Below are 70,920 nucleotides of genomic sequence, written 5' to 3' on the forward strand. Positions count from 1 at the left end.
CACAGGACTATTATAGGGACCTTTTGTCTAATTTGTCTTTTTAAGCTTTTTTGCTGTTAAAAAAACGCATTTCCAACTTCACAAAAATAAAGTTATTGTGATGTTGGCAAGTTTGTGGAGCAACATATGCATTTTTCAAACGTCTACATTGTGAGCCAAATGTAAAATGGTAAAAATTGTGTAAAAGTACTGATAAGAGTCACACACGGTGAACCTTTGTGAGGAGTATGTTTAAAGCAATACTGACATGGAAGGTCTTTACAACGTTATATCATAACTATATACTATATAACGTATATTATATATATTTAAAAAAAGAAGAGAACTCATCCTCACCCTCTGCGGGTGGTCTCTACTCCTCCCCCTTCAAGCTCGGGTCCTCTACCAGAGGCCCCTGGGAGCTTGAGTATCTTTGCTGTTCCTGCACTTTTCTGGACCGAGATGTCTGATGTTTTTTCCCGGATCTGCTCAAGCCATTCCTCCAGTTTGGGGGTCATTCCTCCAGTTTGGGGGTCATTCCTCCAGTTTGGGGGTCATTCCTCCAGTTTTGGGGTCACTGCCCCAAGTGCTCCGATCACTACGGGCACCACCAATTCAGGCCGTAAAAAATTAATTCTCATGGTTCATAAAACATTTCCAAACTATATTTAACATCACAAAATGTTTGTAACGTGAGTATGGATTAAATACGTTTTAAAACACTACAGTTATTCACATTATTGGACAATAAAAGCAACACTAATAACAATCCACAATAATTAAAAGAGAAACCACATACAACTATGAGCAAAGTGAACTGCCCATTTCATTTAGAAATGTATCCATCTAATTGAAGGGCACGGTTCCTACAGGTTTAAACTCTAAAAAGAGCACACTTTCGCTTCATGATCGCTATAGTATGTTGGCACCACTACAGAGTCCATACTCTGTAGATTTGAGATACAATATGATCAATTAATGTCCCCTTCTCAGTTGTGGGGGATTTGACATATTGAACATAACCTCTTTCGATCATAAAATTGCAGAGACTTGAAGATTTCAATATGTCACCATTAAAGTCCCTCATCACTGCCACAGTGGCACAATGTGACTCAAGCCAATTCAATGATCTATCTAAATTATACTTAAAGAGAGACATGGGGTACGACGGTGGGCGATGAAACCACTGCAACTATAATTTTGTGCTCTGCAAAATAATTAGCGAAATATTCTAAACTAAAATCTTGTACTGCGACTTCATAGTTAATGTTTTCTTCACAGTACATGCCAACTCCACCGTGCTGTTGGCCCAGTAAATGAGTCAGAGCCGGATGACCACTGCTCTGGTAGGATAAACTCCGGGGACGACTGTGGAAGTTCTATCCTTCAATGTGACCGGTTTGAAAAGATCTAAAGAATCTACAGTTAACCACGTCTCTACCACAGCAATACAGTTAGGCCGCCAATGCTGTGTGCATGAAGCCAAATCTGACACATGTCGAGCCAAACCATGAACATTCATGAAAAAGAATGTCAGAACATGTGCCTCCAAGTGCCAGGGCATACTTTGGACCAGGAAGGGAGGCATGCTCTCAAGGGCCGCTCTGATGCCATTGTTGCAATAAATGGCATCTTCTTTAAAGTCTTGAATAATCAGACCCTCTAAACTCCTAACACGACTAAGGGCCATATACGCCCCATCCGCCTTGAATACTTTCTTAGGAGACACTACGGCTTTATCAATGGTTATACCTCGTACTTTATGTACTGTACACGCCCACGCGAGTTTTAGAGCAAACTGCTGTCGCTTTTCGCCTCTCTTATTGGCTTGTTCCTCCTCTGGTTCTATGCGGGTAGAACCAGTCAGGTCTGCAGGGGTAAGCGTTTGCCTCCTTCTCTGCGCACCTACACGATCGTCGTCAAATTTAACATATATTGTTAAAGGAGGCTGCTTTTCCTGTGGATTTTCAACTACATGTGTAACAAAACCACATACCCTGTTTACTAGACCGTCAGCTAAATAAACCTTTTTACACAGCATAACGCGTGCATTTACCCCCAGGATTAAAGTCTCCTCCAAACTGGCTTGGTTGGACTTATGGAGATGTCCTTTTTTAACTTTTTTTAAAATCTCGCGCACGGATTGTCACTGTATCCTCGCATACTCGATTTAATACTTTGAAATTATAATTTGACACAAACTCGTTTTTGGTGAAAATGAGCAACACGTCAGGATCTTCGCCAGTTTCAAGACTTTGTAATACAGCTTGATCGTTATCAAGCATGGGTGTTCCTCTTGAGTGCACTCTTAGCCGGTATAGCAGCTCTGCAAAAGTGTTATCGCTTTGTCGTACAACTGTTGTTAACGCCGCAATTTTGAATAAATCTGTAAAGAAATTCACGCCTACGTCTACCTTGTACAGAGGATGACCCCATGACTGGTGGCAATTGAAAGAAATCCACAACTATGATGGAAACATTTCCAAATGGGGAAAAGTCACACGATTGTTTCATTTGACGCAACCGACAGTGAATGTACGGTGAATATCTTTTTGTCGACCGAAGAAATTTCATCAATTATTGCAATTTGTAGATGAACGTATTTAGCGCGCAGGGTATTGAGCGTTTCCTGTCCCAGTGGCGTGTAGGGGAGGGAAATACTTGTACCGATACTAATGTTGAATGGATAGTAGCCGCCTGTAAATGATATGCTGCTATCCCTGTTGGAGCAGTTAATAAAACGCAAACATCATCAGGACTTATAGCATGTAGGAGCCAATAACCGAGACGCCTCATATTGAATCGCTCTAATCAGGTGACTTTTCCCAGTGCCTGCTCCACCCGTGATACAAACATGTAATGGGTCAGGGTTCTTGCCAGCAACTTTCTCAAGGCAAAATTTACAGCTGTTGCTCGTTCAGAGTTCTCACAAGTGAAAGACCCTCTTTACGACTCATGACATTTGTTTTCTCAATATGACCAATTTGATCATTTCTCACTACCAAGTCGGGAAAGGGCTCTCGCTCAAGCTCAAAGTTTTCTCCCTGCAACATCTCTCTGTACTCCTCCTTTGACTCCAACCTCTCAACTTCCTGTTCTGGGCAGAGCAAGCCCCATGCATCCTCTAAGAAGTCATCACCGGCCATCAGCTCCTGGACCTCCTCCAGGTCGTCAGCCGCAAGTTCAAAGTGACGCCTATTTAAATCAACAATCGATTTAACAGTATGTAGGGACCCGTCACCCATACGATCTTCTTCCTCAAACGTTTCATAAGGAGGCGGCTTAAGGTCGGCCTCAATGCGATATGGAAGGAATAACTGAAGGATACTTTGACGAAATAATTCTCTGTCTTTAGTCTCTGAAAACCGCAATCATAACAGACGACTGCAGGCTTGGTCCGTGTTCTTAATTAATAATATTACAATAATAATGGTACCCAAATCATTTTGTAACACAATTGGCTTTTTACATTTGTCAGGTGGACTAAGTAAGCGAAATTTGGATATGAATGTCGCAATGCACATGTCATTAAATGTCTCGTTATGTGGTCTTCCCAAGTAACAATCAATAGTGTTTGTCATCCAAATATCTTCCTGCCTTTCCTCATCTTTTTCACTTATGGGTCTGCTCATGTAAACTATGTTATTGCCTGTTGGAATGAATTCAACTTTAGCGAAAACTCTTTAAGATGCATCCTCGTTACACAATAGACAGCTTCCTGTAAAGAGACATCTCAATTATGAAGATAAACGCTGCCTAATTTTTTAAATGCCTCTTTTGCACTAAGATTACCGTTGGAAGCTCCCTTTTGGGAACAACTTAAGTGCAAACCCATTTCTCTTTCAGACTTGGAAATATATTAAATAATGTACACGACACAAGCCCACGCATCTACAACAAACTGGAAAATTAAAACGGCACACCTTTTTACCTTTCATACACGTTTTGGAGTGACGTTTGGAATGCTGCCGCACCGAAGTAACTTTTCCAATAAATTTGGGCCTGAGGGTCGTTTACATGTGACGTATTGATCCACAAAGTTAATAACCTCCTTGTCAATGTTTACTCCAAGTTTCGAAGATTTTTTGCATCAAAACAGGACTTGACAATGTGGGCTGCCCCGCGGCTGTAATTCTACGCGATAAAAAAAATCTATGACATTACCGATGGGCTAAGCTGGTGACATAATAACTTCATGCAAAACACTTTTAACACAACCTGCTCATCTACCAACAGGTACAATGCCAAAAATAAAAACTTAAAATGTTCTGGAAATTTGCCATCCACATGCATGAGTCTGTTAACAAAATGTAGAGTTTTCCGAGGGGTATGAAACGTATCGCGTCCAAAGGGAAACTCTTTTGCAAAGCATTTAGCTTCATTTTATTTATCCTTTAACAAACTTACCGGGCTGTTACCCTCAGCCGGAGCAAAATTTAAAACACCCTCAAAATAGTGGTCAAGAGCCTCCTGAGCTATATCAACAGGCATACATACATACATACACTATGTCAATTATATGGAGTTTGTCTCCCCCCTTGGAATATAGTTATAGGTGACAGTGGTGGGATTGTCCTCTTTGTCCTATTTTCTGCTCATTTCCAACCTGGATGTAAAATACATCATTACAGTCACAAAACTATCATCAACTATCACAAACTATCACATTTCACATACACAGACATGGGATCGAAAGCGCATAACATTTTGCACAAAATTCTAATATGGCTCCCGATCATAAAAGTACGGGGGCCGAAGTAATGTTTAAAACCTCCCATGTTATCCCTATGGGAAAATCGCAAAATCTTTAAAATGATCACATTTTTACGCTTCACACTTAAACAAACTCCTCCTTGGGCGTTAACCTAACCAACTTAAAACTTAGTGACAATCATCTTCAGGAGCGGGGAATCAAAAGTTATGACATTTTTTATTCCAATCGCAAAATCTCTGACATTTTTATAGTTCAAACTTTGAAGAACTCCTCCATGGGCGCCAGACCAAACAAGCTCAATATGGGGAATATCAGAATATCTTCAGGAGTGGCACATCAAAAGTTATCCTTTTTATTCCAACTGTCACTGTCTCTGTGCGGCGGAGTGACTGACACTTGTTTTAATTTGCACTGAATTGGCCATGTCCAATGTGTCGTTGTCTGTTTAGTTCTTAGATAATGCACAAAATGAGGGCGCGTTAACGCCGTCTTTATCAAGTCGAAAGTGCAGAGAATGAAGCCTGGCGGCCCGCGAGGGCCGTTGGATGCCGCTTGCATGCGCATTTTCTTTGCATGTGCTTTACAAATAAACTTGCCTTGATGGAACAGAATACTGAAATGCCATTTTACCAGCCTCTGAGCGTGCAAACATTAATTGTATTTAGTTGTAATATATGATAGACGTAAACAATAATAGTACATATCATTTTAAACAGCAATATTGATCTAAAATGACTTAATAATAAAAACAGTTTATTGACTTCCAGTTCAAAGCTGGTTTGTGCAGCACCTCCACTTTCCACTCTAGTAGTTATTTACTCGTGGCATAATTAACAAGCCTTTCCTTTGTATTGACACATGTACTCTCTGTGCCAGTTACTGTAAGAAGGAGGAAGTCATTTATGTAAAAACACCTTTCATCAGATGTTCTCAAATATTCTATAGAAACAATATTACAGAGCATGACACATCTTTCTCTGACAGTCACGACAAGTGTCAAGCTTGGAGGAAGTCTATTTATTTTATGTTTAAATTGCCTGTACAAATGCAGTATATAAGGGGTTCTCAAGATTAATTCCGGTCCCGCATAAAAAACTTTAGAAAAATGTTGTGTATTATTCCATTTCGAGAATTGCTTACTTCTTCCATGTTTCCACTGGGCTTATGGCTTCTGACCAATCATGTACGTTCTCAAAAGGTGGATCTTTATTTACTGGTGCACAGTAAATAATCACTTTCCCTGACAAAGGTCTCTGTCCCTCTTCCTCCAGAACAATGACAAAACACATCCTTTTAAAGACAGTGACATAAACTGACACGTACGCACATCATCACAATCACATCAGCTCCAAAAGAGGCAGAACAACCATCACAGATGCAAAGATTCTCACTCCTTGACATGTTTCGCCTTAATCCATCTTCATTGTACTCTAAAATCAATAAAAGGAATACAATGATTTCATTTGAAAAGTCTGTGTTTTGTTCCACAGGAGCAAAGTTGTTGAAAGCCTTTTTTCCTGTCTCTGTGTTGACACGATGGGATTGTAAAATAAAAATGTCCTGAGACCTCAAACGGTGAATACTTGAACTGATGTGCAATAAACAAAATGCCAACTACAGCCTTAGACACAAACTAAAGGCAGTGCTGTTCTCTTCTCTCATCTAATGAGTGCCATTCTACTTTAGAATAGAAGTGTCCTTCTCCTGTAATGAACCTTAGAGCTGAACCTTAGAGTTTAACGCATATATATATATATGTATAATATATACATAATATATATATATAATATATAGAGTGTGTATTTTACCATTGTTAGTATTATCTTGTCGTATGCTAGCTGTTTTTATTTTATTTTTATCTTTATTTTCCCCTCCATTCTTTATTAAGAAATGAGAGGTTTTGTTTAGAAGAGTTTTGTTTAGAAGAGTTCTTCTATTAAGAGTGTTTTTTAAACTTCCAATAAGTTATCTGTCCTTTTCCTCTCTATCTACCTGCGTTGCAACAATGAAATTTCCCCATGTGTGGACAATAAAGCAATATCTTATCTTATCTTACCTTATATTATCACTGTCGCCTGGATGAACCGTTTTCTACAATGAAGAGGAAAACATCTTTTATTTCTAAAGAAGACTGACAATCTGACATTAAGATTATTCGTCAGCTCTTGTACGTGTTTGTTGAAGGAGAGTTTATCATCGACCGTACATCATTGTACAAACTCTGCTCTAAAAAAACATGCCTTGCCCTGAAATAAAACACAGGTGAAAACTCAAATATTAGAGAACAGCTATAAAAGCCGACTGAGGCTACAGGGAGTCACAGTCTTCAGAGACGAGCCTGGATGCAGGGTAAGAACACAAATGATAAAAGATTATCCTGACTTAAGAAGATGTGATTGTCTGATCACTGAATGATAATAATAAACAAAAACTGTATTTTCATTTAAACAGATGAAGTTCTTCATTTGCCTCGTGACGCTGCTCTCAAATGCAGCTGCCGTTCAAGGTAAATCATTATTATCATTATTATAATGACTTGAATTATGAAACAATACTAATGCCTCCCCCCATTTCTGGCTTTATTCAGATCTGTCTGGAAAAATGTTCATTTTCCCAGAAGAGACCAACACGGCTCATGTAAAGCTGATGCCCTCCCAGGACAGCCTCAGCGCGGTGACAGTCTGCCACAGGTGAGTGTTTCTGCCAGAGGCTTACGTCCCTATGACACATGCCACACATTTACCAAAGTCACTCATATATAAGAAGAGAATCAACAAAGGAGTTTAGAATATAAGAGCGCTCACTACTTTTTAAAAATAAAATTGTTTTACTGTTCATGGACCTGCTGGAGTGAGGTTTTATTTTATGTGAGCACTTTTTATATATTTATGATTTTTAATTTATTTTTTTTTAGAAAACCTTAATACTATCTTTAGAAAATGTATACATTTTTGTTTTGTCTTCTTTTTAATATTTACTTTTTTTTCTAATTTTGAAATTTTCTACTGCGACTCGTCTTATCCTGATGAGTTTCTGTGGTGTAACCTGATAAATGTGTCATGTCTCTCATCAGCTGTTGTTGCACAGTTAACACACGTTAGCACTTGATGATGTTGAATATATTGTATTGTAGTAAATATTGTTTTCCACTTCAAGATCTTTCACTGACCTCACACGAGACCACGCCCTGTTCTCAATGGCCACACCAACGAAGCAAAACGAGTTTCTCACTTTTTGGGAAGCCAAGAATCAGACGATGAAGCCTCATATCCGTAATGCTAAAGCTCATTATGGAGGACTCGACTATGGAGTGAACAAATGGAACTCCATTTGTACAACCTGGGACTCGAGCTCTGGTCTGGTGCAACTGTGGTTGAACGGGGAACCTCTGACCAAAAAATACATCACTAACTCCGCCCTCAGTGGCAAGCCCATCATTATTTTGGGACAGGTAATTATTTCTGATTGACACGGACTGGAGCAAAGAAGGCCACTCATTAAATAAACTTGGCTCTGAACACGACTAACAGATGATGAGTTTGTGTTTGGTGTGTGTGCAGGAGCAGGACAGTCATGGCGGATCATTCGACACTGTCCAGTCTTTCTTGGGGATGATGAGTGACGTTCACATGTGGGACTATGTGCTGTCGCCCTGTGAGATCCTCAAGTACATGAAAGACAAGAACTACACTCCAGGAAACGTGGTGAACTGGGCCGCTCTGGACTTCCAGCTCAATGGGAGAGTGCTGATCGAACATAAAGAAATGAGCTGCAAATGGGTTAAATAACAATTCACATTTTAGCAGATTGAACCTGTTCAGGGCTCTGTAAAATGATGTTTTAAAAATAAAGCATGCTCAACATTTAACTGTGTATTCAGTGTATTTACACGTCACTGAAGGGCTGAGCTTCACAGTAGTTTCTTCCACATGTACGAGACAAAGATGTATTTGTTACAGAGCCATTTCTTTTTGTGACCTTAAACTAAATCGGAATGAAAAGTATTTTACAGTGTATCTGCTCTGATTATAGCGGTTTGTTACAATACAATACATTTGAAACAGGCATAAACACTCACATTGAGTCAGAATGTATCACAATGTCCAGGTGTAATCTTCTTTTAGTTCAAATTGTGCAGATTAAATGACTTCTAATAATTTGCTTCTGAAAAACATGTTTGAATAACCATGGAAACATTCTTTGCTGTTCACAGACGTTGTACAAATGCACTAATGTAGGGGATTGTTACTAGTACAAGTGTTATTCATGTCCTCCCACTTATGAAAGAGGAAAGGCAAGTTTATTTATAGAGACCAATTCTTAGACACAGCAATTCAAAGTGCTTCACAACACGAAAAAATGCATTCAAATCACAAAGACATGACAGAAATCGCAAATCCTTCATTTCTATATGATGTATGATATGAATCATACATGTTGTCCGTGCTTAGTGATCCACACTGGCCCACACTGGCAGACACTCCAGACACTCTTTCCCTTTATTTATTTGCCATTGCCATAGTGACAGGCGCCTCCAGGATGGGCACATCGCTTTTAGATTGATTCTTTCCCATGTTTGACCGTCCCTTGACGTCAGCGCGCTATCTGCCCCTGCACACGTCTGTGCTGAGCGTATGTATCTTTTACCACGACTCTCTGGACGACGCCTCCACCTCATGTGTGGGGCTTTAGTATCTTTAACGATGGACCCAGTCTCGTCTGCCCCTCCCTAGATTTAGCTTTCACTAAACGAATTCAATAAACAAAACTCGACCAAAGCTTTTAGCTTACTCTTGACCAGTGGGTCGGTGTACCAGGCTCTTTCTGGACTTTACAGTGGCCTTAGTCCTGACTGACCATCTGACCAGCGTGTGTTCTGACCCTCTCCACAGGCTCGTGTGCTTGGACACGGCACAATGGGCAATTGCGTCCAGCGGAATTATTTACATGTTCAATTGTAATTGTGTCTAAATAGTAGTTTTTTCATTAATAATGTCTTAAAACTGGCATCTAAATACACCCTATGTTGCAGGCTTGTATGTGGTGTGAACAAAAACTCGGGGTCACTTCACTCCGTGAACAACATAAAATAAAAACAAATACCTCGTGTAAATGTTTGAATTCCGGTCCGATCTCACGTGGTCCTCTCCTTCTCCGTCAGAAGAGCTCGGCGCTCCGGGTTACAGTGTGGCTCCAATGGCGCCCAAACCTGTTCCAGGATGTCTCGTTGTTGTCTGTAACGTGGCCAGTGGCCGGTGCTGTCTGGATCCGTCTCTCGTTGTCCAGTCCGGCAACAATTCACTGTCATGGTCCCACTTGATCGCCAAAACGTAACACAGTCCCTTTTTCAAGGTTGTTTTCTACAAGCTCAATTAGGTAGTAGTGAGCAATAAAAGCACTGTCCACACACTTTGAGTTGAACCTAGTGTCTTTAATCACACCTCACCCACTAGTCCTCACGCTGGATTCTCTTACCAACAAACCACGGCACACACATTTTAAAAGTCACAAAAAGAAAGTGTTTTTCTAAACCTCTTGTTTCCCGGGCTTTTTCGCCAGATGTCTACTTCATCCTTACCTCTTGTCCCACGAGAACTCACGTCACATTCACAGACAACTCCAGAAAGAGGAGCAAAAAAAAACTTTAGAGTATTAAAAATAAAATATGAATAAGTATAACCTGTTTTTCAACTTTTGTAAATATATTTTAACCATTCACTTCAATTTTATATATAAACGTTGTCAATGAACATGGATTTTTGTCCGGGTTACACCCTCCCCCCACTAAATGTCTGATGTTCTCAACAGACTACCATAAAATGAGTCCTTTCCAATAGTGATCACAATTAACCCTCTATGGATTATTGGCTGGTCTCGTCATGACCAAATTACTGGTTTAACCCGCCTTTTAGACCTTAACGGCCGAGTTTCAGTTTTTTAATTGATCATGGGACATTTTAACTTTTGGGGTTATGACAGACTGTGTTGCCCTGGGGTCCACCTCTTGTTCTGGGGCAGAATAGACCTCTTCATCTTGGTCTGACTCTTCTTGGGTGACCATTCCCGGATCAGTCTCAGTTTCACTTTCCTGATCAGACTCTACACCATCTTCAACTGTTGCTTCCTCCTATGTCCTTTGCCAATCCCTGTCACTTTCTTGAGTATTAGCAAGCTTCTCTTGAGATCTGAGAGCTTGTCTGAGACCTTTTTTTACTCTTTCTCGTGTATAGTATTGCCTTGGGGGCTCATAAAACTCATACTCTGAAGACGAGTCAGAATCTTGAGACACTTTAGGCTCAAGCTACCCCAAATAAATTGTCTGTTTGCTGTAACCCGAGTCAACATTTTTCATCTGGCTCAGTCGGTAGGCAAATTCTTATTTTTTCACTTTGAAGGCAGGCTTCAACAGTCCAGGGGTCAGGCTTCAACAGTCCAGGGGTCAGGCTTCAACAGTCCAGGGGTCAGAGGCTTCAACAGTCCAGGGGTCAGGCTTCAACAGTCCAGGGGTCAGAGGCTTCAACAGTCCAGGGTCAGGCTTCAACAGTCCAGGGGTCGGGCTTCAACAGTCCAGGGGTCAGGCTTCAACAGTCCAGGGGTCAGGCTTCAACAGTCCAGGGGTCAGAGGCTTCAACAGTCCAGGGGTCAGGCTTCAACAGTCCAGGGGTCAGAGGCTTCAACAGTCCAGGGTCAGGCTTCAACAGTCCAGGGGTCGGGCTTCAACAGTCCAGGGGTCGGGCTTCAACAGTCCAGGGGTCAGGCTTCAACAGTCCAGGGGTCAGGCTTCAACAGTCCAGGGGTCAGGCTTCAAACAGTCCAGGGGTCAGGCTTCAACAGTCCAGGGGTCAGGCTTCAACAGTCCAGGGGTCAGACTTCAACAGTCCAGGGGTCGGGCTTCAACAGTCCAGGGGTCGGGCTTCAACAGTCCAGGGGTCGGGCTTCAACAGTCCAGGGGTCAGGCTTCAACAGTCCAGGGGTCAGGCTTCAACAGTCCAGGGGTCAGGCTTCAACAGTCCAGGGGTCGGGCTTCAACAGTCCAGGGGTCAGAGGCTTCAACAGTCCAGGGTCAGGATCAACAGTCCAGGGGTCAGGCTTCAACAGTCCAGGGTCAGGCTTCAACAGTCCAGGGGTCAGGCTTCAACAGTCCAGGGGTCAGGCTTCAACAGTCCAGGGTCAGGCTTCAACAGTCCAGGGGTCGGGCTTCAACAGTCCAGGGGTCGGGCTTCAACAGTCCAGGGGTCAGGCTTCAACAGTCCAGGGGTCATGCTTCAACAGTCCAGGGGTCAGGCTTCAACAGTCCAGGGGTCAGACTTCAACAGTCCAGGGGTCAGGCTTCAACAGTCCAGGGGTCAGGCTTCAACAGTCCAGGGGTCAGGCTTCAACAGTCCAGGGGTCAGGCTTCAACAGTCAATGATGGAAAACGTCTCTATCAACCCGATCATGAGACTAAATCTCACGATTTTAAGATATTTCAATCGACCTTTTGTACGCCGCTATCCTTTATTTTGGTAGCTAAGACGAGAGCGGAGAACATGCGGGGGACACGGGCGTCGCCATGTTTGTTGTGATGACGCTACAGGGCGTGTTTCAATCCCAGAATGCATTTGCTTAAGTCAAATTTCACATCCTGACAGAGCCTGGCATTACTCTGGACATGTCAGTGGCGCCGACAGAGGCAAACCAACTTGTTAAAGGCAATGTGACGACTCCTACGTACGGTCTGTTTTGTTACAGACGCATGTGGAGGACTGAAAATGAAGATGCGCATGTGTTACTTGTTGCACTTGTAGAAGAAGAGGAAGAAACTTTTGTCGTCCCACACTAAATGTCTCTTTTCCCACATACTCCTGTCAGTCCTATGAGATGAAAGTCAAGTTAACAAGCGTGATAAAAAATATTTGACACGGTAGTTCAGGACAGACCGGTCGGTGAGTCAGCGAAATAATTGAAAAAAAAAGATTGACGTTTTTTCAGCAAAATGCTGATATTTATTTTTCAGTCGGAGATGGACTACAGTCGTATATTTGAGCATGTGGCTAGCATAAGACAAGCTACTAGCATAAGACAGGCTGGAATGAGGTTAGCCGCAGACGCAGGTGTGTGGATTATAGGCCGTTGAACAAGGTGACAGAGAAAGACTAATACACGCTACCACGTATTGACGAGTCCCTGGACTCTTTATCTGGCTCCTCCTGGTTCTCCTGGGTACTGGCAGGTGTCCCTCAGCCCTAATGCTAGACCAAAAACCACCAGCCACTTTTGAAAGGCTGATGGAAAAAGTGCTGGCTGCCATACCCCGTCAAGAATGCTTAGTCTACTTTGTATGGACACGAGTGCGAACAGGCTTTTGGCACTTTGAAAATGGTATTGAGTCTCCCATCCTAACCCCTCCAGACACTAATCGGCCATTTGTCATGACACAGATGCAAGTAAGGAAAGGATAGGGGCAGTGTTGAGCCAGGTGGGACTAGAAAAGGAGAAAGTGGTCGCACACTTTAGCAAGACCTTCAACAAAGCAGAGCGGCAGTATTATGTAACGTGCCGAGAGCTTCTGGTTATTGTGAGAACCATAGGGCACTTAAAGTACTACCTGTGTGGCCTTTCATTCACTGTAAGAACCGATCACTCAGCTCTCCAATGGTTAATGTCCTTCCAGGAGCCTGCAGGCCAAATTGCTAGTTAGAGGAGGTTAGAGGAGCTGGCGCCATTTGACAGTAGATTAAGCCATGCTAACAATGATGCAGTAACTAGAGAACAAGAACTTTGTGAGGAGGAAAAGCGGGGCTCATGGTGTGGCAAAACGGGCCGATCTCTAAGGTGGCACAGGTTCATGACCCACCTGAATGGAAAGCTAAGTAGGAACTAGATTCTGACATACAACCTGAGTGACAGTGGGTGGAGTCAGGACAGAAGCCTCAGTGGAGTGATATTGCCGAGTTCTCACTGGCTAAGGGACTGTTTGAAAAGTTTGAAGCTCTCCAGGTAAAAGAAGGAGAGTCTCGTGCCGAGCTTCTGCAGTCAGCTGTGGGGGCCCCTATGGAGAGGGTGGCTGTAGACATAATGGACCCATTCCCCTGCACCGATAAGGGAAATCGTTATATTCTTGCTGCCATGGACGATTTCCCAAAATGGCCGGAGGCTTTCGCCATTCCAGACCAAGAAGCAGAAACTGTTGCTGACGCCCTGGTGGAGGGGATGTTTTCCCGGTTTGGGGCAGCTGAGGTCATCCACAGTGACCAGGGTAGAAACTTTGATTCTGCCGTTTTCTCTTTATGTGTGAGCACTTAAGACAAGAACTACCCCACTGCGTCCTCAAAGTGATGGGCTAGTCGAGCGTTTTAGCAGAACACTGGCAAAACAACTCGCCATCATCTCTGTAGATCATCAGAGAGATTGGGGCATGCATCGTCCCCTTGTCCTACTGGTAGGGCTGCAGCTCGATTATTTTAGTAATCGAGTAATCTATACATTTTTGCTTCGATGAATCGGTTAATTTCTTTGTACATTCCGTAAACCATTTAAAAGCATATAAAATCATTTTTTAAATAAACTTTATAGTTCATTGTAATAAACAAATAACAAATTGAGTTTCTGCTTAAAAATTAATTTCACATAAGTTTGTCCCCAAAACAACATTTCACTTCACCAGTCCAAAGTGTTCCGTTTGTATATAAAGAATATATATAAAGGACTAATTCACTTGTCACCAGACTGTTTCATTTGCGTTTCTGTCACATAACTTAAAATCAGACACTTGTTTGTAAAACATTTTGGGTGGGGCCAGTGATGCCTGGTGTTTTGAGCGGTGACTCTACATTTTGCATTTTGTCTTTTACGGCGTTGGCTCCGTGCGCCGGTCACGTTGGCTCCGTGCGCCGGTCACGTTGGCTCCGTGCGCCGGTCACGTTGGCTCCGTGCGCCGGTCACGTTGGCTCAGTGCGCCGGTCACGTTGGCTCAGTGCGCCGGTCACGTTGGCTCAGTGCGCCGGTCACGTTGGCTCAGTGCGCCGGTCACGTTGGCTCCGTGCGCCGGTCACGTTGGCTCAGTGCGCCGGTCACGTTGGCTCCGTGCGCCGGTCACGTTGGCTCAGTGCGCCGGTCACGTTGGCTCAGTGCGCCGGTCACGTTGGCTCAGTGCGCCGGTCACGTTGGCTCAGTGCGCCGGTCACGTTGGCTCCGTGCGCCGGTCACGTTGGCTCAGTGCGCCGGTCACGTTGGCTCAGTGCGCCGGTCACGTTGGCTCCGTGCGCCGGTCACGTTGGCTCAGTGCGCCGGTCACGTTGGCTCCGTGCGCCGGTCACGTTGGCTCCGTGCGCCGGTCACGTTGGCTCCGTGCGCCGGTCACGTTGGCTCCGTGCGCCGGTCACGTTGGCTCAGTGCGCCGGTCACGTTGGCTCAGTGCGCCGGTCACGTTGGCTCAGTGCGCCGGTCACGTTGGCTCAGTGCGCCGGTCACGTTGGCTCCGTGCGCCGGTCACGTTGGCTCAGTGCGCCGGTCACGTTGGCTCCGTGCGCCGGTCACGTTGGCTCCGTGCGCCGGTCACGTTGGCTCCGTGCGCCGGTCACGTTGGCTCAGTGCGCCGGTCACGTTGGCTCAGTGCGCCGGTCACGTTGGCTCCGTGCGCCGGTCACGTTGGCTCAGTGCGCCGGTCACGTTGGCTCAGTGCGCCGGTCACGTTGGCTCAGTGCGCCGGTCACGTTGGCTCCGTGCGCCGGTCACGTTGGCTCAGTGCGCCGGTCACGTTGGCTCCGTGCGCCGGTCACGTTGGCTCCGTGCGCCGGTCACGTTGGCTCAGTGCGCCGGTCACGTTGGCTCAGTGCGCCGGTCACGTTGGCTCAGTGCGCCGGTCACGTTGGCTCCGTGCGCCGGTCACGTTGGCTCAGTGCGCCGGTCACGTTGGCTCAGTGCGCCGGTCACGTTGGCTCAGTGCGCCGGTCACGTTGGCTCCGTGCGCCGGTCACGTTGGCTCAGTGCGCCGGTCACGTTGGCTCCGTGCGCCGGTCACGTTGGCTCAGTGCGCCGGTCACGTTGGCTCAGTGCGCCGGTCACGTTGGCTCCGTGCGCCGGTCACGTTGGCTCCGTGCGCCGGTCACGTTGGCTCAGTGCGCCGGTCACGTTGGCTCCGTGCGCCGGTCACGTTGGCTCAGTGCGCCGGTCACGTTGGCTCAGTGCGCCGGTCACGTTGGCTCCGTGCGCCGGTCACGTTGGCTCAGTGCGCCGGTCACGTTGGCTCCGTGCGCCGGTCACGTTGGCTCAGTGCGCCGGTCACGTTGGCTCAGTGCGCCGGTCACGTTGGCTCCGTGCGCCGGTCACGTTGGCTCAGTGCGCCGGTCACGTTGGCTCCGTGCGCCGGTCACGTTGGCTCCGTGCGCCGGTCACGTTGGCTCAGTGCGCCGGTCACGTTGGCTCAGTGCGCCGGTCACGTTGGCTCAGTGCGCCGGTCACGTTGGCTCCGTGCGCCGGTCACGTTGGCTCCGTGCGCCGGTCACGTTGGCTCAGTGCGCCGGTCACGTTGGCTCAGTGCGCCGGTCACGTTGGCTCCGTGCGCCGGTCACGTTGGCTCAGTGCGCCGGTCACGTTGGCTCAGTGCGCCGGTCACGTTGGCTCAGTGCGCCGGTCACGTTGGCTCCGTGCGCCGGTCACGTTGGCTCAGTGCGCCGGTCACGTTGGCTCAGTGCGCCGGTCACGTTGGCTCAGTGCGCCGGTCACGTTGGCTCCGTGCGCCGGTCACGTTGGCTCAGTGCGCCGGTCACGTTGGCTCCGTGCGCCGGTCACGTTGGCTCAGTGCGCCGGTCACGTTGGCTCAGTGCGCCGGTCACGTTGGCTCCGTGCGCCGGTCACGTTGGCTCAGTGCGCCGGTCACGTTGGCTCCGTGCGCCGGTCACGTTGGCTCAGTGCGCCGGTCACGTTGGCTCAGTGCGCCGGTCACGTTGGCTCCGTGCGCCGGTCACGTTGGCTCCGTGCGCCGGTCACGTTGGCTCCGTGCGCCGGTCACGTTGGCTCAGTGCGCCGGTCACGTTGGCTCAGTGCGCCGGTCACGTTGGCTCAGTGCGCCGGTCACGTTGGCTCCGTGCGCCGGTCACGTTGGCTCCGTGCGCCGGTCACGTTGGCTCAGTGCGCCGGTCACGTTGGCTCAGTGCGCCGGTCACGTTGGCTCAGTGCGCCGGTCACGTTGGCTCCGTGCGCCGGTCACGTTGGCTCAGTGCGCCGGTCACGTTGGCTCAGTGCGCCGGTCACGTTGGCTCAGTGCGCCGGTCACGTTGGCTCCGTGCGCCGGTCACGTTGGCTCCGTGCGCCGGTCACGTTGGCTCAGTGCGCCGGTCACGTTGGCTCAGTGCGCCGGTCACGTTGGCTCCGTGCGCCGGTCACGTTGGCTCAGTGCGCCGGTCACGTTGGCTCAGTGCGCCGGTCACGTTGGCTCAGTGCGCCGGTCACGTTGGCTCCGTGCGCCGGTCACGTTGGCTCAGTGCGCCGGTCACGTTGGCTCCGTGCGCCGGTCACGTTGGCTCAGTGCGCCGGTCACGTTGGCTCAGTGCGCCGGTCACGTTGGCTCCGTGCGCCGGTCACGTTGGCTCAGTGCGCCGGTCACGTTGGCTCCGTGCGCCGGTCACGTTGGCTCAGTGCGCCGGTCACGTTGGCTCAGTGCGCCGGTCACGTTGGCTCCGTGCGCCGGTCACGTTGGCTCCGTGCGCCGGTCACGTTGGCTCCGTGCGCCGGTCACGTTGGCTCAGTGCGCCGGTCACGTTGGCTCAGTGCGCCGGTCACGTTGGCTCAGTGCGCCGGTCACGTTGGCTCCGTGCGCCGGTCACGTTGGCTCCGTGCGCCGGTCACGTTGGCTCAGTGCGCCGGTCACGTTGGCTCAGTGCGCCGGTCACGTTGGCTCAGTGCGCCGGTCACGTTGGCTCCGTGCGCCGGTCACGTTGGCTCAGTGCGCCGGTCACGTTGGCTCAGTGCGCCGGTCACGTTGGCTCAGTGCGCCGGTCACGTTGGCTCCGTGCGCCGGTCACGTTGGCTCCGTGCGCCGGTCACGTTGGCTCCGTGTCGTCGCGGACTTTCTGTTTCACATGAGATTATTATAATGGTCGCAGTCCTCCTGCTGTTTCCATGGATGTATTGGCTGTTTCAAGGGGCCGCAGAGGAGAGTGTTGCATGTTTTAAACATACGATTGTGACTGGGAAGTGTGGAGCGGGGGTCCGCTGTGGCGGGGCGAGGACGCGATGGCTGGGGCGGGCGGCACGCGGAGCTAGTTGCGGTGGTTAGAGTTGCAGCTCTGGACGCCGTGCTCTTTTATACAACAAAACTCTTCCCGGTCGCACTCGTGAGTTTCAAACACGCCGCTCTCTCTGATGTGCTTCAGCTGCTTCAGGAACAAGCTCCATAGGAAACAAAAGTCATTCTGTGCACTCCGCGCGCCACAGATTCACATGTTTTTAATTACATATGTAAATTAAACAAATCATCGAGGCAATAAAATAATAATCAAAGCTTTTTGTAATCGAATTATTTGATTTACTCGAGTAATGGTTGCAGCCCTACATTCTGGCCTACAGATCTTCGGTCCAGGACTCACCTGCATACTTCCCAACCCTCCCGATTTGGGTCCTGTCTAAATCTCCCTATTTGAAGATATTTAAATAGAAAATTCAAAATCAACCTTTTCTACGTCGTTATCCTTAATTTTGGTAGCGAAGGCGAGCGGGGGAACAGTTAAAGTTAAAGTGCGCAGGTGGTATTTAATATGAAATCAACATCATGATGAACGACGTGAGCGGTGCTGAAACTAGTGGCGCCGATAATGACAAACCGATGGAAAAAAATAAATACAGGTGTAGATTGTATGAATGTATCAGATAAAGTAAAATATGTGTCTTTGTTTGTTTTTATCTCTTATTTCTGATTAAATTGAAATCTCCCTCTTAGGGGGTCAATCTCCCCCTGGGATCAGAATCAGAATCAGAAAAGGGTTTATTATTTGTCGATAAACCAAATTCACAGACATAGGAAGTAGGATGATGGATAAGTTGGGAAGTATGCATGAAAATAAAGAAAACTCTCTGAATGGAAAGGTGTCCAAACTTTTGGTCTGTACTGTATATGATATAAAAGCATATGTCGCTCCACAAACTTGCTAACGTCATAATAACTTTATTTGTTTTTGTTAAATTTTGTATTTTTTTTTTTAAGTAAAAAAGCTTAAAAAGGCAAATTAGACAAAAGGTCCCTATAATAGTCCTGTGTTTACCTGATGCTGTGTAGAACGTGCTGAAGGTGCGTTGCACTGGCAGAGGATTGTCAACAGGGGGCAGCGTTTGTTCAGTTACACTTGGAACAATAAGGTGAAAATAATTAAAAGGGATGAAACAAAGGCAAAAGCAAACAGTAAAATCATGTGTGATTTTGAGACAAATTCTACATCTTTTCTTTATTCAAGTTCATTTGTGTGAAGGGTTTAAAGGGTTTAAAGGAATTAAAAATAAATAACTTGTCAAATGACTTTAATTCAGAATGTTGTGGACATTTCAGAATAAAGAGAAGCCTAACATTTGAATTAACCTGAACTCGGGATTCAAATTGAATCAGTGAATCCATAATCATGATTATATTGTGATTGAAAATAATAATCGTGACCATTTTGGAGGAAAAGGTTGTAATTTTGATGAAATCTATATATTCTAAAATGGCAAAAGCAAAGGGCCGTTTTATCACTTTAAATTCACTTCATTTGATTGAATAAACCTGGTCACGCTAAAGCAATGGTCATTTATTCATTTATTTGACTGTTTTTTGTCTTATTCTTTTGGTCAAAAGTCACGTATTGTCGTTTAATCGTGACATTTCTTCTCGCACTAGTCGTGAAAAGCACTCGCACCAAGAGATTATTCTGAATTCAAGTCATTCCACCTTTTTATTTCATATTTGCGGCGCCTGTGAAAGCGTCGTGAAATGTAAAGTGAACTCTTGAAACGGACCAGAACAGAACGATGGCGCCCTCTTTCTGCCGGTTTGAGGCCCTGAGACTGTAAATACTGTCGTGTCCTCGAGCGAGACGACGATCTACATGAGTCAGAATGTTCCTCCACAGTGAGACCTTCTGCTGTATTTGAGCTGGTTTCAATCTTTTTCTGATTCCTACAAAACAAAATCTGTCACTGGAGAAAGAAACGTTCAATAAAATGTCAAAAACTCTTAGGGCCGTGAACCTTTAGTCGATTAATCAGCCAGGTATGTTTTATTTGACCAAAATTATAATATAATTGCACTTTCTTTATAAAACCCTATGATGACGCTTCAATAATATTGAGTAGTGTCTGATTATTGGTACTTTGGACAACTCTAAAAGGACTTCTAAGGGGCAACAGCCAAAATGAGACGATACGGTGAGAGTTCGCTGAAGAGTTTGGAGTCAATCGCTAGTTTAATCACGTGAATACACGGTTTATACTGGCACTTTTCTGGGTAAATAATTGGTTATTGCAGGAATTCTTGAGAAGTTGTCGTCTTATGAGTCGACCGAGAGCTTCTTTAGTGGACCAAGAACGTCTTTAGTGGACCAAGAACGTCTTTAGTGGACCAAGAACGTCTTTAGTGGACCAAGAACGTCTTTAGTGGACCAAGAACGTCTTTAGTGGACCAAGAACGTCTTTAGTGGACCAAGAACGTCTTTAGTTGACTTCAGCCCTAAAAACAAGGCTAGGAACAAGAAAAAGATAATAAAACCAGACTTAAAGAAGTAAAATCTAGTCCAATGAACTAAAAAAAACACTTAATATTCTGTATTGGAGTCATTTAAACTCATGTAAATCAGTGTCGTCTTGTCCCGTCTGTGGTTCCTTGTAGCGCTGGAGGTCAGAGGTCGGTGGGTTCCTTTAGGGGGCAGCAGTGTCGCCCCCGCGCGTCGACGGTTGCTGGTTCTGCCACTGCCCTCGACCCTTCGCCCTCCAGCTTGTCCCTGAACTGCCTTCGGCGCTATAGCTCCGCCGGCTTTTGCCCGCACGCGTTGCAGACTCTCACGGGATGGTCCCAGCCTCTGGAGGGCACCGGCCGTCGGTCGGGGGAGCAGTCCTCGCACACGCCCCGCCCGCACGAGCGGCAGTGATGGATGGACAGGCGCGGGCCAAACTCCCTCTGACACCCGGAGCACGCGCGCAGGTCCTGGTCCGGCACCCAGTACGTCGGGCGAGCGGCGTCCTTCACCAAACCTGCGCAAAGACGGAGGAGGTGCGTCCGGATGACCAAACAAGAGCGAGATATTTGGGGAAGGCGTTTGAATCAGAGCTGCAATCAAACCGAAATTGCTCAAATTATAAGTATAGGCTGGATTTTCTGCGTTCCGACTTATGAATTGACTCTCGAATTCAGTCCGAAGTGTCTGCTCCTGCACTGGATGAAGTTAAACATCCGACAGTTAAAATGTTGATGGCGTGATGAGTCCGATGATGTCCGATACTCACCCAGAGGTATGTCTATGGCTCCGACCACGGCCCCCAAAGTGTTCTGCACGGCTTCGCCCACTTTCCGAGCGATCAGGGTCCCTCCCTCCTCCTCCAGCGCGGCGTCCAGCAGCTCTGAGCAAGGAAACGGGATCAATAATGCATTTCCTTTCAACCTTTTAAGAACCGGAATGATCAGAGTCTGGTGATACTTGAAGTCCACATGGAGGTTCTGCTGTTTTTCTAATTCTCAGTTTGGTGGAGTTAAACCTGTGGTAAACATTTATCACACTTTTACTTCTGTTAAGTTGCAGTTGGTGAAGATATTTTGAAAATGACAGGAAGTAGAGCTGATTCCCTCTGTGATGTCATCAGTGTGCGACACAGAGACAGTTTACACCATGGATCTATTATAATATCTGGATAGGGTACGCCCCCTCTGCCTCTGGCTCCAAATTGAGTAGTGGCCACTTCGCAGAATGCAGCCTTTTGGTCGGACCATTTCAGGAGTTCGGCCTCTAAAATTACCAAACATGCTAATTTGTTTTTAGTCTAAAAATAAAATAGAAGGAATTTCACTCTTCAACTGTTTCTAAAATACTTAAAAAATACATTTTTAACCTTCCGGTGAACGGTGTACGCGCACCGAGCGCGCACGTGACCCTCATGAACGAGCCTCGGGAGAACATGTGACGGAAACTAAACACAAGCAGAAGAAAGAGACGAGACCACGATACACGTAAGTTGTGTTTGTTTGTCATTCCTCACGTTTCACACATCGTTCCATATGAAGTGTAAAACAACGATTACACAGTTAACACAAGTTAACACGAGCTAACACGAGCTAACACGAGCTAACGTAAGCTAAAGTTTAGCTACACAAAGATGCAATAACACGTCGTGATGGCTCGTGCTTCTGCAAATAAATAACTAATTATTTCTCTTACTAAATGTTCTATTAGACAAGAGGTTATGCACAGATTAAGGAAAACTAGAGAAAGAAGGGAAATAAAGTGATGTTTGTATTATGTGCTATAAAAAAACAACCAATAATTCAAATATAACCTGCTATAATGGGTCATATCTTACATATATAAATGTAAAGGTGTTTAAAAGTGACAGTGCTGTACTTACAGGGGCTGAGACCACATTTGAGGTTTTATTACATATTTCATAATGACGTGTGCTGTGTTTAAACAGCAAAGCACACGCTTGTTTTCTATAGGAATGTCATGGATTTACTTCCATGGAATATGTAGAGATTTAGCAAACATGTCAGTTATGTTCTAACTTCTAAGGTTTAAACTTATGCATAAATAAATTACTTTTGGTTCTATCTTTAAAAATTAAGGTGAAAAGAGGAACTTTTGTGTTACAGAGCGAAATGTAAATCTGTCAATAACATATTCCAGCTTTTCTCTGTTAAATGTGCAGAATATATAAATGTTCTAATAAGTATCTTTCTCATCTTCAGTGCTGACCAGTGAGTTTAGTCTGTCTGTGCTGACCAGAGCTCTACAGGTCACTGCAGGTCACTACAGGTCACTGCAGACCTAATCACTGCAGACACAGTCATCTCAAGTAAACTCCTGACGACTCCAAAGCAAAAGGTATTTTAATAATAACTTGTGCCTCGACTAAAAGTAAACAGTGTAGAATCAGTATTTTGAATTTATAAAATGTCTGTTTTGTTATGACCAAAAAAACTAAATGATAATTGTTCTTCAAAAGAGCCACTGATGTGTCACATGTGTCTGTGAAGCAGCTTCAGGACAAACATGTGAAGTGTATGTTCTATGACTTTTATAAATCTAAACATGTGAAGTGTATGTTCTATGACTTGTATAATCTAAACATATGAAGTGTATGTTATATGACTTGTATAATCTAAAACATATGAAGTGTATGTTATATGACTTGTATAATCTAAAACATATGAAGTGTATGTTATATGACTTGTATAATCTAAACATATGAAGTGTATGTTATATGACTTGTATAATCTAAACATATGAAGTGTATGTTATATGACTTGTATAATCTAAAACATATGAAGTGTATGTTATATGACTTGTATAATCTAAAACATATGAAGTGTATGTTATATGACTTGTATAATCTAAAACATATGAAGTGTATGTTATATGACTTGTATAATCTAAAACATATGAAGTGTATGTTATATGACTTGTATAATCTAAACATATGAAGTGTATGTTATATGACTTGTATAATCTAAAACATATGAAGTGTATGTTATATGACTTTTATAAATCTAAACATATGAAGTGTATGTTATATGACTTGTATAATCTAAAGCTGTGACATGTTCTGTTTGTCTCAGTCATACGATGGAGCTGAACGGTGCAGTTACTGAAGTACAGAAGACTGCATAGCCATGGAAACAAAGTCTTGTTAAATACTGAGATATTCAGTATTTAACGCAATAATGTCACATTCATGTGCATATAACTGATGTAAAAAAATGTTTATTTTACCATTATTATTAGTATTATTTTGTCTTACGCTGTTTTTATTTTATCTTTATTTCCCCCTCCATTCTTTATTAAGGTATGAGAGGTTCTGTCTAGAGGAGTTTTTGTTTATAAGAGTTCTTCTATTAAGATCGATCTATTAAGAGTGTTTTTTAAACTTCCTATAAGTTTTCTGTCCTTTTCCTCTGTATCTACTGTGTTGCAACAACAAAATTTCCTCATGTGTGGACAATAAAGGAGTATCTTATTTTATTCAGTTTGTTCTATTTGACTTATACAGGTTGTTTTATCATTGTTAATATTTTTATGTTGCACCGAATCACCAAAGCAAGTTCCACTGTTTGTGAATTCTGTTCTTTGACAATGGAATAAACCTTTTCTGATTATATTAATGATGATAATAATAATGAACATTACACAGACTCCAAAACCCCTTAATAAGGGACTCCCACATTGTAGCTTTAAAACTCAACTAAAACTGGCTAAAATCAATTTATCATTTGTAGTTATAATCAGATTTGCATTTATTGAACAAGTTCATTCATGTTCATTATTTGTATTAAATACATTAATAAACAAATGTGTTTTGTATTTATTAAAGATTGACATGATACAAAAACGACACAATAGGAAACTGAATATAATTAAATACTGCTTAACCTGTTACCACCCACCTGTCCGCTGGCGAACATTTTCTATATCTCAAATATTCTCTTACATCATCACTTTTATTTCCGTGGTCGATACCAGCAAGCCATACATCATTTTAAAGCTTATTTTCTCAACAAAACGAATATGTCATTGATTTACATTAAATAATATGCCCCAAGAAGCAATTGCCAATAGTTTGTGAGAAAGTCTCAACTTTTACAAACGCATGTCCTACCTGTTTGCTGTTTATGACGGACGAAACGGCTTTAATTCTGTACATCCTTGTACTCAGTCTGTCCGTAAGGAACCATTGAAAAACAATATCCACTTGTATTTTTCCTGAAGTTATCCGATTTCGAGATATTGTCAAGTAAACAAACTTTTCTTCGTTTCTCGCCGGACGAGAATGCGCTTGTCCGCCGCATTTCTCCGTCCATAACAAATGACCTGTTTGACTTATACGATAGTGGTTGACATCGATCTCTTCCTTAGACTGTTTCCTACAGAATGAGACCATCCACGAATTTTTCTGTCACCGGGTTTGTTTGCTACAGCCTCCGGAGGAAAAAAATTCGGCGCTTCCGAAGCGCGCGTCCATCTTTGTTTTTAGCCCTTAGCTTCTGCTAACAGGCACGCAGGAGACTTTGAGTGACATATTATTCTAGCCAATCAGGAGACGTTTTTCCTGATAGGCGGGACAAAGGGTTTATTTACACAGAATTCTCCCTGTTCACGTGCGTAAGGCTCCGGGAAGGCTGTAAAGAGCCAGATTTCTCGGCAGGATTTTGCGCATAACGTTTTTTGAGTTTATTAGCCTTTTGGACGTGCATTTTGTTAGATATATGTATTATTATACCAATACAAAAATAAAATAAAAATACTATAATTTTTTTTTTTTTTTTAACCTCTATATGGGAAATTCATGGGTAAACTCATATTTACACATTTTCACATATTTTTTTTTTAGCGGTTATAATTGCTATTAGTGGCCTACAAAACATCAAAATGTATGTTTTATGATCATAGAGGAGCTAAAATTGTAATAAAACAGTTTGGCACAGTTGGCACATATTTGGATCACTTGTTCCGAATATACTTTTTGATACAAAAAGGTCAACAGCACCAAAATGCCTGTTCCTAGAGATCTGAAACTTTACACAGTTGTTGTCAACAAGATAAACATCATGTACAGTGAACAGCATATGCACACAATGAAATATGTCATGCTCAGGACCATTACAAATTGACAATATTCAGGCGAGACTAAAAAAGGATGTTTTGTTTATGTTTGGGCCTCTGTAGTGTAAGTTCTGAAGCCCTGACAGTGTTCATGTGCACATCTGCAGAAACTAGAAGGCCTAAGCTTTCTAATGATGCATCACACTTGCATGTGGAACATAAGATCCTCTTTTAATAAGCAATGCCATTTAGGTATGTCCAACCATTGTGCACAGGGCGAAAATAGGTGGGTGGTAACAGGTTAATTCAATTATGTAACAGAATCGATGATTATATTTTATATTTCTTCTCATCTGATTAAAAAAAATGCATATTGGCCAAATTATATTATGTAAATAAATAACTGAAAAGTTAATAACAAAATAAATACCCAAACCAAAAACTACAGAAAATGATGAGGACGTTATTCCACCTCTAAATGTAATTCATTGTCATTAAACCAGACTTTTTATCTTAACACTTCTTTATAATTCTCTTAAATATCAGACCTTTACAACATGATACATGTATATTTATAGATGGATATAACAATCCATCATTATACGTTACGTAAACAGACTATTTCAAGCCGAATTATTCCAAAAGTCCGTGTTGACCGTTCTCAGTCTGTCGCGCTGCTGTGACGTGCGCGCTCTCGACGCCAAAGCCTCACGGCGATGACGTCACAAAAGTGGGAGGAGATATACCAGTATACAGGAAGTAATGCGGAACTAAAAAACTTTTTTGGAACCATGCGCCAATGAGCAGCTCCATAGGTTTCAATGGCGGCCATCTTGGCTTCCGGGGGCTTGGTTTACGCTGACACACTTTTCTGACAGTTTAAACCATCGTTGGACAAAATAAAGGTGTTTTATGGTTTTGTGTGTCGAATCCTGTTATAGTCCTGTTATAGTCCTGTTATAGTCCTGTTATAATCCTGTTATAGTCCTGTTATAATCCTGTTATAATCCTGTTATAGTCCTGGTTATAGTCCTGTTATAATCATGTTATAGTCCTGGTTATAGTCCTGGTTATAGTCCTGTTATAGTCCTGTTATAGTCCTGTTATAATCATGTTATAGTCCTGTTATAGTCCTGTTATAGTCCTGTTATAATCCTGTTATAGTCCTGTTATAATCCTGTTATAGTCCTGGTTATAGTCCTGTTATAGTCCTGGTTATAGTCCTGGTTATAGTCCTGTTATAGTCCTGTTATAGTCATGTTATAGTCCTGGTTATAATCATGTTATAGTCCTGTTATAGTCCTGTTATAGTCCTGTTATAATCATGTCATAATCATGTTATAGTCCTGGTTATAGTCCTGGTTATAGTCCTGGTTATAGTCCTGGTTATAGTCCTGTTATAGTCCTGTTATAGTCCTGTTATAGTCCTGTTATAGTCCTGGTTATAGTCCTGGTTATAGTCCTGGTTATAGTCCCGTTATAGTCCCGTTATAGTCCCGTTATAGTCCCGTTATAGTCCTGTTATAGTCCTGTTTATAGTCCTGGTTATAGTCCTGTTTATAGTCCTGTTAAAGTCCTGGTTAGGGCCTGGTTATAGTCCTGTTATAGTCCTGTTTATAGTCCTGTTATAGTCCTGTTTATAGTCCTGTTATAGTTCTGTTTATAGTCCTGTTATAGTCCTGTTAAAGTCCTGTTAAAGTCCTGTTTATAGTCCTGTTATAGTTCTGTTTATAGTCCTGTTATAGTTCTGTTTATAGTCCTGTTATAGTCCTGTTATAGTCCTGTTAAAGTCCTGGTTAGGGCCTGGTTATAGTCCTGGGTTTAGCCCTGTATGGTCCAGGTTCTGTTTGAATAATGTCAAATTGCTGTTGCGGTGTTGCTGGTGCGGTGTTGCTGGTGCGATGTTGCTGGTGCGGTGTTGCTGGTGCGGTGTTGCTGGTGCGGTGTTGCTGGTGCGGTGTTGCTGGTGCGGTGTTGCTGGTGCTGTGTTGCTGGTGCTGTGTTGCTGTGTTGCTGGTGCTGTGTTGCTGGTGTGATGTTGCTGGTGCGGTGTTGCTGGTGCTGTGTTGCTGGCGCGGTGTTGCTGGCGCTGTGTTGCTGGTGCTGTGTTGCTGGTGCGGTGTTGCTGGTGCGGTGTTGCTGGTTGCGGTGTTGCTGGTGCTGTGTTGTTGGTGCTGTGTTGTTGGTGCTGTGTTGCTGGTGCGGTGTTGCTGGTGCGATATTGCTGGTGCGATGTTGCTGGTTGCGGTGTTGCTGGTGCGGTGTTGCTGGTGCGGTGTTGCTGGTGCGGTGTTGCTGGTGCGGTGTTGCTGGTGCAGTGTTGCTGTGTTGCGGTGTTGCTGGTGCAGTGTTGCTGGTGCGGTGTTGCTGGTGCTGTGTTGCTGGTGTGATGTTGCTGGTGCGGTGTTGCTGGTGCGGTGTTGCTGGTGCAGTGTTGCTGTGTTGCGGTGTTGCTGGTGCAGTGTTGCTGGTGCGGTGTTGCTGGTGCGGTGTTGCTGGTGCGGTGTTGCTGTGTTGCGGTGTTGCTGGTGCGGTGTTGCTGGTGCGGTGTTGCTGGTGCTGTGTTGCTGGTGTGATGTTGCTGGTGCGGTGTTGCTGGTGCTGTGTTGCTGGTGCGGTGTTGCTGGTGCGGTGTTGCTGGCGCGGTGTTGCTGGTGCGGTGTTGCTGGTGCGGTGTTGCTGGTGCGGTATTGCTGGTGCGGTGTTACCGGTGGAGATCCCTCTGTGGTGGAAGCACTGGTCACAGACTCGGACCGGGGCCAGACCCCAGCCTCGCTCCGGCACCGGCCGGGACTTGGAGGAGCAGGAGTCGCAGAAGCCTCCTCCACAGGCGCGGCAGTGATGCTTCGTGTCGTTGGCTCCGAACTCCAGCTCACACGTGTGACAGTTCTGAAAAAACCAAACAAACGCTTTACACACGTGACAGTTCTGAAGGAACCAAACAAACGCTTTACACGTGACAGTTCTGAAGGAACCAAACAAACGCTTTACACACGTGACAGTTCTGAAAGAACCAAACAAACGCTTTACACGTGACAGTTCTGAAGGAACCAAACAAACGCTTTACACACGTGACAGTTCTGAAAGAACCAAACAAACGCTTTACACGTGACAGTTCTGAAGGAACCAAACAAACGCTTTACACGTGACAGTTCTGAAAGAACCAAACAAACGCTTTACACGTGACAGTTCTGAAGGAACCAAACAAACGCTTTACACGTGACAGTTCTGAAAGAACCAAACAAACGCTTTACACGTGACAGTTCTGAAAGAACCAAACAAACGCTTTACACATGACAGTTCTGAAGGAACCAAACAAACGCTTTACACATGACAGTTCTGAAGGAACCAAACAAACACTTTACACGTGACAGTTCTGAAGTAATCAAACAAACACTTTACACGTGACAGTTCTGAAGGAACCAAACAAACGCTTTACACATGACAGTTCTGAAGGAACCAAACAAACACTTTACACGTGACAGTTCTGAAGGAACCAAACAAACGCTTTACACACGTGACAGTTCTGAAGGAACCAAACAAACGCTTTACACACGTGACAGTTCTGAAGGAACCAAACAAACGCTTTACACATGACAGTTCTGAAGGAACCAAACAAACACTTTACACATGTGACAGTTCTGAAGGAACCAAACAAACGCTTTACACACGTGACAGTTCTGAAGGAACCAAACAAACGCTTTACACACGTGACAGTTCTGAAGGAACCAAACAAACGCTTTACACATGACAGTTCTGAAGGAACCAAACAAACACTTTACACATGACAGTTCTGAAGTAATCAAACAAACACTTTACACGTGACAGTTCTGAAGGAACCAAACAAACGCTTTACACATGACAGTTCTGAAGGAACCAAACAAACACTTTACACGTGACAGTTCTGAAGGAACCAAACAAACACTTTACACATGACAGTTCTGAAGTAATCAAACAAACGCTTTACACATGACAGTTCTGAAGGAACCAAACAAACGCTTTACACACGTGACAGTTCTGAAGGAACCAAACAAACGCTTTACACACGTGACAGTTCTGAAGGAACCAAACAAACGCTTTACACATGACAGTTCTGAAGGAACCAAACAAACACTTTACACATGACAGTTCTGAAGGAACCAAACAAACACTTTACACATGTGACAGTTCTGAAGGAACCAAACAAACGCTTTACACGTGACAGTTCTGAAGGAACCAAACAAACACTTTACACGGTTTATAAACAAATATATAAAATTAAATAACTAAATAAAGACCGTGAAAAATATATAAATCAATTAATACAAAATAATAATGATAAATATAGCCGCAAACGGCGATAATCGGCCCTTGCCACGCCAAGAGGAGGAGGCGCCCCAATTTTCCTTTTATTACACCTCCTGCTGAATCCGTGACGCCGTGGCGTCTTCTTCCCTTTGCTTTACATATGAAGGGGAAAGTTTGCGGAGAGTAAAAAATTTGAATTTATTGGAATAAAAATTTTGACAATTTTCATGGTCCACCCCTGAAGAAGAGTCCCACCAAATTTCAGTTCATAAAAGTTTCAGCATGTTCACATTTCAGAGATTTGGTAATTTCCCCATTGGAATAACATGGGAGGTTTCTGTCATCGCTACGGCTACGCCGTAACAAATATGACATGGGTGTTTTGGGCTTTTTTATTGGCATGTCAAAATAGAATTTTGTGCAAAATTTGATACATTTTGGAAGAACAAAATTTTGTGGTCCCCATTCAAAAAGCAATTTTAAGACATAAGATAAGCCTTTATTTGTCCCACAAGGGGGAAATTCCAGTGATGCAACAGAAGTAAACAATAAAAAGCAGGTAACTTATAAAAAAAAACACTCTTATAGAAAACCTCTTATACTATATAATAATAACAATAGTGACATTCTTATTTACAGCTGTTATATGGACAGAGAATATTGAAAAATAGTATTGCGCATGGGTATGACAGTATTGCGCATGGGTATGACAGTATTGCACATGGGTATGACAGTATTGCACATGGGTATGACAGTATTGCACATGGGTATGTCAGTATTGCACATGGGTATGACAGTATTGCACATGGGTATGTCAGTATTGCACATGGGTATGTCAGTATTGCACATGGGTATGTCAGTATTGCACATGGGTATGTCAGTATTGCACATGGGTATGACAGTATTGTAGAGTCCGACAGCAGCAGAAGGAAAGACCTGTGAAACGTCTCCTTCACACAGCGAGGGTGGATCAGTCACTGAAGCTGCTCTCCAGAGTGGACAGAGTGTCCTGCAGGGGACAGAGTGTCCTGCAGTGGACAGAGTGTCCTGCAGGGGGCGACACTCATGGTCGAGCATAGATGTGAATTTAGCCAGGACCCTTCTGTCCTCCACCTCCTCCACCGAGTCCAGAGGACAGCCCAGGACGGAGCTTTGTCCAGCTTCTTCCTCTCCCTCTCTGTGATGCTGCTGCTCCAGCAGACCACACCTACAGGAGCTGATGCACCACAGAGTCAGAGAAGGTCTTCAGGAGTGGCCCTGTCAAGAGTGGCCCTGTCAGGAGTGGCCCTGTCACTCCAAAAGACCTGAGTCTCCTCAGGAGGTAGAGCCGACTCTGGCTCTTCCTGTACAGTGCGTCTGTGTTATGAGTCCAGTCCAGTTTGTGGTTCAGATGAACACCCAGGTACTTGTATGAGTCCACTCTCTCAATGTCCCGTCCCTGGATGTTCACTGGTAAGGGGGCAGTGGGGTGGCGTCTGCGGAAATCCACCACCATCTCCTTGGTCTTCCCCGCGTTGATGAGGAGGTGGTTCCGCTGACACCAGTCCACAAAGTCCTGCTCCAGTCCTCTGTACTCCTCGTCATCGTCGTCCGTGATGAGTCCGATGATGGCAGAGTCATCAGAGAACTTCTGCAGGACACAGCTGTCCGTGTCATGTCTGAAGTCTGCAGTGTAAAGGGTGAAGAGAAAGGGCGCGAGGACAGTGCCCTGGGGCGCCCCCACACTGCAGGTCCGAGTGTCAGACACACAGTTCCGGGCTCTCACAAACTGGGGTCGGTCTGTGAGGTAGTCCAGGATCCACTCTGGAACGTGCATGAGTTGGGGAAAGTATTCGTGAGCTACTTAGCACAAACGAGCACTTTACATGGGGATGACGACCACTTTCGAACGGTAATGTTAAATTTTCCTACTATTAATTAGTATGCACGGGGCGTGCATGAGTGAGCGTTAGTGAGTGGAAGTAGGCGAGCGCTTTGCACTCGATTACTTTCGCAGCCGTGCTTCGCACTTGTGGTGCACTAGCCAAATTCCATGGAAGTAGAAAGTTAAAACCATACTACTTCGGAACTTTTTTTTGCCATATTGTGGAATATTAACAGCCAAAGGAATAACATGTCCATGTTAATGAGCAGCAGGAGGCTCCTCCCGGCGCAGTGCGAGTCATGGTTGATAAATTTACTTTATTGGATCAACATTTTGGCTAATTTGAGCACTTTTCTGCTTTTAATCACTTGACTGAGCCGTTACTTGACAGAAACGAGAAGACGTGACTCCGACTGCCGACTGGAGCAGCATTACCGTAGTGGCAGCGATGTGGCCCCGTCCTCTCTGCACCGCACTCACCAGGATGGCAGAGTTGGGCTGCCAGTACGCGGGCGCGATCTGATCCGTGAGCCACGACGTCACCGCTTTGGCCGGGGTCACGCTGAGCTCGGAGACGGACTGGGAAATGAACTTCACCCCGTCCAAAAGCCTCTGCGCCGCGTTGCCGTGGTCCTTCAGGAAGCCGTCCGACTGCGAAACACAAGACGGGACAACTCAAGACCAGGGCTGAACCAGGACAAGACCAGGGCTAAACCAGGCCAAGACCGGGGCTAAACCAGGCCAAGACCGGGGCTAAACCAGGACAATACCGGAGCTGAACCAGGGCAAGACTGGGGCTAAACCAGGACAAGACTGGGGCTAAACCAGGACAAGACCGGGGCTAAACCAGGACAAGACCGGGGCTAAACCAGGACAAGACCGGGGCTAAACCAGGACAAGACCGGGGCTAAACCAGAGCAAGACCGGGGCTAAACCAGGACAATACCGGAGCTGAACCAGGGCAAGACTGGGGCTAAACCAGGGCAAGACTGGGGCTAAACCAAGACAAGACTGGGGCTAAACCAGGACAAGACCGGGGCTAAACCAGGACAAGACCGGGGCTAAACCAGGACAAGAACGGGGCTAAACCAGGACAAGACCGGGGCTAAACCAGGTCAGGACCAGGACAGTCTACATCGGACTTAAACGAGGCTGAACCAAACCAGTAAAAGTGTGAAGTAAACCACTGGATTCATCTACTGGTTTGAGTATCGATTAATTTCCAAAACAAACACTTCTCTTTTGAAAAAAAAAAGCTGGATCCAGACTTTTATCAATCTCGCGACTGGAAAAGGTTCATATAAACCGAGCGTAGATGTTCTCGTCTGGTGTTCTGGTCCTCCTCACCCCGGGCCAGACGTGCTCGATCTCCGTCCTGACCACGGTCTCCACCGGGTCCTGGTTGCCGTACCAGTACTGCCTGCTCCGGTAGATCACGCCGCAGTTCGGGCACTCGATCACGTACCTACGGAAACACACGAGGAGTTTTCAAATGCCGAGATTACACACTAAAGCTGGAGGAGGAAGAAAACATCGATCTCTATGTTCTTTTTTTCTCATTCGCGCGTATTCATCCAAGCAACTGGGAAGTCTGTGATTTCCTACTTAAAACGACACGAGTTCTAACCTTACTCGTGTTAAAAATGTGTTTTACGTGAATCCGTCGTCCAAACGTCTCTAAAACGTCACAGTTTATCTTGTAACTGAAGTTCGAGTTCCTCAACTGACTACGACATCGCATATGCTAACAATTGTCAGTTGGTGAGGCGTTCCAGGGCTTTCTTCTCCTTCTCCTTCTCCAACTTACCCAGACCAAGCGTAGATGGCCAGGCCAAACCACGGCGAGTCGGAGGACGCAGTCGTCTTCGGCACAACTATGACCTCTTTCCCGCCCTCGTAACAGGCCTGGAAGCAGAAGGGAGTTTAAAGCGCGAGGAACTAGCGATCGCGCAGTTGGCGTGTTTGCCGTCGGCGTTTCCGGACCTTGCAGGTGTAAATGCGGTTGTCGTACTGGGCAGAATATCGACACCGGTGTTTGGCCTCGTGGTCCAGTCCCTCCTTCAGGTGGTTCATGCTGCTTTTACAGCCGGATCTGGAACCAAAGCGGACGCGGGTTATAGTGACTCAAAATGTTACGCAGAGAGCATTATTCAAAGGGCGTGGCGGTTTCGTACCCGCAGCCGAGGCAGATGCTGGAGCAGGTGAAATACTCGTCGGGGAAGAAGCAGGTGCAGTTCAGCTGCTCGTCCTGGATCTCTCCGCTGAAGCGCTCGCTCAGGGCCTGCACACGGGCATTAGCAACACACACGGGCATTAGCAACACACACGGGCATTAGCAACACACACGGGCATTAGCAACACACGCCGGCATTAGCAAAAACACATACGGGCATTAGCAACACACACGGGCATTAGCAACACATACGGGCATTAGCAACACACACGGGCATTAGCAACACACACGGGCATTAGCAACACACGCCGGCATTAGCAAAAACACATACGGGCATTAGCAACACACACCGGCATTAGCAAAACACACACGGGCATTGGCAACACACGCCGGCATTAGCAAAACACACACGGGCATTAGCAACACACACGAGTATTAGCATCACACACCAGCATTAGTGACACACACGAGTATTAGCATCACACACCAGCATTAGCGACACACACGAGTATTAGCAACACACACCGGTATTAGCAACAAAAGCTAAACACAAGCGCGAATGAAGCTAAACACGTGTGGTAATGAAGCTAAACACGAGGTGTGAAGGCAAGGCAAGTTTATTTGTAGAGCACATTTCATACACAAGGCAATTTAAAGTGCTTTCACTACAGGAAAAATGATTTAAAATCACAAAGAAATTACAGAAACAGAAATACAATAAAATTGACTAAATAAAAAATAAAAAACACCTAGCCAAATCTAAATTTATCTGACCACATTGGCAGGCATTCCAGACACTCCTTCCCATATTTATTTGACATTGCAGCATGACAGGTGTTTCCGGGATGGACACATCACTTTTAGATTGATCTGTTCCCATATTCCCATATAAAAGCGTTTCTACGCTTTTTTCCCAAAGAGGTTTTTTTTTGTAGTTTTTCCTGGCCGAGAAGGAGAGTCTAAGGACAGAGGACCCTGGGACATCGTCCCTCGCCACCACAGACATTGTCTGACTTCATCGCCACCACAGACATTGTCTGACTCCATCGCCACCACAGACATTGTCTGACTTCATCGCCACCACAGACATTGTTGATTCATTTCTCCCTGTGGCCCTCAGAGGCAACTGTTGTTGTGATTTTGGGCCTTACAAAAATAAATTGATTTGATTTGATGATCTGCGCGCTTTCTGCAAACTGCACACGTCTGTGCTGAGCGTATGTTTCTTTTACCACGACTCTCTGGTCGACGCCTCCACCTGATGTGTGGCGCTTTGTATCTTTACCGATGCACCTCGTCTCGTCTGCCCCGCCCTAGATTTAGCTTTAGCTAAACTAACTGTCTCGGACAAAACTCGACCAAAGCTTTAGTGTTAAAACCTGACTATTGGTCAGTGGGTCGGTGCGCCAGGCTCTTCCTGGACTTTACATTAGGCTTAGTGCCGACCGACAACCTAACCAGCGTGTGTTCTGACCTTCTCCCCGGGCACCTGCCATGAGCTGCGCTTGGACACCAGCACAATGGGCTATTGTGTCCAGCAAAATGATTTACATGTTCAAATGCAATCGTATCTAAATAGTAGTTTTACCTTCCCATATTTATTTGACATTGCAGCATGACAGGTGTCTCCGGGATGGGCACATCACTTTTAGATTGATTTGTTCCCATATCTACGCGCTTTCTGCGAATGAAGCTAAACACGAGTGGGAATTAAGCTAAACACGAGTGGTTATGAAGCTAAACACGAGGTGCGAATGAAGCTAAACACGAGGTGCGAATGAAGCTAAACACGAGGTGCAAATGAAGCTAAACACGAGGTGCAAATGAAGCTAAACACGAGTGTGAATGAAGCTAAACACGAGGTGCGAATGAAGCTAAACACGAGGTGCAAATGAAGCTAAACACGAGTGTGAATGAAGCTAAACACGAGGTGCGAATGAAGCTAAACACGAGTGTGAATGAAGCTAAACACGAGGTGCAAATGAAGCTAAACACGAGTGTGAATGAAGCTAAACACGAGGTGCGAATGAAGCTAAACACGAGTGTGAATGAAGCTAAACACAAGTGTGAATGAAGCTAAACACGAGTGTGAATTAAGCTAAACACAAGTGTGAATTAAGCTAAACACAAGTGTGAATTAAGCTAAACACGAGTGTGAATTAAGCTAAACACGAGTGCGAATGAAGCTAAACACGAGGTGCGAATGAAGCTAAACACGAGGTGCGAATGAAGCTAAACACGAGTGCGAATGAAGCTAAACACGAGGTGCGAATGAAGCTAAACACGAGGTGCGAATGAAGCTAAACACGAGGTGCGAATGAAGCTAAACACGAGTGCGAATGAAGCTAAACACGAGGTGCGAATGAAGCTAAACACGAGGTGCGAATGAAGCTAAACACGAGTGCGAATGAAGCTAAACACGAGTGCGAATGAAGCTAAACACGAGGTGCGAATGAAGTTAAACACGAGTGCGAATGAAGCTAAACACGAGTGCGAATGAAGCTAAACACGAGTGCGAATGAAGCTAAACACGAGGTGCGAATGAAGCTAAACACGAGGTGCGAATGAAGCTAAACACGAGGTGCGAATGAAGCTAAACACGAGTGCGAATGAAGCTAAACTTGAGGCGCAGGTGTGTTTCTGACGATGGAACGGTGTGGTATCAGACGCCTCCCCCTGCTGGACGCCGGCCTCACCTGCAGCGCTCTGAAGATGACGGCGGCGGAGCGAGGCGAGCGCGTGTTGTTGTTGTCCAGCTGCAGCTCCAGAGCGCGCAGGAGACCACCGAAGTCCGTGGGCGGGTTGTACGTCCGGGTGCCTTTGTACTGGACCGAGCTGAAGGCCTCGGGGAACACGGCCAGCTTCCGGAAGCGCTCCTGGAGAAGGCGGTCGCACGATTCCGACGGTTTGTCTGCAAGGGAGGAAACGGGAAACAAAGAATATCTAAACGAGTTGAAAGGAATGATCTTGATTTGACACATTTACAAGTTTATTTGATATGTTTATTTAACTGGAGATTATCGACACGTAGCATTTTGATGGTAAAATGCTGATGTTTAGGTTTAACTGAACAAATACTTACAGAAATGTAGTTTGTCATGTTCTCTACAGATATATTCCATACTTGAGCACACGTGATACTTGTACAAGAACACGCTCATAAACACGGGACGGTTTGAGGGTGAGAATTCAATCACAGACGATCCATAAACGGCCTGGACAAGAACGTGAACACGTGTCTAATCGTGGTACTGAAAGTATTTGTGGAGTATTGGAGGAATACTTTAAACTTTGTATACTTTATTTTGAGCACGAACGAACAGCTGTTACTGTAAATGTGAAAGGGACTCGGCTCCTTTAAGCTTCTGTTCCTGCTCCTCCTTCTCCGCCCCTGCTCCACCCTTGCTCTTCCTTCTCCTCCTGCTTCGCTCCTGCTCCTCCTGCTCCGCCCCTGCTCCTCTTGCTTTGTTCCTTCTCCTCCTGCTCCGCCCTTGCTCTTCCTGCTCCGCCCCTGCTCCTCCTGCTCCGCCCCTGCTCCTCTTGCTTTGCTCCTTCTCCTCCTGCTCCGCCCCTGCTCCGCCCCTGCTCCTCTTGCTTTGTTCCTTCTCCTCCTGCTCCGCCCTTGCTCTTCCTGCTCCGCCCCTGCTCCTCCTGCTCCGCCCCTGCTCCTCTTGCTTTGCTCCTTCTCCTCCTGCTCCGCCCCTGCTCCGCCCCTGCTCCGCCCCTGCTCCTCCCCTGCTCCTCTTGCTTCACTCCTGCTCCTCCTGCTTCGCTCCTGCTCTGCCCCTGCTATTCCTGCTTTGCTCCTGCTCCGCCCCTGCTCATCCAGCTCCGCCCCTGCTTTGCTCGTGCTCCTCCTGCTCTGCTCCTGCTCCGCCCCTGCTCCTCCCCTGCTCCGCCCCTGCTCCTCCCCTGCTTCGCTACTACTCGGCTCCTCCTGCTTTGCTCCTGCTCCTCCCCTGCTTTGCTCGTGCTCCTCCTGCTCTGCTCCTGCTCCGCCCCTGCTCCTCCCCTGCTTCGATACTACTCGGCTCTTCCTGCTTTGCTCCTGCTCATCCCCTGCTTTGCTCGTGCTCCTCCTGCTCCTCCTTCTCCGCCCCTGCTCCTCCTCCTGCAGACGTTCTCACCTGAGCCGAGCAGTTTGGTGTGCACAGTCTCGTGGAAGATGATGACGGCGGGGCCCAGCGTGGACAGGGGCACGTCCAGGCCGCAGCGAGCCGTCGTGGCCTTCAGCTCTCTGGAGAAGTGTTTCAGGTACGCCTCCGACGCGTCGCCCAGGAACTTGAACAGGTCGTCGTGGAGACGGTCGGCGTGCGTCCGATAGATCACGACATCGGAGACGGCCAAGACCTTCAGCAGCAGACGTGTTCGCTGGCCCTGATTGGCTCCTGAAAAAACAACATGGAACTGTGAGCGCACTGTTAAAACATACTCATTACTTCATGTTTATCATTTTAGCGTCACAAACTACTCAGATAACACCCACATAAACACTGGACAAAACACTAAAAGTACCAAACATTTAGACGCTGTGAAAGTCGCTTGAACATTTTAAAAATAAATACATGATGGATTTAGTATCAAAAATAGTATTTACTCTACAAATATAACAGGACAAAATTGGTTTTAGAATGATCCAGAGCTTTAACGCCACAGGTTTATTATTTAAGATAAGATAAGATAAGATAAGATAAGATATTCCTTTATTGTCCCACATGGGGAAATTTCATTGGTGCAACGCAGGTAGATACAGAGGTAGATACAGAAGAACAGATCACTTATATCCTTTAGAAGTCCTTCTTCCATCACTCTGTCGTTTCTAGGCCCATGAAGTCAAAGCACGTTAGAACATCCTCTTGCTCCTCATCCTCGGCTCAGTCTCAAACACCCCCCAACTCTATAAACGTTTACCCAGCCCTGTGCTACATAAGTATTTATAATTATTTTGTACTGAAAAAGTCTCTTTTCTCCATTATTTTATATTATGTTATCCATCCGCTTGTTCCCTTATATTATATTATTTTATTTTTATGTTGAATTGTTTTTTGTCAGTGAATCGTCTAAGACTTTGACCTAAAAATTCACTGCGATATCGAGAATCAAGTATATTCCTGAGAATCGAGGTTCTAGATTAAAGTTCAGAGTGCATTTTTCCAGCTTGTGACATTATAAAGCAGTAAATAAACACATATATTGAATTTATTACTTAAATAAATTTAGATTCTTTCTTTTTTAACCCAATCTGTTGATTAAATCCCTCGAAATCCTCATAATCATGTGAGACGATGGTGACAAGTCATTTCCACCGCCCGAGACGTTCCCAGGCGTAAACCCGACTCGTACCGGCCCCGAGCAGCCCCTCCGTGTCCACGACCACCACGCTGTGCACGGGGTCCATGGCGGCCCAGACCCCGACGGTGCACGAGTCCTGGGTGGGCGACGTCCGGAACACCTCGCGTCCCAGGAAGAAGGTGTGGTTGAGCGTGTGCGACTTCCCCTCGCCCGTGTTCCCGAAGATGGACACGACTTTGAGCAGCTCGTCCGGCCCGCAGCCCAGTCGGCTCACCAAGTCCTCCTCGCCCTTCACCTGAGGAGACATCGCCGAGTCAGGGCGCAAAACACAAGCTACCCTGACCCCTGACCCTAACTCCTGACCCTTCACCTGAGGAGACATCGCCGCGTCACCGCGCAAAACACAAGCTACCCTAACCCCTGACCCTAACTCCTGACCCTTCACCTGAGGAGACATCGCAGAGTCAGTGCGCAAAACACAAGCTACCCTAACCCCTGACCCTAACTCCTGACCCTTCACCTGAGGAGACATCGCAGAGTCAGTGCGCAAAACACAAGCTACCCTAACCCCTGACCCTAACTCCTGACCCTTCACCTGAGGAGACATCGCAGAGTCAGTGCGCAAAACACAAGCTACCCTAACCCCTGACCCTAACTCTTGACCCTTCACCGGAGGGGACATCGGCGAGTCACCGCGCAAAACACAAGCTACCCTAACCCTAACCCCTGACCCTAACCCCTGACCCTAACCCTAACCCCTGACCCTAACCCTTCACCTGAGGAGATATCACCGTGACAACGCGCCAAACACGAGGCAGGGCCTGGGTTAACTTTAGGCAAATAATTTGACAAAAATCATCATAATTTTTGTTTCTTATTTACTTTTTGAGGCTTTGCACAAGACTATGGGATCAAATGTGATAAATCTGTGTTTTCATATTTATTTAAACTCTTTCGTTTTGTTTCCTGTCGGTTAATTTCTCTATTTTTTGTCTGTAATTTTGGAAACATAAGGTCATAATCTAAAAAATGTTGGTAATAAGTCGTATTTCTCTCGTTTTGAGGAATGGAACAAGCATAACATATATTGTTTTATTTAAAGAAAAAGACAAGCATTTTTCTAACTTGAAATGAGAAAAAAAATGCTACTACACTTTAGATTAAAAAAAATGTATCACATAAATCATTTTAATCAAACCGAAAATAAATTTTATTTTAACTATGATAAATTGTATTTCTTTGCTTAATGAGACACTAATTTATGCTCCACTCTTTCCTTTCATTCATTTACATTTAGCTTTTATTATTCAAAGAAATTATCTGTACATTTGATCAACAAAATATATGTACTCATTCATGTACTCATTTTTTCTATTTATTATTTTTCTTGAACACAACCAAAATATATGTATGTTTATTTTATTTTTTAAACACACAACTACGACGGAGTATAAGGGCTAACCAAAAACAAAAAAATTTATACTAATTAATGACTTTATTCTCGTTAAATAACGAGAATAATCTCATAATTTAAAGAGAATAAAGGCAGATACGCGTTTCACTTTCCGCCCCATGTTACGCCCCCCCAGTGTTGCATCATGGGACAGTCCAGTAACAGCTCTGTGTTTTGTATGAACTGTGTTTAAAGCTATGAAGCCGATTTGACAAGCCAATACACCGAGTCAAATGCAGCAGTCTGGAATCTTCATTACACAAACACACCACCGCCAGGACGCAAATGGCGCTCGACTTGATTAAAAGTTAATACAAAAGTCCACAATAGCTGTCGATCTTTATATTGCGGGTCTTTTAGACATTACAATTTCCCCGGTGCAGTGTCGCTCATGCCATGATGTATGGATGATGTATGGATGATGTGTGGATGATGTATGGATGATGTATGGATGATGTATGGATGATGTACGGATGATGTGTGGATGATGTATGGATGATGTACGGATGATGTACGGATGATGTGTGGATGATGTGTGGATGATGTATGGATGATGTATGGATGATGTGTGGATGATGTATGGATGATGTGTGGATGATGTATGGATGATGTATGGATGATGTACGGATGATGTGTGGATGATGTGTGGATGATGTGTGGATGATGTATGGATGATGTATGGATGATGTACGGATGATGTGTGGATGATGTACGGATGATGTACGGATGATGTGTGGATGATGTGTGGATGATGTATGGATGATGTGTGGATGATGTATGGATGATGTACGGATGATGTACGGATGATGTGTGGATTATGTGTGGATGATGTGTGGATGATGTATGGATGATGTGTGGATGATGTGTGGATGATGTATGGATGATGTATGGATGATGTATGGATGATGTGTGGATGATGTATGGATGATGTGTGGATGATGTATGGATGATGTGTGGATGATGTATGGATGATGTGTGGATGATGTGTGGATGATGTATGGATGATGTATGGATGATGTGTGGATGATGTGTGGATGATGTGTGGATGATGTGTGGATGATGTATGGATGATGTGTGGATGATGTGTGGATGATGTGTGGATGATGTGTGGATGATGTATGGATGATGTATGGATGATGTGTGGATGATGTGTGGATGATGTATGGATGATGTGTGGATGATGTATGGATGATGTGTGGATGATGTATGGATGATGTATGGATGATGTACGGATGATGTGTGGATGATGTACGGATGATGTACGGATGATGTGTGGATGATGTGTGGATGATGTATGGATGATGTGTGGATGATGTATGGATGATGTACGGATGATGTACGGATGATGTGTGGATTATGTGTGGATGATGTGTGGATGATGTATGGATGATGTGTGGATGATGTGTGGATGATGTGTGGATGATGTATGGATGATGTGTGGATGATGTATGGATGATGTGTGGATGATGTATGGATGATGTATGGATGATGTACGGATGATGTGTGGATGATGTACGGATGATGTACGGATGATGTGTGGATGATGTGTGGATGATGTATGGATGATGTGTGGATGATGTATGGATGATGTACGGATGATGTACGGATGATGTGTGGATTATGTGTGGATGATGTGTGGATGATGTATGGATGATGTGTGGATGATGTATGGATGATGTGTGGATGATGTGTGGATGATGTATGGATGATGTATGGATGATGTATGGATGATGTGTGGATGATGTATGGATGATGTGTGGATGATGTATGGATGATGTGTGGATGATGTATGGATGATGTGTGGATGATGTGTGGATGATGTGTGGATGATGTATGGATGATGTATGGATGATGTGTGGATGATGTGTGGATGATGTGTGGATGATGTGTGGATGATGTATGGATGATGTGTGGATGATGTGTGGATGATGTGTGGATGATGTGTGGATGATGTATGGATGATGTATGGATGATGTGTGGATGATGTGTGGATGATGTATGGATGATGTGTGGATGATGTATGGATGATGTGTGGATGATGTATGGATGATGTGTGGATGATGTATGGATGATGTGTGGATGATGTGTGGATGATGTGTGGATGATGTATGGATGATGTATGGATGATGTGTGGATGATGTATGGATGATGTGTGGATGATGTGTGGATGATGTATGGATGATGTGTGGATGATGTGTGGATGATGTGTGGATGATGTATGGATGATGTATGGATGATGTGTGGATGATGTATGGATGATGTGTGGATGATGTATGGATGATGTGTGGATGATGTGTGGATGATGTATGGATGATGTGTGGATGATGTGTGGATGATGTGTGGATGATGTATGGATGATGTGTGGATGATGTGTGGATGATGTGTGGATGATGTGTGGATGATGTGTGGATGATGTGTGGATGATGTATGGATGATGTGTGGATGATGTGTGGATGATGTGTGGATGATGTGTGGATGATGTATGGATGATGTATGGATGATGTATGGATGATGTATGGATGATGTGTGGATGATGTGTGGATGATGTATGGATGATGTGTGGATGATGTGTGGATGATGTGTGGATGATGTGTGGATGATGTGTGGATGATGTATGGATGATGTATGGATGATGTGTGGATGATGTATGGATGATGTGTGGATGATGTGTGGATGATGTGTGGATGATGTATGGATGATGCGTGTGTGTAAAACATATTGCTTTTTGGCTGTGCCAAACACGATCCGGGCGTCAGGAGGAGCTGAGGAGGCGCAGACTGATGTTTGTGTTCTGTGTGTTTTACTGAGTTTGTCCAAGAGACGACAAAAGGTTAGAATAGAGCATAAAACTTAAGTGCACACAATGAGCACGAGAGAAGAGTGAGCAAAGTGCCCACGTAGAGAAACAACACTATAGAAGAGTTTATTGTCGTTAATTTATGACTTTTTTCACAAACAAACCAAAATATATGTACTTTTATTTTATTTTTATCTATTTATCATTCTTTTTCAACACACAAAAGAAATATATGTACTTTTATTTTTTTCTATTTATCATTTTTTAAACACACAACCAAAACATGTACTTTTATTTATTTTTTCCATTTATAATTTTTCTTAAACACAACCAAAATATATGTACTTTTATTTTATTTTTTTTCATTTATTATTTTTTACACACAACCAAAATATATGTACTTTTAATCGTAGTTTTAGTCCACAAAAATATATGTAATTTTTGATTGTTTTGTCTCTTTGTGAGTGAAAATTACTTGATTTCAAAGTCTTGATTCACATTTTTTGCGTTATGGACCAATAAATGAACTTTTCTCTTTACTTCAAATGTTTCGAGCAAAGTCATCGACCGGTAAAGTAAGAACGCCACGTCTCGCCGATCCCGTCTAACGGCGTTTAACTCTTACTTGCATCTCCTCCTTCTCGTCGACCAACAGGAAGCTGGAGACGCTCTCTAGCGCCGCCCGCAGGCTCTCCGCCTCCGCATCTCCGCTCTCGTCCGGCGTTTGAACCGGAGGATACGCCGTCAGAGGGTGCTTCTTCTTATTGCCTGCTCCGTGCGTCCTCCTCTGGCAGTCCGAGCACAGGTTGATCTTGCACCCCTGGGGATTCGGGCGATTACGGAAACGTCAGCGCCATAAAAAGCATCGGACCGTATTTTCCGGACTATTTGGGCGACTTATACTCTAGAGCGACTTATATGTGATATTATTCATTATTTTCACACTGACAACCGCTCTAAGCGACGCAGAAGAAGAATCTGCACTTCCTCTACCTCTGGAGTTTGTGGAGTTGTTTAGAAGTGACACAGAGGAAGAAGAATTCAATGGATTTAGTGATTTGGGGTAAAACTGATGCTTTGGTAAACTTGTTAGCATGTTCTTTATGCTAAAGTTATCTGAATAACTGTTCATTATGTTACGTTAACATACCAGACACTTACCACAGTTCTGTCTGTGCCTCATGTAGCTGAAGGTGTTAGCATGTTAGCATACGTCATGTAGCTGAAGGTGTTAGCGTTAGCATACGTCATGTAGCTGAAGGTGTTAGCGTTAGCAGAGGCAACTGTTGTTGTGATTTTGGGCCTTACATAAATACATTTTTTTGATTTGATTTGATTTGATTTAGCATACGTCTTGTAGCTGAAGGTGTTAGCGTTAGCATACGTCATGTAGCTGAAGGTGTTAGCGTTAGCATACGTACACCTATTCACCATGTTCTCTCATCTGTTATTATTCTAAACTGCATTTCAAGATTAAATGTCTGTTCTGGGTCTTGTATTTTATCAAATACCTTTCCCAAAAAACCATATGACTCATGCTCCAGTGCGATTTATATGTTTTTTTCTAAGCATTTTTTGGCTGGTGCCACTTATAGTCCGGAAAATACGGTATTAGAATCGATGCTGCGACGCTTTCAAGACTCGTACTGACATCGTGTCCTCGCTCGAGCCGCAACAAGTCACTGATCAACTATTGAGATTGAATATTCGTTATCTGGACTGTAAACGGACTCCAAACATGAATGACATCGAAACGACATACTCCATCTGAACTTCATCGGGGTCAAATTTTGTTCGGATATTTACAGGCAATTCACGTTCTACACGTCTAATCAATTAACCTAAAGAGTCATCGCGACTAATCGATTAGCGAAATGGTCGTTAGTCGCAGCCTGAGTCCTTCAGGCTTCAGAACTTTAGTTTGATGGACTGATTGATGACGACCGAGACCGTCCTACAGTCTGCGGCGCTAACAACTCACGTACACGTCCTCCCAGTGTCGTAAAGTGTCTTGCCAAAGGACACAACAATAGTCTGCACTGGCGGAAGACGGGATCGACCGCAGACCTTCAGTCGACCAAAAGGTTTCAAAAGCAGTCAGCTGGACAGTGTTTTTGAAATCATCTGGAAGTCATTTTCAATCTGAAGGTACACGACGCTTGAATTTAGTCCTGCCCTAAAGAGAGGAGTTTTTGACCAGAAGCTGCACTGATTTCCCGACGGTCCAATTTTCAGCTTCTGGTCCGTTCTCTTTGCTTTGGTCACGGCAGCTATCGCGACAACCTCGGCGCAATCTCTTTTCGGTTTCCTTCCTTCCTTTTCCACAGCTCCTCGCGACACAAAACCTTCGACCCGTCCTCACCTGGCATCTCACCGCCGCCCGCAGTCGTCCGCTGTGGCCGCCGCCCCCGCCGCCGTCCCCTTTGCACGCGTCGCAGAAGGGCACGTGTCCGGGCGCGATCCGGACCCGGTCGTGGTCCCTCATGCGCTCCTGCCGGTGCAGCTCCAGCTCGCAGCGGGCGCACTGCAAACTGCCGCACTCGTCGCACTCGAAGGCCGCTCGGTCGGAGCCGCCGCACGCGTAGCTCTCCTGACAGACCAACGCCGTGTCCGCGACGATGTCCGAACCCTGACCGCTCATCGTGCACGGTTACGGCGGTGTCGCTCACTGGTCGCCGGGCCAACACTTACAATTAGGAGACATTTAGGGCTTTCACTGGCCACGAAAAACAGGGATAACTTCAGATGGCGGAGGGACAATCCTGGTTTGTAAAGGTTTAATTAAAAAAATAAAGAAATTAGTCTTGTATTTACCCAATTACTTCATCAACTTATCAATTTTGGGCTAAAAACGTAAATTGGAAGACTATTACTCATTATTTTACTATTCGTACCTTTTGTCACACTTGAAACAACAAAAAAATGTACATTTATTTTAGCATTTTAGACAGGGAATATTTACAAATGAAGAGTATTGTTTTCTAAAATTAGAAAAAAAGTGTTGTTTTTTAACTTTCCGATCTAATAATGCAGCTCTTTGTTATATATACAATTTTTTTTTTTTAAGTATTTTCATGTTTTACGGTCTGTATCGTCCAGACTAACAATTGTGATAATCAAAATACACTAACGATTTAATTTAACAGTCGACTAGTCACAATTAGTCCAATTAATCGAACGGCATATGTAAACAAACCTGCCAAATCCCCGTTAAACAAAAGGATGAGCAGGAAAAAAAGTAAAAATCTAAATTATAAATGTATTTATATTTGCACTCTTTGTTATTATTGCTCAATTATAATTACATTAAACTATATTAAACGTTACGATCATTTTAGACTGTTGCGAAACCGAGTTACTGCCTTAAAATAATAGTTGCAAAATAGTTGGCACAACAGCATGCTAGCTCAAGTTAGCCACTCGATTCTTCGTCACATTTAACCGAAATCCCGCCTTGTAATCGAATGACAAGTCGCGTCGACGTGAACACACTTTTTATAATCGCGACTAGTTCAGATACTGTTAATCACGCAAACCATTTCCGTCCAATTATAGCGAAACGGGAGCTTTAATTCGAGTCGGATGCCCTGATGCTAACAGTGTCAACACACGGCGGCGGCGAACTACAAATGACGTTTAGAAATCTGCCACGACAGCGGGGGAAACGGCGACGGTTTGCCCGCTCCGGCGACACGGAGCCCCGGGGAGAGTGTCCGAGGGAAGGACGCGGTTTCCCGGCGTGTTTGCGTGAGTTTCCCAGCCGCGGAGTTTGTGTTTTGTTGTCGCTCTTCTTTTTGGGACACCAGCTGATCAGATTGTTTTCACGCAGAGGTCGAAGGACGTGAGCGCGCGCGTTGCATCCTGGGAAATGAAGTCTTTTCCGAGTTCGACTTCCGGCCTCGTTTTCGGTATTTCTCATTTTATTAATACGCTTTGATTATTTTTTACTGCCGTTTTTGTGGTGTGTGTGGACAAAACAATGACTAAAACCTAAAATGTAAGTAGTTTTACGCCTTTATTATAATCTTAATAAGATGGTACATATATTAAATTAGTTATTCACATTATTTACAAGCTTTAACTAATTCAAAAGGCAAACTCACAGTCAGAATGCATGTTTATGTACATTGGAGATGGTCGTTTAGTTTGACTTTCTCATTAAACTTGTTTAAATGTGTTTATCGTGTGTTCTCCCAGAATATTGCTGAGTTACATGTAGATACATAACATTTTGACAATTTCACAGAGATTACTCTCAAAAAGTGACAGAAATTATATTATTTAAGATTTAATAATAATAATACTAACATCTGGTTGGACTTAACTCAGCTCTGTCCAGCTTAAATAACGTTTGTATAATGCATATCTAACTTTTACTGTCTTTGAGCGAATATTTTACGGGAAAACGCGTTATTTTCCAAGAGTGAGTTCAAGCAAACGAATGTCAAAAATAAGGTTTGTCCCAAGTACGGTTCCTACAGCAACTTCGGCGCATGCGCAATTTGAAAAACTGTCAAATCGTGCAGTGATTTTCTTACGAGTTCTCTAAACTGATTCATTTGAATGCGTTAGTCGGCCTTAATTATTAACTTATATTTATTAAGACATATTAAGTCATACACCGCAACATTTCGCGAACTAAAGACAAACTCGAATGAGCTCGGACGTGTTCGTGGATTGTTGTTGTTAGCTTGGTGCTAGCTACATCTCCGCGGCTGACTCCGTGCGCATCCGTCAAAACTCGGTTGAAACGTGTGATCGCGATGGCAGAAGACGCGTTCACCGACATCAGCGGCAGAGCCATCACGCTGGACTGCCACGATCACTGCGGCTTTTGCAGAGAATACGTGGTGAGCTCTCCCAAAGTGTCCTTCTGGAGAGTGATGTGCTACACGAGCGCGGTGTGGCTCGTGGCGTACGCCGTGTTCTTCCTCACGCAGGTGAGTTCACAGTCATCACAGGGACAGGGTTAGCTACGTTTGTCTTTTTGTCTCCATAAACTCCGACGTGACCCTCTGAAATGTGCCCTTGTAAACATCTCGTGGCAAAGGAAATGACAGAGGAGCCAGAATTGTGCTCGAAGCTGACGTTTTTAAACAAGTAATATTGTAAATACCGAAAAGTGAAGTGGAACATAATGTGATTTCAAAGGGAAAACTGGGATTGACATCAAAGTATACATAAACGAGGGGTTTTGGCATTTGAAAACCCACTCAGATACTGATCGTGAGGGGTGTGTACCTAGGTTCCCCGGTACCTAGGTTCCCCTGTACTTATGTATGTTCGTTCCCCGGTACCCATGTCCCCCCGTACTTATCTATGTCCGTTCCCCTGTACCTATGTCCCCCGGTACTTGTGTTCCCCTGTACTTCTGTATATTTGTTCCCCGGTACCTATGTTCCCCCGTACTTATCTATGTCCGTTCCCCTGTACCTATTTATGTATGGTCGCTCCCCCCGGTACCCATGTTCCCCTCTACCCATGTTCCCCTCTACCCTTGTAACTTTGAGGCAAACTGTGAAGCCGTGATTAAAAAGGGAACCAGCGTTTGCCTGAGGAAACTGTCCTCCTTCCACATAGACAGAACAATGCTCACAATGTTCTACCGCTGCTTCATCGAATCAGTCGTCTCCTTCAGCCTGGTGTCTTGGTTCAGCAACCTACCCTTAAAAAATAAGAACTCCCTTATGTGAGGTGGGCTAGTAGGCTGATTGGAGAGCCACAGCTGAACCCAGAATCCCTCCTCACTAGACAGCTACAGAGGCTCGTTGGGTCCATCTTAGAAGACGGATCCCATCCACTAAATGCTGAATTTCAGCTTCTTCCATCAGGCGCAGATACATAATGCCTCTGTGCAAAACGAAGAGATACAGGGGCAGTTTTGTTCCCTCAGTTATTAAAATACTAAATAGCCAGACTGCACAGTCCTCTTAACCTATTTATCTATTTATTATTTTTTGTATCTATGATGGCTTTTATTCTGTATTTTATCCGCTGTGTTCTGACACTATTCACTTTTTGTATACTTTTTATCCATGTCTCTATGTCTGGAGTACTAGTCGTCTCTGTTGTGCCCGTTTTCTGTCACTGTCATTAATGTTGTCTATGTGTGTGTGTGAGCAGCCCACACTCTTTTTACCTGCAACCAAATCTACCCTCGGGTATAAATAAAGTTACCTTACCTTACCTTACCCCTTACCTTACCCCTTACCTATGTTCCCCGGTACCTATGTTCGTTCATATTTCTCCCTATAATGTTTAATTGGGGTAAAAAAATACAGAAAACATTTAGGATTTTCTCATTGATGATTTCATATGGATCTTACAGGGAAATTATATTTGTTTACATTGTTTGTTGTTGTTCTTTGCAGAACACGGCCGTCCTGACCACTGCCATCCTGGTCACTCTGGTGGGGATGATGCTCCACATACACCTGGTGAAGGTGGATCACGAGTCGCTCCTGGTCATCGGCTCGTTGGGCATTCAGGTCTCCTACGGTTACGCCTCGGGCCGCGAGACCTCCTCCTTCATCGAGATGGGAAAGATCAAGGACATCGTCATCAATGAGGCCGTCCACATGGTGAGTCTGGGTGAACTCTCAGCCGTCTACACGGTGAGTCTGGGTGAACTCTCAGCTGTCTACACGGTGAGTCTGGATGAACTCTGAGCCGTCTACACGGTGAGTCTGGGTGAACCCTGAGCCGTCTACACGGTGAGTCTGGGTGAACCCTGAGCCGTCTACACGGTGAGTCTGGGTGAACCCTGAGCCGTCTACACCGTGAGTCTGGGTGAACCCTGAGCTGTCTACACGGTGAGTCTGGGTGAACCCTGAGCCGTCTACACGGTGAGTCTGGGTGAACCCTGAGCCGTCTACACGGTGAGTCTGGATGAACTCTGAGCCGTCTACACGGTGAGTCTGGGTGAACCCTGAGCCGTCTACACGGTGAGTCTGGGTGAACCCTGAGCCGTCTACACGGTGAGTCTGGGTGAACCCTGAGCCGTCTACACGGTGAGTCTGGGTGAACCCTGAGCCGTCTACACGGTGAGTCTGGATGAACTCTGAGCCGTCTACACGGTGAGTCTGGATGAACTCTGAGCCGTCTACACGGTGAGTCTGGGTGAACTCTGAGCCGTCTACACGGTGAGTCTGGGTGAACCCTGAGCCGTCTACACGGTGAGTCTGGATGAACTCTGAGCCGTCTACACGGTGAGTCTGGATGAACTCTGAGCCGTCTACACGGTGAGTCTGGGTGAACCCTGAGCCGTCTACACGGTGAGTCTGGATGAACTCTGAGCCGTCTACACGGTGAGTCTGGATGAACTCTGAGCCGTCTACACGGTGAGTCTGGGTGAACCCTGAACACCATTAAATATGAATGTAAAGCAAAGTTACACAAATGTAAACATGTCATATTCAATTGAACTTACTCATGTAAATAAAGTTGTGTTTGTGTTTGCAGCATCAGATCATCTATTACCTGTGCGTGCTGCTGAGAGATCCCTCCGACCCGAACGCTGTCTCGGGCGTCGTCCCTCTGTTTCAGGCGAGCGAAAACGCACTCATCATCGATACAGACACATCGTCTACTTTCTTACATCATATACGGCAGCTTTTAAACCGGATGCCACGATACGACCCACCTTCTAATCTCGAGCTAGAATTTAGAGCTTTTCAAAGTCTCTAACCGGATGCCCCGATATGACCCACAATCTAATCTTGAGCTAGAATTTAGAGCTTTTCAAAGTCTCTAACGTGGTCGAGCCGGATGCCCCGATACGACCCACCTTCTAATCTCGAGCTAGAACGTAGAGCTTTTCAAAGTCTCAAACCGGATGCCCCGATATGACCCACAATCTAATCTTGAGCTAGAATTTAGAGCTTTTCAAAGTCTCTAACGTGGTCGAGCCGGATGCCCCGATACGACCCACGATCTAATCTCGGTGCATCGCCACAGATAAAGTCAACAAATCTAGCCCAAACTGGGATTAAATGAGACGCGTTCTAATACGTTTTACCGACATGATTCTGATTCATTTTCACATTATTTATTTTGTGCACATTTCTCTCGTTTTAACGTTTGTATTTTGGTGTCTTTTGCAGAGTTCGAAGCCGCGACTGGACTGTTTGGTGAAAGTCTACAAAAGCTGTCAGGAGATTCTGTCCAAATGCTCGTGACTCGAAATGAAACGTCTCCTTTAGTACTTTCTTATAACGAGGCGTCGACCTCTTAGTGCCATTTACCTGTAATTATTCTATTTATTTTAACCGAGACTAAATCCCACTTAAACTGTTCCCGGTGGAAGGCGTGTCCTTCTCGTTCGCCCGATCGTTTGATTCTGGACGATCATCGCGAGCGTTTTAGAACATCTCGAGTTGTTAACCTGCCTCGTCACTGCCTTTTTTACAAACGTTATATTTGTATGAATTAGAAGTTTCATAGATGTCACTCTTTTCACTAAACGGTTCCTCTAATTTATTTAGTATTTTAATAAACACATGTTGTCAGAAATCTATTGTCATGTCGTGTTTTCTCCAGTAGGGGGCAGAGCAGGCTCGTGTTTTGAGGCAGCTCTGGGTAAAAAGCCTTTTATACATTCCTGCTCCTGATGTTTTAAGTTTTAACATAAAAACTATTACTTTATACTTAACAATGCACATTAATGAACAATTTAACATTCCACATTGTGTAAAAGGCTTAGATATATTTTCTTAAACGTTTTTCTCTTTTTATTGCTCATTCGGTTTGTTTGCATTCAGATTACATTTTTTGTAGAGACCAAAAATCACTGCAGCAAAACAAAGAAAAATCACTGGAATTAATGTGCCCATGACAGGTTTTCACTATTTTTAATTTTTGACTTTACCTGTTGTAAATATAAATGATATTTGTGGAGAAAACGTTGAAAAATCTGAAGTGACATCACACCAGGGACACTCATTCCAGTCAAAGTTTATGCGCAATTTACACAAAATAAAACAACGTTTTTGATTATCTAAACATGAATTCAACAAAATAAAGTCGCTCTCATATATTTTTATTATTTATTTTAGTTTTGCCCCAGTGTTTGCTGGGTAATTTCCAAGTGTAATGTATCAATTACAAACGGGAAGTGAAATTATTGCAACATATAATTATCTTGACTGCGTTTCAATGAGTCATCCGACCTGTCAAAGGCACTTCAAGCAGATGGCAGAGTGCCCCCTTGTGTCTGCCTGAGGAACAGTTTCTTCGTACAGTGTGAGATATATTACAGAGACTAGAGGACTGGGAGGGCATCACTGGCACTGCCCTAAACTGGTTAAGGTCCTATCTGGAAGACAGGAAGTACTTTGTGTCTCAGACCACATGCCCCTGACCTGTGGAGTCCCCCAAGGGTCAGTCCTGGGACCCCTTCTGTTCAACCTCTACATGCTTCCGTTAGGTCAGCTGACACGCAGTTAAAATGTTCCTTATCACAATGATGCAGACCTGGGGCTCTGTTAAAAATAAACGGTCGTAATCATTAACTGACGGCGTCGCTTCTCGCCCGTCTCTGTTCCGCCGGGCGTCAGTTCACGCTGGTCGCCGCGTGAACCTCCGCTCCCGAGGCGACGCAACCGACGGGGCGCGAGTTTGTGCCCCGGAGGTGCCAAAGTACGGCCCCCGTCCCTCTGTGTGCGCCGCGACCGCCCCGGCTGATGACCGACCGGGGGAAACGCCAGGAAACCGGGGCTCGATTTGCATCCAAAATGTGTTGAAAGTAATCGCACTCGGCCACAACTTTATATCTGAAACTGGTTAAAGTGGCACTTTTATGACGGATGAGGTGGTAAAGTAACTACAGGACGCACATTTCAGAATAGTTTTTGAGGATCTGGATTTTATTTCATATTTTGTTGAGAACTTTGACTTCAAGACCTGATTATTTCATTTAATCCACTTCATTTATTTCTCTGGAATATTGTTTTCTCCCACAGAGACATAAAGATCAGACCTTAAAGTAGCTTCTATAAACGCCAAACTTTATACTCTTGGACTCAACAAGATTTTAACCAAAAGAGCAGAAGGATTTGTTGATATCTAATTCCGAGCCTGATTTATTAAAGTTTTCAATCTAAAAAAAATAGACGAATTTTGACATTTTTAGGATGAAGAGACACGGTTGAAACAAGACTAAAACCTTTTAATGTCCCCTTTAAAGTCTCCTTTAAAGTCCCCTCTGGTTTAAGATCAAACCCGAGCTCAATTTAACTCAACTCAATTCTACCGTCATAGTTCAGACCTGGTTTAGTTGCAAAAACAGAGCCGTGTGAAGGGATCTGGAGCGGTCCGCGGCTCCCGGACCTGCAGGGGGCGACACCTCCAGGCTCATAAACCCGGACCCCCACAGAGGACCTCCCGAAGAGCTCACACCAGCTTTAGTACTCTTTTTCTTTAAAAAACTACGTCCCGTTCACAGCAAAAATCTGATCATTATTACGATCAGACACCGGCGGCGGCCATATTGGTTCAGGTCGCGAACGTAAACAAATGTAAATAAAATCTGCATAAACGGCTCAAATATCAGAATAGTCCCAAACGTCACTGTCTGCTGTGTTTCTTCTGACATTTACATAGCAGCAAATGACATGTTAAAAAGGTAAATGTGGCTTTTTTGTCGTGATTCATGTGGGAAATGCTAATAAAGGGTTAGCATTGGTGGTTAGCACAGGTCAAAGATAATGGACTCTATTATGAATCTTCTAACGACTGAAACAAGTCCCATACGTGTCTGAAACGTTCCCTGTGTGTGGTAATAGTGCTGTCCTAAAAAATAATCAAGTTTTAAGTGATTTTAGTGCTTGTTTTCATGGTTAAACATCTGTGTAAAGTCGTGTAGAAGAAAACCCACACCTTTCACCCAACATTTGTGAACCAGTTTTGTGTTTAAAAAAGGTAAAGTAAAAAAAAAGCAAACACCACCATCCGATTCCCACCATAAAAACTGTAATAAAAACATCTGCGTCAGTGCTGTTCCACAGGTTTAGTCTTTTTAACTGATTAACTGTGTAAATGGGTCTAAAATATAAATATATACACATCCCTGGCCTTTTTATGGTCATTTTAGTGCATATTTGTTTAAAATCTGACTTTTGGGTCCAGAGCTGTGCCCTCATTGTCCTCTTCGGATTCAACTGTGGCCGCTACATTTGAATTTGGCGGTTGGACCTGCGCCCTCTGCTCAATCATGTGCTCGAAACAGAATCGACTAAATATGAAACAAGAACAAGTTTACGTTGTGATTGTAATTCCATTTCAAAAACATTTTGAACATTGGACAGTTTAGAGTCGATTTTAGAGCATGTTTCAGCGCCGAGACTTTTCCCTCGTTCTCCATTTAAACCAGCAGGGCTCCTGCTGGTGGGGAAGTGCCATTACAACAGGGTCGCCTCTCCGCAGATCTGACCCGTAACTTGACATTGTCTCCGTAGATACGTCTAATGTCGTACCGTGGGACATTCTGGGCAAAGCAATAACATCTACGAGACAAGCTTTCTTTTGATGACTTTGGTTCAATAACACACACATTTTCTTCAGTGTTTTTGTGCATTGTTGCCCTGGTGACGGGATACATGGCTTTAGTTTTTTTGTTACTGTTTTAGAGCTAAATTAGGTCTAAACCAGGTCTACAATGGGTCTGATTTAGGGCTGAATTGGGACTAAACCAGGTCTTAATCAAGAACTCACCAATAAATGAGTCAAGGAAGAGCAAAAATGTGTAAAAGAAATGACTCGAAATGACAAAAGATGCTCAAATCGACGTCTACGTTCAAATCCACAGTTATTTTCGCGCTGCTTTCGAACGCCACGAGACACACGAGTCACGTTTCCGTAACTCTAAACACGCTTCGGAGTCGCGGCGTTGCCTTTGTTCGGCGGCGACAGACGAGAGGCGGCCGGCGCTTTGTCTGAAAGTGTGTCGCTTTGTCGTGGCCTCCCGACGCCCGGAGAACAGGTGCAACGCCGCGGCAGTTTGGATTTGAATCGGCAAAAGCCCCGCCCACGTTTAGAGGAGGAGGAGGAGTTTGAATATTTCTCCCTGAAAGCATAACACACGTGGTGATTTATTATTTGCTTAATAAATAGATTTCAGAGTTACCTGTAGGTGTGTTGGACTCACGGAGGCTTTCGTACTTTTCTCCTGGTACTTTGTGTAAATACTAGTACTAGTACTTTGTGCGTGCAGTGACCCGATCTGCAACAGTCTGAGTCGGCCGTTTCAACAGACGAAGCCACACGTCATTTCCAAAGCGTTTGCCTTTGTGCCCGAACCTGCCGCTGAACCCGTCCACGCTCCTGCCATTGTCGCCCTGGAAACCACGCCAACGTGAGCTCATCTCCCACGGAACAGAGAAACAAAGTTGTACGATCAAAGTTGCTGAGCCAGTTTGGCTTGAAGCTACTGTATTGTTCCTGTAGATACACGTGTCCTCTGCATTTGACCCGTTTATTTAAGTAATCCAATCTATTCGACGCCTTCAGATCTTTGGTTGTTTAATCGAACACACTTCTCAGACTCCACAAGAGTTCGTACGGCGGCAGGTTTGAGTTTGCACGTTCTCCCTGTGACGTTCCTCCGGTTCTTCCCCCTGAACCTGAAACGGCTCGATAAACAGACCGTAATCCTCCGGCGTTTTTCACTGACCTCTGATGACCTCATGAATGACCTCAGTCAGTTTGAATGTAAACATCTTTAAACGGGGAAACAAATGAGCGAAGACTCCGGCCACGCCCCCTTCAGCGTCGCCTGGGGAAGTGCACTGCAAAACATAAGACTCTTACTGGAGTTTTTCATGACATAAGCTTCTGAGACGGTCCGTGTTAAGGCCTTTGTTTCCTTTGTTTGTGTTTCAGGTTTTAGACCTGGTTTAGTCCTGGTTTGGACCTGTTTAAGTCCTGGTTTAGAACTGGTTTAGTCCTGGTTTGGACCTGTTTTAGACCTGGTGTAGTCCTGGCTTAGTCCCATTTTGACCTGATTTAGTCCTGTTTTAGACCTGGTTTTAGTCCTGGTTTAGTCCTGTTTTAGACCAAGTTTAGTCCTGTTTTAGACCTGGTTTAGTCCTGGCTTCTTAGTCCCATTTTAGACCTGGTTAAGTCCTGTTTTAGACTTGGTTTAGTCCTGTTTTAGACCTGTTTTAGTCCTGGTTTAGTCCTGTTTTAAACCTGTTTTTGTCTTGGTTTAGTCCTGTTTTAGACCTGTTTTAGTCCTGGTTTAGTCCTGTTTTAAACCTGTTTTTGTCTTGGTTTAGTCCTGTTTTAGACCTGTTTTAGTCCTGGTTTAGTCCTGTTTTAAACCTGTTTTTGTCTTGGTTTAGTCCTGTTTTAGACCTGTTTTAGTCCTGGTTTAGTCCTGTTTTAAACCTGTTTTTGTCTTGGTTTAGTCCTGTTTTAGACCTGTTTTAGTCCTGGTTTAGTCCTGTTTTAGTCCTGGTTTAGTCCTGTTTTAGACCTGGTTTGATCCTGTTTTAGACCTGGTTTAGTCCTGTTTTAGACCTGGTTTGATCCTGTTTTAGACCTGGTTTAGTCCTGTTTTAGACTTGGTTTAGTCCTGTTTTAGACCTGGTTTGATCCTGTTTTAGACCTAGTTTAGACCTGTTTTAGACTTGGTTTAGCCCCATCTTCGGTGCTAACAGTATCTTTAAAAACGTGCCGTTTGGCAGATTCAATATCAGCCCTCGACCATTTGCCGAATGTCTTCGCCTCCTCTCTCTCTCCGCAGTTTCATGCTCTGACCTGCTGTTTTATTTTACCCTGTTTTTAACCTGTTTTTGTCTAGATTCATTGATGTGATTAGATATTTTGGACCTGCTCGTTCAGACCGTGTTAAAGCTGCGGTACAGGACTTTTTTTGTTGTAAATTTGTAAATTCTGTGTTTTCAGCCAAAGAATATATTTAAAAAAGTGACACGTTGCAGCAAAAACGCTTCAAATTTCAAGAGCTGCTGTATTTAACCCGGTATTATCCAGATTAAGCCCTTGTTTGGACGAAATGCAGTGCCTGAGTTAGTCCTCAGTGAAGACATGGTTCTGGTTTTATTTAGTCCTGTTTTTCATCTACATTTTCCGCATTTATAGAGTTTAAGACGAGTCAAACATTCATTGACCAGCGATTGTTTTGTATTTAAACGACTAAAATATATTGTGTTGATATTTAACCAGTACTTTAAGTCGTGTTTGTCACGTGCACGTTTACTTCAGTACAATTTTAAGTGCACTATTGCTCTTTGAGCTACTCCTACGATACTTCATTTATGCTGTAATTATCCTCCGTCTTCATTTATGCTGTAATTATCCTCCGTCTTCATTTATGCTGTAATTATCCTCCGTGCCCTTTAACGAGTGCAGTTTGAGTCTGTTTTTTGAGGAGACAAAGTGAGATGAAGTTCTGGTCGAACCTGTCGGCGTCGGCTCAGACTCAGACCGGTTTGGCAGGCTCAAAGTCACATCCGTTTGTGCTGTTTACCGTCAAACAAAAGACACGAGCGAACGAAGCGCCGACTCTGCCGTTCCAGGCCTTTGTCGTGGCTTTATGGGCTTTAAACGGGCCTTTTGTGTGTCATTAAGACCAAAGGGGAAAGTGTGAAGTTTAGTGCGTTAGTGAGTAGTTGTAGTAATAGATGGTTAAGGTCCAATCTGGAAGACACAAAGTACTTGGTAACTGTGTCTCAGACCACATGACCCTGACCTGTGGAGTGCCCCAAGGGTCAGTCCTGGGACCCCTTCTGTTCCACCTCTACATGCTGCCGTTAGGTCAGATGATGCACAGTTAAAATGTGTCCTATCACAATGATGCAGACGAGTCAGATCTATGTCTCACTGTCGGCAGGTGAATATGGACCTGTGGATTCACTCTGTCACTGCATCCAACAGATCAGTGTGTGGACCGGCCTCCTGCTGGTGCCAGAGGGCCTCCTGCTGGTGCCAGAGGGCCTCCTGCTGGTGCCAGAGGGCCTGCTGATGGTGCCAGAGGGCCTCCTGCTGGTGCCAGAGGGCCTCCTGATGGTGCCAGAGGGCCTCCTGATGGTGCCAGAGGGCCTCCTGCTGGTGCCAGAGGGCCTCCTGATGGTGCCAGAGGGCCTCCTGCTGGTGCCAGAGGGCCTCCTGATGGTGCCAGAGGGCCTCCTGCTGGTGCCAGAGGGCCTCCTGCTGGTGCCAGAGGGCCTCCTGATGGTGCCAGAGGGCCTCCTGATGGTGCCAGAGTCAGTGTGTGGAGGCAAAACAACTTTCTCCAGCTGAACTCAGACAAGACTGAAACGATTATCTTTGTCCCACAGACAGGGCCGGCCCAGCCTATAAGCGAACTAAGCAGCCGCGTAGGGCCCCGAGGCGTTAATAGGGCCCCTAATCTGGCAACCCGTCTTATGAGAAGTTCAAGCGCAGCGTGCGCCACTAGTGTAGTAGCGCTGCAGCGCACACAGCGGTAACATATAACGCACAAACCGCATTTATTTGTAATGACAATCTGGCAACCAAGACACCAGACCTGCGCTGATTGGGCAACTTCATTGTGCGCGAGCAGAAGAGCAAAACATAAAACACAACAGAACGTGGTCCTCATGTCCAGAAGAATATATCCCCCTGATGCCGAAAAACGAAAGAAGAAACTTCTTAACGATGTAAAGAAACTGCAAACTCAACAACACTCTCCAGGTATTGAACTTCTCTTACAAAGAGACGGTTAATGCTGCTGTTTGAAACAACACGATTCTGTCACGTTAGTTCGCTCAGGCTGGAGGCGACGCAGCATTGTTTCACACAGAGTCCAGTGTGTGATGTTCTGATCAGAACAAACATTTATATTGTAATTAACTTTTAATAGAGCAATAAAACATTTCAATTTATTTAAAAAGCATCATTAGACTATTTGTTATAAATTATAATAAATTGATAGTGAAAAATAACCAGACATATTATGATTACGTCTGTTATAGAATAATACTAAATATTTTTATATAAAAGTGGCAAAGCTGCAGAAACGCAGTCGCTTCACTATCGCTAGGTTTGGACCTTCACTTCTCGTTCTGTTCATTCTCTGGGAATAACATGTTTGCACTGTTTTATCAGTGTTAATTGTTAATCAAGCAATGCTTATGCCATTTGTTTAATTTAATATAACTTGTTTTGTCACTTTGGCAAGAAGGAACAGTTGGGAGCTGTAAAAGATAAATTAGTAAGGATAACTATTACTTTTACATTTTCAGTTAAAATGAATCAATTTGACCATAATTATTTTTCATAGCCAATATTGTATTGAGTAATTAAGTACACTAATGTATTAATAACTGGCTTTAATCATTTTCTCCTGGCACAGTTTCATCACATCATCATTTTATAGCATTACAACCTCAACATTTTACTCTTATTTTAGCCGGCTGGACCACATTAAAATGCAGCAGAAGACCCAAAAAGGTCTGAAAATCTCCCCCAGACCCCCCCCCCTGTTCATTAATTTAAACTGCTAATGTGGCTGTCGACCCTTAACGCCCACGAATACGCCCAAAAACGTATCTGGGACGTGTGTTATTTGTACAGGGAGTAGAGGTGATGTCAGCGGAATACCAAGTTGCATTGTGGGATTTAAGTTATAAATATTTGAGCTTGTGAGGTGTTGAGAATAAACTAACTGGCAAACATATGCCCTGGAGTTTTGGTGCGCTTTGTTTGCGTTGAAGAAAGTTCCCATATGTGAATTGTTCACTGACAATGGCAATAAAACTGATTCTGATGACGTGGTGAGGGGCCCCCAAAAAAATTTTCGCTTAGGGCCCCCTGAAGGCTTGGGCCGGCCCTGCCCACAGAAACAAAGAGAAAGTGTCGGCGTCACCTCCAGAGTCTCGCTCTAAAAATCTGGGGGTAATAATGGACTCAGACTTGAACTTTAACAGCCACATCAAATCAATAACATCAGCAGCTTTTTACCATCTAAAAAAACATTACCAAAATTTAAAATATAGTTGTCTAAACCAGACTTGCAGACTTCTCTCCAGTAGATTAGACTGTAACAGCCGCTCACTGGCCTCTCCAAACGAGCTGTAAAACAGCTGCAGTTCATCCAGAACGCTGCTGCTCGGGTCCTGACTAGAACCAGGAAGTTTGATCACATTAGTCCTGTTCTCAGGTCTCTGCACTGCCCCCTGTGGCTCAGAGAAGAGACTTTAAAGCAGCTCTGCTGGTGTACAAGTCTCTCCATGGCCTAGCACCAAAGTACATCTCAGACATGTTAGTGCCATATGAACCATCTCAGACTCTGAGGACCTCAGGGACCGGCCTCCTGCTGGTGCCAGAGTCAGGACTAAACATGGACCGACCTCCTGCTGGTGCCAGAGTCAGGACTAAACATGGACCGACCTCCTGCTGGTGCCAGAGTCAGGACTAAACATGGACCGGCCTCCTGCTGGTGCCAGAGTCAGGACTAAACATGGACCGGCCTCCTGCTGGTGCCAGAGTCAGGACTAAACATGGAGCGGCCTCCTGCTGGTGCCAGAGTCAGGACTAAACATGGACCGACCTCCTGCTGGTGCCAGAGTCAGGACTAAACATGGACCGACCTCCTGCTGGTGCCAGAGTCAGGACTAAACATGGACCGGCCTCCTGCTGGTGCCAGAGTCAGGACTAAACATGGACCGGCCTCCTGCTGGTGCCAGAGTCAGGACTAAACATGGAGCGGCCTCCTGCTGGTGCCAGAGTCAGGACTAAACATGGACCGGCCTCCTGCTGGTGCCAGAGTCAGGACTAAACATGGACCGACCTCCTGCTGGTGCCAGAGTCAGGATTAGACCCTGTTCTCTCATAACATACACAACATAGCTGTGAACAATGTGAGGAGGTCCTGGTGCTGTGAGGAAGTCCTGGTGCTGTAAGAAGTTCCTGTTGCTGTGAGGAGGTCCTGGTGCTGTGAGGAGGCCCTGGTGCTGTGAGGAGGTCCTGGTGCTTTGAGGAGGCCCTGGTGCTGTGAGGAGGCCCTGGTGCTGTGAGGAGGCCCTGGTGCTGTGAGGAGGCCCTGGTGCTGTGAGGAGGTCCTGGTGCTGTGAGGAAGTCCTGGTGCTGTAAGAAGTTCCTGGTGCTGTGAGGAGGTCCTGGTGCTGTGAGGAGGTCCTGGTGCTGTGAGGAAGTCCTGGTGCTGTAAGAAGTTCCTGTTGCTGTGAGGAGGTCCTGGTGCTGTGAGGAGGCCCTGGTGCTGTGAGGAGGCCCTGGTGCTGTGAGGAGGTCCTGGTGCTGTGAGGAGGCCCTGGTGCTGTGAGGAGGCCCTGGTGCTTTGAGGAGGCCCTGGTGCTGTGAGGAGGCCCTGGTGCTGTGAGGAGGCCCTGGTGCTGTGAGGAGGCCCTGGTGCTGTGAGGAGGTCCTGGTGCTGTGAGGAAGTCCTGGTGCTGTAAGAAGTTCCTGGTGCTGTGAGGAGGTCCTGGTGCTTTGAGGAGGCCCTGGTGCTGTGAGGAGGCCCTGGTGCTGTGAGGAGGCCCTGGTGCCTCGCTGTCTCTCACTTCAACATGAGTCACGGCTAAAACATTCAAACAGAGCATTCATTAAATACAGACAAATCGTACGGTGTTTTCACGACGACCAAAACATTACGTCAGAACCAAACCAAGACTAAACCTGACGTGAGGAGCACATTTGATCCTTTTGTCCGTCGTCGTTATAATCTTTGACACATCAGATCGTTATTTAACCTTTGAAACTCAGTCTGGTGTAAAACGACCTAAAAACAGACACAAACCCATTGAGTTCCAGGTTGAAAACTGCATTTTTTTGGGATCAATGACATCTTTGTAGGACAAGAACGGCGCCTGAATGACTCTAGATACGACCTCCAGAGGGTAAACGATTTAGTCCTGTTTTAGTCCTGTTTTAGACCTGGTTTAGTCCTGTTTTAGACCTGGTTTAGTCCCGTTTTGGACCTGGTTTAGTCCTGTTTTAGACCTGGTTTAGTCCTGTTTTATACTGTTTTAGACTAAACGAGAAAAAGAAAGCATGAACGCACCTTTATTCCCGTTCTTCTGGATAAAAGGGTGAGTGCGTGACTCAAATGTGTGACCATGACTGGATAATCGCCCGGTTAATCGCGACAAGCTGTTGAAACCGTTTTAGTCCTGATTTAGACCTGATTGAGTCGTGTTTATTCCAGATTGATCCCGGGTTCTGGACACGCTGTGGTGACATCACGTCTAATAATAGTTAAATAATAATAATAGTCTGTTCTCTGTAATCAGCTGTTTCCAGAGTCGTGTTGTTAACGTCCTCCAGAGACGCACGACGACACTCACGCCAAAGACATCCCGGGTTAGTCATGGTTTAGGCCTTGTTTAGACCTGGTTTAGACCTGGTTTAGACCTGGTTTAGACCTGGTTTAGTCCTGGTTTAGTCCTGGTTTAGACCTGGTTTAGACCTGGTTTAGTCCTGGTTTAGTCCTGGTTTAGTCCTAGTTTAGACCTGGTTTAGTCAGGTTTCGACCTGGTTTCGACCTGGTTTAGATCTGGTTTAGACCTGGTTTAGATCTAGTTTAGTCCTGGTTTAGTCCTGGTTTAGACCTGGTTTAGTCCTGGTTTAGTCCTGGTTTAGACCTGGTTTAGACCTGGTTTAGTTTTGGTTTAGTTTTGGTTTAGTCCTGGTTTAGTCCTGGTTTAGTCATGGTTAAGTCCTGGTTTAGTCCTGGTTTAGACCTGGTTTAGTCAGGTTTAGTCCTGGTTTAGACCTGGTTTAGATCTAGTTTAGTCCTGGTTTAGTCCTGGTTTAGACCTGGTTTAGTCCTGGTTTAGTCCTGGTTTAGACCTGGTTTAGTCCTGGTTTAGATCTAGTTTAGTCCTGGTTTAGACCTGGTTTAGATCTAGTTTAGTCCTGGTTTAGTCCTGGTTTAGACCTGGTTTAGTCCTGGTTTAGATCTAGTTTAGTCCTGGTTTAGACCTGGTTTATAGTCTTGTTCCGGTGTGGACATGGTCTTTGGTTTATTTAAAGTGACGTTTGTCCTGCTTTAGCCCTTTAGCCCTGGTGGACACCTGCTGTGTGTATTTTAGTTTAGGTTTAGTTTAATTTAGGTTTAATTTAGGTTTAGTTTAGATATAGTTTATGTTTAGTTTAAGTTTAGTTCAGGTTTGGTTTAAGTTTAGTTTAGTTTAGGTTAGGTTTAGTTTTGGTTCAGTTTAGGTTTTATTTTTAATTTAGGTTTAGTTTATGTTTAGTTTAATTTAGGTTTAGTTTAGTTTAGATTTAGTTTAGGTTTAGTTTAAGTTTAGTTTAGGTTTGGTTCAGTTCAGGTTTATTTTTAGTTTAGTTTAGGTTTAGTTTAGTTTAGATTTAGTTTAGGTTTAGTTTAAGTTTAGTTTAGGTTTGGTTCAGTTCAGGTTTATTTTTAGTTTAGTTTAGGTTTAGTTTAGTTTAGATTTAGTTTAGGTTTAGTTTAAGTTTAGTTTAGGTTTGGTTCAGTTCAGGTTTATTTTTAGTTTAGTTTAGGTTTAGTTTAGGTCTGTTTTAGTCCACTGTTCTTGACCCGGTCCTGGTTCAGTCCCAGTTTAGCCCCAGTTCAGACCCTGGAGCGGGCCCCTGGAGTTTGGAGCGGGCCCCTGGAGCGGGCCCCTGGAGTTTGGAGCGGGCCCCTGGAGCGGGCCCCTGGAGTTTGGAGCGGGCCCCTGGAGCGGGCCCCGTGCTGTCTGCTCCGTGCACATTCCTCTCACTTGATGCAGATTCAGGCTAAATTTAAAGCAGTGGATGAATGTTAATGTTCAGCTCGTCTCTCGTCACTGAGCGGCTGCGCAGCAGCTGTGCAGCCACTCCAGAGCGGCTCCTGAGCGGCTCCAGAGCGGCTCCTGAGTGGCTCCAGAGCGGCTCCTGAGTGGCTCCAGAGCGGCTCCTGAGCGGCTCAGGCGCCACAAACGTGACGTTATTAGTCAATTCAACCTTGTAAATCTGACACACACATGTTCTGTTACTTTCCCTGGTTGAAGTACAAGTATTACGTGGTACAAGTATTACGTAGTACAAGTATTACATAGTACAAGTATTACGTAGTACAAGTATTACGTAGTACAAGTATTACGTAGTACAAGTATTACATAGTACAAATATTACGGTCATATCTTATGTATCTCTGGATAAAATAATAACCTTTGGTTCTTCATGTCCCACAGCCGTTTTCTACAATATAGTATAGTATAAGTATATAGTATACTAAGTATAATTAAACAATGTTTAAAATGACTGCATATATTTATATACTTCATTATGAATGCTACTGGACTTTAAAACACGTTAGACTGCAGTACTTTTGTGCCTCCAGGACGTTAGACTGCAGTACTTTTGTGCCTCCAGGGCGTTAGACTGCAGTACTTTTCTGCCTCCAGGACGTTAGACTGCAGTACTTTGTGTCTCCAGGGCGTTAGACTGCAGTACTTTTGTGTCTCCAGAGCGTTAGACTGCAGTACTTTTGTGTCTCCAGACTGCAGTATTTTTGTGTCTCCAGAGCGTTAGACTGCAGTACTTTTGTGTCTCCAGACTGCAGTACTTTTGTGTCTCCAGGGCGTTAGACTGCAGTACTTTTGTGTCTCCAGACTGCAGTACTTTTGTGTCTCCAGGGCGTTAGACTGCAGTACTTTTGTGTGTCCAGAGCGTTAGACTGCAGTACTTTTGTGTCTCCAGACTGCAGTACTTTTGTGCCTCCAGGGCGTTAGACTGCAGTACTTTTGTGCCTCCAGGACGTTAGACTGCAGTACTTTTGTGCCTCCAGGGCGTTAGACTGCAGTACTTTTGTGCCTCCAGGACGTTAGACTGCAGTACTTTTGTGCCTCCAGGGCGTTAGACTGCAGTACTTTTGTGCCTCCAGGGCGTTAGACTGCAGTACTTTTGTGCCTCCAGGACGTTAGACTGCAGTACTTTTGTGTCTCCAGAGCGTTAGACTGCAGTACTTTTGTGCCTCCAGGACGTTAGACTGCAGTACTTTGTGTCTCCAGGGCGTTAGACCGCAGTACTTTGTGTCTCCAGGGCGTTAGACTGCAGTACTTTTGTGCCTCCAGGACGTTAGACTGCATTACTTTGTGTCTCCAGGGCGTTAGACTGCAGTACTTTTGTGCCTCCAGGACGTTAGACTGCAGTACTTTTGTGTCTCCAGGGCGTTAGACTGCAGTACTTTTGTGTCTCCAGAGCGTTAGACTGCAGTACTTTTGTGTCTCCAGACTGCAGTACTTTTGTGTCTCCAGGGCGTTAGACTGCAGTACTTTTGTGTCTCCAGAAAGTTAGACTGCAGTACTTTTGTGTCTCCAGACTGCAGTACTTTTGTGTCTCCAGAGCGTTAGACTGCAGTACTTTTGTGTCTCCAGGGCGTTAGACTGCAGTACTTTTGTGTCTCCAGAGCGTTAGACTGCAGTACTTTTGTGTCTCCAGACTGCAGTACTTTTGTGTCTCCAGGGCGTTAGACTGCAGTACTTTTGTGTCTCCAGGGCGTTAGACTGCAGTACTTTTGTGTCTCCAGGGCGTTAGACTGCAGTACTTTTGTGTCTCCAGAAAGTTAGACTGCAGTACTTTTGTGTCTCCAGACTGCAGTACTTTTGTGTCTCCAGAGCGTTAGACTGCAGTACTTTTGTGTCTCCAGGACGTTAGACTGCAGTACTTTTGTGTCTCCAGACTGCAGTACTTTTGTGTCTCCAGAGCGTTAGACTGCAGTACTTTTGTGTTCTGAGCAGGATCCTGAGCGCTGCTCGTCCTGCAGCAGCTGCAGAGGCCACACGTCTATATATATATCTATATATATATATATATATATATATATAGATACATATATGTATATAAATATAACCAGACCTTTGGAGAGGCTACTTTGGTGACCTTTGACCCCAAAGGCCAAGGATAACTTCCTGTAGAGTTCTTTTTATGTTGGTGTCAATGTGAGAGCCACAGCTGCCCTGGGGCGGACGGAGGGAGGTGAGACTCACACCAGACCATGTGACACGTTTAGAGTTCACACTACAATTCCTCATCTTTTATCATTGCTAACCCACAGTTAGCATGTTGCGTTAGCCTCAGAGATGTTAGGACACGCCCCCTCATACTCATGACACACATGTCAGTTATTCTGAGTTTGCGTGAGGAAAAGGTGTCAGTTATTCTGAGTTTGCGTAGAGGAAAATGTGTCAGTTATTCTGAGTTTGCGTAGAGGAAAATGTGTCAGTTATTCTGAGTTTGCGTAGAGGAAAATGTGTCAGTTATTCTGAGTTTGCGTGAGGAAAATGTGTCAGTTATTCTGAGTTTGCGTGAGGAAAATGTGTCAGTTATTCTGAGTTTGCGTAGAGGAAAATGTGTCAGTTATTCTGAGTTTGCGTGAGGAAAATGTGTCAGTTATTCTGAGTTTACGTAGAGGAAAATGTGTCAGTTATTCTGAGTTTACGTAGAGGAAAATGTGTCAGTTATTCTGAGTTTACGTAGAGGAAAATGTGTCAGTTATTCTGAGTTTACGTAGAGGAAAATGTGTCAGTTATTCTGAGTTTACGTAGAGGAAAATGTGTCAGTTATTCTGAGTTTACGTAGAGGAAAATGTGTCAGTTATTCTGAGTTTGCGTAGAGGAAAATGTGTCAGTTATTCTGAGTTTGCGTGAGGAAAATGTGTCAGTTATTCTGAGTTTACGTAGAGGAAAATGTGTCAGTTATTCTGAGTTTGCGTAGAGGAAAATGTGTCAGTTATTCTGAGTTTGCGTGAGGAAAATGTGTCAGTTATTCTGAGTTTACGTAGAGGAAAATGTGTCAGTTATTCTGAGTTTGCGTGGTGGAAAATGTGTCAGTTATTCTGAGTTTGCGTAGAGGAAAATGTATCAGTTATTCTGAGTTTGCGTAGAGGAAAATGTGTCAGTTATTCTGAGTTTGCGTAGAGGAAAATGTGTCAGTTATTCTGAGTTTGCGTGAGGAAAATGTGTTAGTTATTCTGAGTTTACGTAGAGGAAAATGTGTCAGTTATTCTGAGTTTACGTAGAGGAAAATGTGTCAGTCATTCTGAGTTTGCGTAGAGGAAAATGTGTCAGTTATTCTGAGTTTGCGTGAGGAAAATGTGTCAGTTATTCTGAGTTTACGTAGAGGAAAATGTGTCAGTTATTCTGAGTTTGCGTAGAGGAAAATATGTCAGTTATTCTGAGTTTGCGTAGAGGAAAATCTGTCAGTTATTCTGAGTTTGCGTGAGGAAAATGTGTCAGTTATTCTGAGTTTGCGTGAGGAAAATGTGTCAGTTATTCTGAGTTTACGTAGAGGAAAATGTGTCAGTTATTCTGAGTTTGCGTAGAGGAAAATGTGTCAGTTATTCTGAGTTTGCGTAGAGGAAAATGTGTCAGTTATTCTGAGTTTGCGTAGAGGAAAATGTGTCAGTTATTCTGAGTTTGCGTAGAGGAAAATGTGTCAGTTATTCTGAGTTTACGTAGAGGAAAATGTGTCAGTTATTCTGAGTTTACGTAGAGGAAAATGTGTCAGTTATTCTGAGTTTGCGTGAGGAAAATGTGTCAGTTATTCTGAGTTTACGTAGAGGAAAATGTGTCAGTTATTCTGAATTTGCGTAGAGGAAAATGTGTCAGTTATTCTGAGTTTGCGTGAGGAAAATGTGTCAGTTATTCTGAGTTTACGTAGAGGAAAATGTGTCAGTTATTCTGAGTTTGCGTGAGGAAAATGTGTCAGTTATTCTGAGTTTGCGTAGAGGAAAATGTGTCAGTTATTCTGAGTTTGCGTGAGGAAAACGTGTCAGTTATTCTGATTTTGCGTGAGGAAAACGTGTCAGTTATTCTGAGTATGAGTGGAGGAAAATGTGTCAGTTATTCTGAGTTTGCGTAGAGGAAAATGTGTCAGTTATTCTGAGTTTGCGTAGAGGAAAATGTGTCAGTTATTCTGAGTTTACGTAGAGGAAAATGTGTCAGTTATTCTGAGTTTACGTAGAGGAAAATGTGTCAGTTATTCTGAGTTTGCGTGAGGAAAATGTGTCAGTTATTCTGAGTTTGCGTGAGGAAAACGTGTCAGTTATTCTGATTTTGCGTGAGGAAAACGTGTCAGTTATTCTGAGTATGAGTGGAGGAAAATGTGTCAGTTATTCTGAGTTTGCGTAGAGGAAAATGTGTCAGTTATTCTGAGTTTGCGTAGAGTAAAATGTGTCAGTTATTCTGAGTTTACGTAGAGGAAAATGTGTCAGTTATTCTGAGTTTGCGTAGAGGAAAATGTGTCAGTTATTCTGAGTTTACGTGAGGAAAATGTGTCAGTTATTCTGAGTTTACGTAGAGGAAAATGTGTCAGTTATTCTGAGTTTGCGTAGAGGAAAATGTGTCAGTTATTCTGAGTTTACGTAGAGGAAAATGTGTCAGTTATTCTGAGTTTGCGTAGAGGAAAATGTGTCAGTTATTCTGAGTTTACGTAGAGGAAAATGTGTCAGTTATTCTGAGTTTACGTAGAGGAAAATATGTCAGTTATTCTGAGTTTGCGTAGAGGAAAATCTGTCAGTTATTCTGAGTTTGCATGAGGAAAATGTGTCAGTTATTCTGAGTTTGCGTGAGGAAAATGTGTCAGTTATTCTGAGTTTACGTAGAGGAAAATGTGTCAGTTATTCTGAGTTTGCGTAGAGGAAAATGTGTCAGTTATTCTGAGTTTGCGTGGAGGAAAATGTGTCAGTTATTCTGAGTTTGCGTGAGGAAAATGTGTCAGTTATTCTGAGTTTGCGTAGAGGAAAATGTGTCAGTTATTCTGAGTTTGCGTGAGGAAAACGTGTCAGTTATTCTGAGTTTGCGTAGAGGAAAATGTGTCAGTTATTCTGAGTTTGCGTAGAGGAAAATGTGTCAGTTATTCTGAGTTTGCGTAGAGGAAAATGTGTCAGTTATTCTGAGTTTGCGTAGAGGAAAATGTGTCAGTTATTCTGAGTTTGCGTGAGGAAAATGTGTCAGTTATTCTGAGTTTACGTAGAGGAAAATGTGTCAGTTATTCTGAGTTTGCGTAGAGGAAAATGTGTCAGTTATTCTGAGTTTGCGTAGAGGAAAATGTGTCAGTTATTCTGAGTTTGCGTAGAGGAAAATGTGTCAGTTATTCTGAGTTTGCGTAGAGGAAAATGTGTCAGTTATTCTGAGTTTGCGTGAGGAAAATGTGTCAGTTATTCTGAGTTTGCGTGAGGAAAATGTGTCAGTTATTCTGAGTTTGCGTAGAGGAAAATGTGTCAGTTATTCTGAGTTTGCGTGAGGAAAATGTGTCAGTTATTCTGAGTTTACGTAGAGGAAAATGTGTCAGTTATTCTGAGTTTACGTAGAGGAAAATGTGTCAGTTATTCTGAGTTTACGTAGAGGAAAATGTGTCAGTTATTCTGAGTTTGCGTAGAGGAAAATGTGTCAGTTATTCTGAGTTTGCGTGAGGAAAATGTGTCAGTTATTCTGAGTTTACGTAGAGGAAAATGTGTCAGTTATTCTGAGTTTGCGTAGAGGAAAATGTGTCAGTTATTCTGAGTTTGCGTGAGGAAAATGTGTCAGTTATTCTGAGTTTACGTAGAGGAAAATGTGTCAGTTATTCTGAGTTTGCGTGGTGGAAAATGTGTCAGTTATTCTGAGTTTGCGTAGAGGAAAATGTATCAGTTATTCTGAGTTTGCGTAGAGGAAAATGTGTCAGTTATTCTGAGTTTGCGTAGAGGAAAATGTATCAGTTATTCTGAGTTTGCGTGAGGAAAATGTGTTAGTTATTCTGAGTTTACGTAGAGGAAAATGTGTCAGTTATTCTGAGTTTACGTAGAGGAAAATGTGTCAGTCATTCTGAGTTTGCGTAGAGGAAAATGTGTCAGTTATTCTGAGTTTGCGTGAGGAAAATGTGTCAGTTATTCTGAGTTTACGTAGAGGAAAATGTGTCAGTTATTCTGAGTTTGCGTAGAGGAAAATATGTCAGTTATTCTGAGTTTGCGTAGAGGAAAATCTGTCAGTTATTCTGAGTTTGCGTGAGGAAAATGTGTCAGTTATTCTGAGTTTGCGTGAGGAAAATGTGTCAGTTATTCTGAGTTTACGTAGAGGAAAATGTGTCAGTTATTCTGAGTTTGCGTAGAGGAAAATGTGTCAGTTATTCTGAGTTTGCGTAGAGGAAAATGTGTCAGTTATTCTGAGTTTGCGTAGAGGAAAATGTGTCAGTTATTCTGAGTTTGCGTAGAGGAAAATGTGTCAGTTATTCTGAGTTTACGTAGAGGAAAATGTGTCAGTTATTCTGAGTTTACGTAGAGGAAAATGTGTCAGTTATTCTGAGTTTGCGTGAGGAAAATGTGTCAGTTATTCTGAGTTTACGTAGAGGAAAATGTGTCAGTTATTCTGAATTTGCGTAGAGGAAAATGTGTCAGTTATTCTGAGTATGAGTGGAGGAAAATGTGTCAGTTATTCTGAGTTTGCGTAGAGGAAAATGTGTCAGTTATTCTGAGTTTGCGTAGAGGAAAATGTGTCAGTTATTCTGAGTTTACGTAGAGGAAAATGTGTCAGTTATTCTGAGTTTACGTAGAGGAAAATGTGTCAGTTATTCTGAGTTTGCGTGAGGAAAATGTGTCAGTTATTCTGAGTTTGCGTGAGGAAAACGTGTCAGTTATTCTGATTTTGCGTGAGGAAAACGTGTCAGTTATTCTGAGTATGAGT

The 70,920-nt window shown here is 44.5% G+C and overlaps 3 protein-coding genes and 1 long non-coding RNA gene across 5 annotated transcripts; 3 read left to right on the forward strand and 1 right to left on the reverse strand.

Annotated features, from left to right (window-relative positions):
• The first annotated feature begins 7,004 nt into the window (after positions 1–7,004).
• Positions 7,005–8,496, forward strand: LOC140356489 (serum amyloid P-component-like). The gene is made up of 5 exons (XM_072441500.1): positions 7,005–7,042; positions 7,145–7,199; positions 7,281–7,383; positions 7,850–8,144; positions 8,254–8,496. The coding sequence occupies exons 2-5, from the start codon at positions 7,145–7,147 to the stop codon at positions 8,479–8,481; spliced, it is 681 nt and encodes a 226-aa protein (XP_072297601.1). The 5' UTR covers positions 7,005–7,042; the 3' UTR covers positions 8,482–8,496.
• An 11,038-nt stretch (positions 8,497–19,534) lies between these two features.
• On the reverse strand, positions 19,535–47,130 carry zfyve1 (zinc finger, FYVE domain containing 1). 2 transcript variants are annotated; one of them, XM_072441290.1, is made up of 13 exons: positions 45,675–47,130; positions 43,938–44,132; positions 39,114–39,357; positions 37,898–38,158; positions 36,467–36,681; positions 33,772–33,878; positions 33,581–33,689; positions 33,405–33,502; positions 32,945–33,062; positions 32,078–32,248; positions 28,155–28,335; positions 21,143–21,256; positions 19,535–20,890 (listed from the first exon to the last, which is right to left on the reverse strand). In XM_072441290.1, exons 1-13 carry the CDS (start codon positions 45,951–45,953, stop codon positions 20,658–20,660), a joined length of 2,325 nt encoding a protein of 774 aa, XP_072297391.1. In that variant the 5' UTR covers positions 45,954–47,130; the 3' UTR covers positions 19,535–20,657. The 2 variants fall into 2 exon arrangements, with proteins under 2 accessions (XP_072297391.1, XP_072297471.1); XM_072441370.1 differs by having other exon boundaries at positions 39,114–39,351; positions 43,932–44,132.
• LOC140356559 (uncharacterized) lies at positions 21,754–24,093 on the forward strand. Its single transcript, XR_011926079.1, has 3 exons — positions 21,754–21,860; positions 22,596–22,731; positions 23,466–24,093. It is a non-coding gene; the product is annotated as an uncharacterized lncRNA (long non-coding RNA).
• Positions 47,131–47,930: 800 nt separating the features above from the next.
• Positions 47,931–51,726, forward strand: pigh (phosphatidylinositol glycan anchor biosynthesis, class H). Its single transcript, XM_072450475.1, has 4 exons — positions 47,931–48,252; positions 49,684–49,893; positions 50,774–50,857; positions 51,415–51,726. Exons 1-4 carry the CDS (start codon positions 48,076–48,078, stop codon positions 51,487–51,489), a joined length of 546 nt encoding a protein of 181 aa, XP_072306576.1. The 5' UTR covers positions 47,931–48,075; the 3' UTR covers positions 51,490–51,726.
• Positions 51,727–70,920: the final 19,194 nt, after the last annotated feature.

The sequence above is a fragment of the Eucyclogobius newberryi genome, unplaced genomic scaffold (genome assembly GCF_026437365.1).
Source record: "Eucyclogobius newberryi isolate DKJ021-1_F unplaced genomic scaffold, fEucNew1.0.hap1 SCAF_1, whole genome shotgun sequence".
Classification (NCBI taxonomy): domain Eukaryota; kingdom Metazoa; phylum Chordata; class Actinopteri; order Gobiiformes; family Gobiidae; genus Eucyclogobius; species Eucyclogobius newberryi.

Bases quoted from the DNA above. Each gene is read 5' to 3' on its own strand.
- zfyve1 (XM_072441290.1), bottom strand. From the start codon at position 45,953: ATGAGCGGTCAGGGTTCGGACATCGTCGCGGACACGGCGTTGGTCTGT. The intron at 33,690-33,771 runs GTACGAAACCGC...CTTTGGTTCCAG, and splicing joins AGCATCTGCCTCGGCTGCGG to ATCCGGCTGTAAAAGCAGCA. The intron at 33,503-33,580 runs GTCCGGAAACGC...TTCTGCTTCCAG, and splicing joins ACCGCATTTACACCTGCAAG to GCCTGTTACGAGGGCGGGAA.
- pigh (XM_072450475.1), top strand. From the start codon at position 48,076: ATGGCAGAAGACGCGTTCACCGACATCAGCGGCAGAGCCATCACGCTG. The intron at 48,253-49,683 runs GTGAGTTCACAG...TGTTCTTTGCAG, and splicing joins CCGTGTTCTTCCTCACGCAG to AACACGGCCGTCCTGACCAC. The intron at 49,894-50,773 runs GTGAGTCTGGGT...TTGTGTTTGCAG, and splicing joins TCAATGAGGCCGTCCACATG to CATCAGATCATCTATTACCT.
- LOC140356489 (XM_072441500.1), top strand. From the start codon at position 7,145: ATGAAGTTCTTCATTTGCCTCGTGACGCTGCTCTCAAATGCAGCTGCC. The intron at 7,200-7,280 runs GTAAATCATTAT...GGCTTTATTCAG, and splicing joins AAATGCAGCTGCCGTTCAAG to ATCTGTCTGGAAAAATGTTC. The intron at 8,145-8,253 runs GTAATTATTTCT...GTGTGTGTGCAG, and splicing joins CCATCATTATTTTGGGACAG to GAGCAGGACAGTCATGGCGG.